This window comes from Protopterus annectens, chromosome 5.part1 (assembly GCF_019279795.1).
Source record: "Protopterus annectens isolate FY-2018-M chromosome 5.part1, PAN1.0, whole genome shotgun sequence".
In the NCBI taxonomy this organism is placed as follows: domain Eukaryota; kingdom Metazoa; phylum Chordata; order Ceratodontiformes; family Protopteridae; genus Protopterus; species Protopterus annectens.
Genome location: NC_056736.1, coordinates 483,464,284 through 483,536,372, shown reverse-complemented (window position 1 = coordinate 483,536,372; position 72,089 = coordinate 483,464,284).

Genomic DNA, 72,089 nt, shown 5'->3' with positions numbered 1-72,089 from the left:
CACCTTTCCATTCCACTGTAGTAGAAAATGAAAACTTACAGTCTTGCGTCTTGTTGCATTTTGATCTATCCTACTCTGTGGATCTGTAATCCTTGACTTAGGTTAATTAATGGTCACTTAACTGCTTCATAATTTCTTTGCACTTTAATAGCAATGACAGCAAGTGACCAAGAAGATTCCCTATTGAAATGTATGCACTTGTAATGCTGAGTGTCATTATACACAAAGAGAGTATTCTGACGAATGACCATCTTGAACTTGGTATATGCAAACCCTTTTTTTTTGCTATACATTCTCTATATTTTGGGATTTGTTGAAGCATATCTCACCATTGCGAATAGTCACTGTCACTTGTCTTGGTTTACAATTGAAGATTAACAGGTGGGGTAGTTCGTTTATATGCTTTATTACACAGAAACGCATCAGTATGGATAGCAGCAGTACAAATATAAACTAACCGATTGACTGACTACACAGACATACATGCTTACATCTCAACACCTATCTACAAAATGGCAGTCAGGCGTGCGTGCACATGCACGCCTAACTACAAAATGGCAGTCAGGCGTGCATGTGCTCAGTATTTATATACTTGTGCAAGCCCCTGGAAAGCTTCTTAAAGTATACATACATATTGATCTGCATCCTCCCTCGTCAATGACTGCCAACAATATAATGACATTTGAAAAGAAACATGCAACTGTACAGACAATAAGAAATAACACAATGTTCATGTCCAAGTTGCCATTTATCTGGAACATGATCTAGAAATGTGACCTTATCTAGCGGTATAACAATCACAACTGGGTTTAGCAACAGGAACAGCCATTGGTGAACAACTTGCTTCAGGAGTTTCAGTATTCTTCTCAGGAACAGGGATATTGCATGGAATGTCCTCTGGATCTCGAATGCTGGATAGCTTACTCTGAGATATAGAGTCTCTCTAGCAGGTATGATACTGCAAATACAGGCTCGGGCAACTGGACAAAATGTTTCCAATTCCACCTTCTGCTCCTTGTGATTCCACAATGTATAATCTCAGTTCTGGACATGCACTCTTCATAACTCCAATCCGATCTAAACCTTTGTACATCTGCATCCTTACTATCTCCCCTTCCTGTAATGGATTGAGTGGTTTGCTAGACTTGTCATAATAGGACTTCTGGGATGAGCACTTTATTAACAGATTGGCTTTCACTGATCTGTTGTTTTTGACACATGGAACCAATAATGAGCTACTAATTGGTAGTGTGGTTCTGCTTTGTCTTGACAGAAGTCTATGCAGGTAAACCAAGATGTTTAGCATGAAAATTTCTGAGATTCAAGAGATTTAAGAAAACATTGATATTATCTCATTTTGACTTCTCTAGTAATTGTTTCACACTTTGAGCTGCACGTTCTGCCAAACCATTTGATTGTGGGTACTCAGGGTGTCTTGTAACATGAATAAAGTCCCACTCTTCAGCTAATCATTTGAACTGTTGGCTTGTAAACTGTGTACCATTGTCAGAAATAACTTTATGTGGATTACCATGGACTGCAAAATGATGCTTCATCTTAGTAATGACAGTACTGGAAGCTAGATTAGGAAGTAGGTCAATCTCGAACCAACTGGAATAATAGTCTACTAACACCAAGAAATGTTGACCATTCCACTCAAAAAAGTATGTAGCTACTGTTGACAAGGTAGTTCAGGAATCTGGTTTAGGTGAAGTGGTTCTTTCTGTTGATATGGCTTTGTACTATTGCATACAGAACAAGATAAAAGTACTTTCTCAATATCCTGTGGCATAGAAGGCCAACGTTCTAGTCCTCTCTCTTCTTTTGGTAGAACCTGCTCCTCGGTGTCTATGATGGAAGATGGTTATACACGCTTGTTGCAAGGATTTTGGAACAATCACTTTTGTACCTTTCATGATGATACCATTGCCATAAAAAATATCATCTCTGTAAGGAAAGTAAGGTTGCAGGCCATGAGGTAAACAAGATTGCTTTGATGACCATCTTTGACTGATAAAGTAGTTAAGCTTCAGAAGAACTGCAATTGAGGCTGTAAGATTTTGAAGCTCACCAAGATGTGTGGAAGAAAAATTTCTCAATTCCATGACCTCAAAATCAAGTTTTTCATTTTCATGCTGTTCAGTGGTATTTCAGGGTGATCTGGATAATGTATCAGCAAGATAAAGAAGTTTGCCTTTTGTGTCGACAAAATTAAAAGTATACTTTTGCAATTTCAACATCATTTCTTGCAATCTGGCAGGAGCTGTATGCATAGGCTTTCTCAAGGTAGTGACTACAGGTTAGTGATTTGTTTTAATTTGGATGGGTCTACCATAAATATAATCATGGAACTTCGAACACACAAGCACAATTGCCAAGAGTTGTTTCTCTATCTGTGGATACTGCATTTCATTTTGGGTTACAGCTCTGGATGCATAGGCTACTGGTTTACCCTCTCGAAGAATGACTGTACCAAGACCAAACTTCAAAGTATCACAAGAAAGAGTAACTGATTTGTGAACATCATAGTTTCTGAGAGTTGGTGGACTGAAAATTTTGTGTTTCAGATCATCAAATGCTCTTTGGTGTTGCTCTAATCATGACCAGTGTATATCTTTGTGTGTCAACTTTCTGAGTGCTGGTGAAAGTTGGCTCAAGTCTGGAATGAACTTGCCTAGGTAGTTAATCATGTCAAAAAATTTGTAGGGCTTACAACATTGTATGGAGCTGGCATCTCAAGAAAACAGTGTGCTTTGAAGGATCTGGCCGTAAGTGTGAACCGGTAAATAAATGACCAACATAAGTAACTTCTCATAGCCTGAGTTTGCACATCTGAGGATTCATCTTAAGATTCACTTCATGTGTTCTTTCCAGAACTTTCTTAAGGTTTCTGCCATGCTCTGCTTTATCATTGCCTCCTACTAGAATACCATCTACTATAATAGCACACAGATACCAAGAAAAAATCAGCTCCATTGTACGCTGGGAGACTTCACTGGCAGAATTTATCCCAAATGGCATTCTCAAAAATCTGCACCTGGCAAAAGGAGTACTGAAAGTGGTTAGGAATGAAGATTTTCAATCAAATCAAAATTTGCCAAAATGAACTCTTTGCATCTAAGACAGAAAAAAAGTTGCATTTGGTATAAGAGCAGTGGCTTCTTTGACTGTACACATTGGATGATGAGATCTTTTCAGTGCTTTGTTCAAATCTCATGGATCAATACATATTCTGATGTCATCTGAGCTTTTCTTATGAGCTATGACAATGGGGGATACCCATTCAGTAGGTTCATCAACTAGACAAATCACACCTTGCTGCACAATTTTATCTAGCTCAGACTTGATTCTGTTCTGCATAGCTTCTGGAACATTCTGGGTTGGTCTGACAACTGGACTGACTTCAGGGACTAACTTGATGGAGTACACAACTGGAAGTTTGCCTAGTTTATCTTTGAAAATATCAGCATAGGTAGAGAAAATAGACTGGGCAAAATTAGAACAGTGGTCTTTTAAGATAACATGATGGACTTCCTTATTTAATGAAATTAATCCCATTTTCCAACTGTCTCTGAGTCCTAATAATGACTGTACGTGCCTTTTGACCACATTACATTGCAAGTCATAGCTGTTCCCAGCAGACTAAGATTAAAGCACCACTAAATCTTCAGTTTGAATTTCTTCACCACCATAAGAAACAAGTTTTGCATGCTTTGCCAAATCAAGCTTCTCACCAGCACATACTCTAGCAAATGTTCTTTCTGACATAACATTGCATTTTGAACCTGTATCAACTTTGAGCTCTATGGGTCTCCCATTTATCCGAACAGTACAAAATACTTCATTGTTTGCCCATAAATCTACTGCATTGACTGTTTCATTAAGCACAGACAGACCATCAACATAAAAAGTAAGGTCACAGCTTTCTAATCGATCAACTTGTCTCTTTGAGTGTTCACTTTTAATAAAAGAATTAGTATCTTTTATTTGCAAAATCTTTGAAAATGATTCCACATTTTACATCTGTGGCATTGCTGACTAAAAGCTAAGCACTTTCTCTTTTAGATTCATGATTGCCACGACACTTACAACAGTTGAATTTGAGACTAGGTGAGCATGTACCCTCACTCATATGCCTGTTTGCTGACTCACCCTTGTGCTTCACTGAGACTGTGGTCACTCTGGAATTTGCTAGAAAGCTATGGGGTTCCCAGTGACTGTTGCAGGGCTCACAGTCGCTGCCATGTGCTTGGTCCAGTTTCTATTAACCACGTGCTGCATACTATCAGCATGAGTTGTAGAAGATACTGGATGCATGCATTTCTCATTTGTAAGCATATTTGTGTGCTTTTCTGTAAGCTCATATATCTGACAAATCCCAATGGCCTTATTCAAAGTTAAATCACTATCACAAAGCAAAAACATTCTCACCCTATCATCTTTAATACGACACACCAGTCTGTCTTTTATCATCTCATCCCTTAAGTCACAAAATCTGCACGTTTTAGCTTTGTTTCTAAAATCATTTATATATGCTGCAAAAGATTCCCCAGGCTTTAAATCTCTTGTGTAAAATGAGTGCCTTTCCATTGTAATATTTGTTTGGTGGTTACATATTTCTCTAAATTTGTGTTTTCACTCAGGGTCTTCCTTTGACTCAGCTGGTACCACTATATGGGAGTTTCCCCCCTCTCCCCTGAAAACACAAGAGGGTAATTACACAAATGAATGCTCTCTTTCTATGGCTTCTGAACCACCCAAATTAAGCAGAATAAATGCCTTTGTATGCTCATCTTTATCAGAAAATGCGGCCTGTATGAAAATACCGTACTCTTGCTCAAGCACTCTCCAATTCTCTGCAATATTATTATGAAATACAAGAGGGCTTTGTTTTCGAAATCTGTCTACCATGCCAACAAAGTATCCTCAAATACACTGAAAAAATAGTCCTTGTAGTTATGTACGAACATGCACACATAGCCAGTACTTGTAATAACATTAAAATGCACAAAAAACTCTTAGAAATACTGTACTTTGTTAAATATGCTTTGAAATGGCTGTATTTTGCAAAATTACTGTACTGCAATATTGCGCAAACATGCACACACTTCATACACTTCAGATATCTTGAATAGCTTTAATTAATGTGAAAAAGTAGCACATAGTGAAAAGAATGTCGTCGTTTACCTTATTTTATTAATTTTATGCAATTCAGATGTTATTTCAAACATTTTCCATAGTTATTTGGATATTTTTTCAATATGCCGCAGTTCCGGTCATTTTGTTTACTTGGAAAATCATTTAGAGCATTCTACTAGCTTCATTTTATATTTTGAGAATAAGATATCATTTATGTAAGCCTTGATACCTGAAATACATTTCTGACCTGTTTTTGTGAGTTATACATGCACTAGTGTTGATCCATTCCTCTATATTCCTCCATCATTAACTGAGTGCCTATCTGTCCTGAATCTGGATTTCTGGATATCACTTTTGACACCATGTCACTTGTCTTGGTCTACAATTGAAGATGAACAGGCAGTGTACTTCATTTATATTCTCTATTACATAGAAACGCATCAGGATGGATAGCTGCAGTACAAAATATAAACAAACTGACGGACATACATGCTTACATCTCAACAGCTTACTACAAAATGGCAGTTACATGCTCAGTATTTATACCCTTGTGCAAGCCCCTAGAAAGCTTCTTAAAGGTATACATGCATATCGATCTTTAATCACTGAACAAGGGACTGCTTAAATTAAGTGAGCAATGCTATTATTGTAAAGTTGCATTGTAAATCACCATTATAGATTCTTATTGTAGCTTCCAGATGAACAGATTAACAGAATGGGAATAAAATAACTAAACATAGAGACTTGTTCAGCAACATCAGACTGTTCTACTGCATTGCAAATGCAAATACATGATTAGAGTGGTTCAGATGACAACTATTTAAAGGACAGAAAAAAATTGTCCCCAATCATCCACTTCTGAAGTTATGCAGAAAATAAGAATTTGGAAAACTTTGCCTTGAACATATCAAAAAAACAAAAAAAACAAAAAACAAATTGCATCTTTTGAGCAGTCTATATATATATATATATATATATATATATATATATATATATATATATATATATATATGTGTATATATATATATATATATATATATATATATATATGTATGTGTGTGTTTATATATCATTGTCAAGTTGCTGTTTTGTAGATTCGTGGTTCTGTACTTTCCATTTTGTAGTCTCGAGATACTGAAATTCGATGTTTCAGGATTTCGAAATAATAAAGTGAATCTATATATATATATATATATATATATATATATATATATATATATATACATATATATATAATATCATTATCTGTCTTATTCAGATTATGCAGGTCCTGCTTTGTAACTGTCTTTATTTTTAGTAAGCCACAAGCTATAAACTGAATAGGTCTCCAGTGGTTCTAATTCAGTTTGACTTTAATATTGGTTTTGCAAAGTACAAATATACAAACAGTAAACCTAAGCTAACATGGATATATGTATACTACCTCTCATTTAGCTAGGTCTGAGAACTGATGAAACACACCACAAAGTAACAGTAAAAGGAACAACAAAAGCTTTTAATCAAAGATTTCCCAAAGAGTCAATCAGGGTTACTATTGTGCATTTTTACCTACTGCCTCATTAGTGATCATGTTTCTTTTAATGAATATTTGCTGATAGTGATGGAAATGACTCAGAAATTACTAAATAATATAGTACAATCTATTAAATTAGTATTGTTTATTAATCTTATTTTGATTTAAGTTATTCAGCTTTTATGCAGGTTGTGAACTATACTGTCTTGGATAGTTTGAAGATTGCTAATAGTAGTAAATCCTCAAATTAAGGAAGTAAATGTCGGGAATACAGAAAAAGGTAATATTCACATGGCTAGCTTACAAACACACACACACACACACACACACACACAAACAAGCACACGCACATGCACACACGCACACACGCACTCACGCACACACACACACACCCAGACACACTCACACACATATACACACACTCATTCACAGACTAGTGCTCACATACACATTCACACACACCCAACAGAGACATAAAAATGAGTATGTGCATTCACAGACACACACATACACACACCTTTGCTGTTAATATGCTATTTATATGCATCATTTTCAACAACTTTGATCTTATTGTTATAATAAAAAAATTCTTCAAACCACAGATTAAAACTAGATACTTTTATACACTTGTAGTTTCCCAGAACACTCAAATGAGACAAACTTGTACCAAATGCTGTAGCTTAATTCTTCTAAGATAAAATAACAACAGATGAAGAGAGGCATAGAAAAACTGAAATACTGAATACATTCTGAGTGTAATACGGCAGTGACCAACTTGCCATCTTAAAATGTTTACTTGCTTAATGAGAAGTCATTTGCCACATGTCCCTAAAAAAAATGATCTGTTACATGCTTTATGTGGACAAATGAAATATAGATTTCATATCAGACAGCAGAAGTCATTTTTCACATAATCAGCAAAGTAAAATGAGGGAGGACGCAGTGGTGCAGAAGTTAGCGTTGCTGCCTCACAAGAGGCTCTCTGGTTATATCCTTGGCTGATGTGCCTTCTGTGTGGTGTCTGCATGTCCTCCTTGTGGTTGTGTGGGTTTCCTCCACGTGCTCTGATTTTCTCCCACATCCCAATGACATGCTGTAGGTGGATTGGAGACACTCTAAACTAGGCATTAGTGCGTGCATGTGTGTGCCTTCTGTAGAAGGTTGGGCACCGAGATGGCAACTCAACACTGTAAAACTCCACTGCCAATCATGAGCAGACAGGTTATCTGCTGTGGTGACCCCTAACCTGGAAAAGCTGAAAGAAGAAGAAGCAAAGTAAACTTATAACTCATAGGAGCAGTAATTTTTCATAACAAAAAAAATAACAAAAATTCATTACTAGTGGAGCAATTCCATACAATAATGAACTTTGTAAAAACTGTATTTCACAGATTTTGGCTTAACTTCATGTGCTCCTTTATTCTGAGCAACTTGGTATGCAAGGTTTAAATTAACATGTCACCCAATGACATACGTTCATTATCAGCCAAGAACGTAGACAGAGAAAGATAATGCTAGTCAGAGTGATAATGATCTATAAACTGCAGATAGTTTTTTTACACTATGTGAGATTCCTCTTCTATATAATTGTTAGAATTGAAATGGACTTGTCCTGGGTTCAGGGTGCTGAATATATTTAACTCTAATAGGAAGATAATTGTGCAGACTTGTTGAGATATATAAATTGTTCAACATACAGTCTATTCTGACCTGGAAACAAAACAAAACGCAGAAGTAATTTCACATATGTGAAAATAGTAACACAAGCACATGACAGCTGGGGCTGAAAGTGCCTTTCAGAACTAATTAGCAATGCATTTAATCCAGATTAAAATGTGCTAGTGTAGTTCTGTTCTCAAACACACAGTCAATTATTTAAAATTAAATTAGGTGCTTGTACTTTGACCTTCTAAATTATAAGGCATTGGATTTTTTACAGTTAACTACATAACTGCACAGTTCAAGGTTCATTGTAAAATTTAAGGACACAGTGACATCAGTTCCTCTCCCTCAAGCAGTTGGCTTATTTTGCACCTTCACTCTTGAGTGCAAACGTTAAAAAGATATTGACTTCTTTGGGGATGGGTACCAAGATTGAGTGGCTGGATAGAAGAATATTGACCAAAAGGATACTGTAATCGATAATTCTCTTGAAAGACAATAAATCTTGATACTGACCCTTAAAAAACAATCAATATTTATCTTGCTACATGCATTTTATAAAATATTTTAATAAAGCAGTGCTTCATCTGTAAGTAATATCTAGTTTAAGATTCAATGTGCCTTGGCTATTGTCTACTTGAAGTGACAGGCAAGGTTTCTTTTAGTAAGAAATAATATGACAAATTCAGTTACAAGTATTTTGAAATCTGATAGCTTCCATAAATCTAGTCTGAGAAAAGACTATACAAACACACACATTAAAATACACAATTTACAACATGCAGCCAAATAAACGTACATTTGTTGATCTCTTTCTGGTTTGCTCTACTCCTCCTCCTGGCTTCTGCCTCTGTACATCATTTCCTTATTCATGTATGTGTGAGAAGTTGGGTACGTGTGTGCATATATCTATCTATTTTTTCTCTCTCTCACATGACATAGATATGTGTATGTGTGTTTATAACAAAACAAAAAAAATCAAAACGCACAAGAACTAAAGCAAAGATAATTGATGCTTTTGTTTATAAATGCTCACACACACACACACACACACACACACACACACACACACACACACACACACACACACACGCATGCACGCGCACGCACACACACACACACACACACACACACACACACACATGCACACTCATACATACACACAAAAAATACTCAAAAACAAAAACTCCTAAAGAAAAGGTATTGCAAATGGAAAATGCTTTCCTTTTTTTAATGTTACTGGTCAAAACATTACATTTTATCTAATTTTGTCTGAATAGTCGTAGTTTTATGGAAATGGTTTAGAAAGGTAAGATGTAGGGCTGGGGGAGTGGGTGGTTGCAGGGATAGGATAACTTGCGTCACAGGGAGACAGATGTAAATGATTACAGATACGGTATATAAATATTACTACAATAGTACTTTTCAAACATATATGCAGATTCTCAGGTAGCACACCATTAAAGTTTCCCTAAGAATACTTATTTTTGGCTTGAAGACACAAAGTGAAACCAGCAATGCCCGGTCTCATCATTCTTTAGTTGATTTTACTGATGCTATGCCTGCTACATTATGTGATACTAGGTTTTATACTTTTTTCATACAAGTTAAGGCACTTTAGTATTACCTTAATATGCATTTATATTTATGTAGTGTTTCCTTTTTTACTGTATTAGTAAATGTATATTTCAACTTAGTCTGACTGGCTATATGCTTTCTGTTGTTTTTTGTTGCTTTCTGTCATTGTGGGAACTTTTGGTCTTTTCTACAACAAAATCTGCACCTGCAATTATTTTAAGTTGCATCTATCGTAGGCCTTGACTAGGCTGTTCAGCCTCACGTATCATGAATCTTTGCTCAGAGGCACTTAATCTATTTCATGATGCACTACTGACTCTAGAATGAACTTCCTATAATTTGCCATCTTTTGATGTAAACATAAGTGCAAACAACCCCTGGAAATGAATGCTGAAATCAATAAAATTTGAAAATAATAAAAAAAAAAAAAAAAAAAAAAAAAAATTGAAATTGGACTGATGAAAATAGGATAGCAAATATGTTTCCTTCCCAATAAACCAAACAAAAAAAAGCCTGTATACCTCAAAAATATAATGGTATCTACAGATGCCAATCAAACTAGGACACTAAGTGCTTTATCCCTCTGTATCACAGGTCCATGTCATGTTCTGCATTATTGGCGTTTCTCTTGCAGACCATTGTAAGATGGCATCAGTAGCAATCTATTTTTATAAGAGTTACACTAGGTATCATCTCTCCTGAATATTCAGACTTTATTAGCAATTGCACTTCTGGAGTCTATCATTATAATTGCTTTGGGGACCCTAGAAAAAAAGTAAATACATGAGATGGGTCTATATCACATAGTCAAAATGTAATAACTTCGAACACAAAATGTCCGAATCATCCTGTTCAAAGTTAAAAAACTTTGACTATGGATAAAAAACAAAAAAAAAGAAAAGAAAACAAAATAAACTGTTGTAAAATGGGGGGCAAGCCCTCCTTGCACCCCCACATTGGGGACTGTGCCCCCCACACTCCCCACTACTTAAATATACCAACTCTGAGATCACACCACATTGAACAAAACGGAAAGTTCCCCTTACTGAGGTTTCCATTGAAACACTCAAACTTCTGAAAATTTGAACTTATGGTCTTGACCATATGAGGTTTGAATTTGCAGAAGTTTGACTATCTGATAGGACCCCCATGAGACACATGCCTTTTCTCCATGAATAACCATGTGATGGTATGCTACCATTTTTCCTTTGTCTTGCTGCTATCTATCATAACTATCTTCTATTGTTCTTCTGTTTCTGTCAGTATATCTATCTATCTGTCTAGCTAATTTGTTTTGCAGAAGGTACATGTCTGCAATAATTGTTCTGTTTTGCTTATAGTTTGTCTCAACAGATATTGAAACCGGCATATACTTAAAACTATCTCATGGGTATGTTCATGTAATTGTGATGAGAGTGTAAAAAACAGATATGATTTTGTGTTATATTCCAAGGCTCATATTTTATATAAGAAACATAACAAATGTTGTGGCTATGTTAGTTTGAACAATGTCTTATTATAGACTCAAAAAATGAAACTTATCAGGCTTGACCTAAATAGATAGAATGGTTTTCTGAAATATAGAACCTGTTTGTTTAATCTGGTAAATTTCTTAGAAAGGGTTATGGAGGATGAAGATTGTGGCCATGCAATGCATGTGACACATTTTAACCTGGAAAAAGTCTTTAATAGCGGTCCTCATGCTGTCATCTGGCCAAAGCCAAATTCTATGAAATCAACGCACATGTGGCAAAATACAGAGCAAACTGGATGGAAGACAGAACCCACACAGCTCAATTGCAGGAGCCTTATCAGAAATCATGAAACTGACCAGTGGTGTCCCTCAGGGCTTGGTGCCAGGACCTCTCCTTTTTGGTATTTATTTTTCAGATGTCCAAGCAGATAACCAAGTCCTGTGACTAAGAAAGTTTGCAGATGACTTCAAACTGAGAGTTGTCATTAAGTGACTGTATGATACTTAAACACTCCAAATTGATCTCTCCCTATTAAACTTATGGTTATTAAAAATAAAAATGATTTCAAAATAATGCTAAAAAGTGCATCATCATAACTTTTTCTAGACAATACCTCCCCTCATCATATTGTGTAGACAACATACCACTGAATTGTGAAGATGTACTCTGGGACCTAGATAGTGACGTTCATAGCTCCCTATCTTTTGACCATCATGTTATAATAGTTATCAGAAAATCCTTTTATTTAGACTAGCTCTTTGCCAATGGAATATCATCAATGTATAAGAAGAAAATCCCTCTGTTGGATTCAGCATTGACCAGACCAATTACTAAGTATGATACCCCTTTCAGATGTATCTTCTTAACATACAAACCACTTAGAATGACCCCAGATGTTCCTAATCAGAAAGATTACATATCTAAAGTCCCTTAGCTATCAATTTAAAATGGAATACCTATCTCTGTATTCAGTGTTTTATAGACTTTTGAGGTGCTACTTCTGTATTACTTAATAAACCATTCTAGACTCAGTTGTCCTGGAGCACCTATATCTATGCTAGTCTGATATCTCCATCATTATTAGAACCGATGGTCTAAATCTTTAACAAAAGATGCATACAACAGAGTGGAGGGGTAGTTTTTATAACCCAGCACCTCCCAAACCTGTGGACTAAACTTCCCCTAAATGTTAAACAGTACAACTCACTGTCTTCCTTTAGAAGTAACCTAGTTGACTGCTGGATGGGTAATCTCAAATGTTTTTTGAGTCTGAATGCCATATGGCCCTTATGCAGAAAGAAGGTGTGGCCTGAAGTAGGTTACTGCCTGGGCATGAATGGCCATAACACTCAGTGGCATTGGAATATCTATAAATCTATGAGTCTTTCAAGCAACTGCTAATGGTTGCCATAGCAGACCTTTCTGATACTTTCTAATGCATAACAGATCTGGAGAATTAAAGAGGGCAAATGTTCATTTACTTGAAAAGTGAATGCTGTAACGACTGAGCAAATTTCTGAAATGTAATGTTTTGATAGTCAGTTTTTGCCATCCTGTTACACATCCATCCAAAATTATTATTTTTTTTTTATTTTATTAATTATATACATAGTATAAAAGACACAATGTAAACATTTCTGGGTAAGTATTTTTGAAAATGGAGGTGAGGTTGATTTACTTATGGATTTCAGCATTCTTTGACAGTAGTAGAAGTTTTAGGATAATATGCATGTTTAAATAAATATCTGTGTGACACAAGAGTTATAGATTAATAGTTTAGAACCATTATAAAGAGATCTGATAACACTGACATAAGTTAAATTTTATTAAATAAAAGGACTGATCAGTGTTGTATGAAAAATTCTTTTATTGCCAGTCCTTATAATTTAAAAGAATGCAAACTGACACTTTGAATCAATCTCTGATATATAGATTATTTTTTTTATTTCAAAAACCTGTTCGATTGTAGCAATGATGTATTAAAGAAAAATGAAAAAAAAAATTCTTTATCCACTCTAACCCATTATTAATATTATTCTGTCTATAAATCATACTGTGAGACAATCTGGGTATATAGAAAATCACTTTTTTAATTCATTATGTTTAAAGATTTTTTATAAACCTCTCTGAGACAATATTGGGCTAGGAAAAATAACCACATTTTACATTTAATATACTTAAATATAGCATTTCTAAAAGTTTTTGGTGTCACATTTATATATTATAACCAGGAACTTCATCAAATGTTCAGCATATTTAATGTTTGAATGCTGGCATGAATGAGTCACTGCTGCTTCGATCACAGAATGTCAGCATTTCTTTTGTGGAAGATCATGGTACAATGGGGAATGGGAATTTTCCCTTTTCCTGCTGATGTGTGATATTGGGTGCTTACAATTCTGTAGTTGCTCGAGGAGTTGATCGGTTGCATGAAGAGGCACAATGCCCTGCATGTACAGCCTGAGGTGTCACTTTTACTCAGACTGCACTTTAATAAATCTGTTCTAAACTCCACAGAGACCATTCACTCCATGACAGCATCCAAGCCAAGGATATGCACTTTATACCTGTCTCTGTAGCCAGCTTGGTTCAACTGGGCGTCCTGAGACAATGTCAACAATATTTCATGTTTAACAGCCCCCTACTACCGAAATTTATGAATGCGAAGTGTGAGAGGTGCACTTCTATAATGAACAGAGGAAAGGCCGCCACATAAGAATTCCTTCACAGTAGTGCCTCATTCGTTACAAACCAAACACATAGGGTGGCGCAGTGGTGCAGAAGTTAATGCTGTCGCCTTACAGCAAGAGGTTCTTTGGTTCAATTCTCGGCTGGGGTGCCTTCTGTGTGGAGTTTGCATGTTCTCCCTGCGTTCACGTGGGTTTCCTCCAGGTACTCTGGTTTCCTCCCACATTCTAAAGACATGCTTCTGGAGCATTTCTCCCCGGGCCTCCGCTGAAAACAGGATCTGTGGAAACTAGTTGGACTTTCCCGGTCAACAAATGTTAAATAAAAATAAAACAAATAAAATAAAAAATAAATCTACTTATGCAGAAGCTCTTATAAGTAAGCTACCTTCAACTACACTGACCTCCCAGATGTAGTAAGTACTCTGAGCAACCTTGTATACACTTTCAGGCAGCACCTATCATGAAACATGCATCTCATACAATGTCTCAACTCAAAGCCCGTAAGGCAAACCTCAGCACCACCCAACATCGTAGTCATAGTTGACTCTGTAGTGTGACACATTGATGCAGCACTTACTAAGTTGTGCAAGGAGAGTGCCATGGTCAGTTGCCGGTCAGGAGGCAGGATTCACCACATCACACATGATTTCAATTACTTTCACAAGAGACACACGCATGATGCAGTCATAGTGCATAGCACAGTCATAGTACATCTGGTAGTAAATGGCTTCAGAAATACCTCGCTGGACAATTTTAAGAGTGACATGATGAAGCTCCCATAATATGTATCACAGGCAGGTATGAACCTTGCCTGGAGCATCATTTACCATCATTAAGAATGATGCCACAATACAAGCACAAGATTATGTATTTAAACAATTTGATTACCTTCTATTGTCATTCAAAGCCACTCCAATATATATCTACCTGGGAGGAGAGATTGGCCGTGCAAACTGATCTGCCAAAGAAGGCCTGTACCTCTCTTCCCAAGGCTTTCATGTATTGGCCAAAACCTTGCTCACCCCATAAACAATGTGAATAAAAAAAAAATCTGAGATAATTTTATTTATTTATTTATTTTACATTTGTTGACCGGGCTAGTCTAACTGGATACATGTCCATTTTCAGTAGAGGCCCGGGGAGAAAAGCTCCAAGCAGCAATAATAACAATGCAGTAAAATTAAAATTAAAATTGGTACAATGTTTATATTAAAAGATAGGGTTAAGCAGAGTTATTTAGAAACATTTAGGCTAGAATAAAATACCACGAGTAGAAACAAAAAAGACAGAAACATTTTGGGTTTTTTTTGTTTTTTTTTTCTGAGAAAGATCAGGATGGGCAAGAGATATCAGTCAGGGTTAGAGCAGGGGCAAAGCCAGTGGGATTTAAGATATTCTTTAAGATGCTTCTTATAAAGCAGAGTAGAAGTAAGGTTGGAAAGTTCAGAAGGAAGATGGTTCCAGCTCTTTCCTACAGTGTTTGTGAAGAGTGAGTCCCCAGCTTTGTTGTTGGATTTAATGGAAGAGATTTGAAGTTTATTTGCTGAACGTAGGGTTGCAAGGTTTTTGTAAGGGGAGATGAGATTAGTGAGTACAGGGGTATGCTTGGGGTAGTAGAGAATCTTATGGGAGATAAGTTGTTGAAAAAGTAGTTGGTTTTGTAGTTCTAACCAACCCAGTTGTTTGAGGTTGTGGCAATGATGAGTTCTATATGGGGTACCAGTAGCAAATCTGGCTATGTTATTATAGCTGGTGGAGAGTTTGGAAAGGTTGGTTTTAGAAAGATTTGTATATATAGCAGAAGCATAGAACAGGGTAGAGATTAGATGGGTTTGGGCTATAGTAATTTTGGCTGCAGGGGTAAGGAAGGATTTTATTCTGTATAAGGTCCCTAGTTTTTTGTTAACAGTCTTTATAGTGGAATTAATATGGTCATTGTAGCTAAGGTTGTTGTCAATTGTAACACCCAGCAGGCGGGTTGTAGTGTCAGGGGATATGATAGTTCCATTGTTAGAGGTTAATGTGAAGTGTGGTTGAGGTGACTTGTGAGTAGGAGAAAAGAGCAATAGTTTATATATATAAAGATATATATATATATAGTTTATATTTATAAAGAGTGAATAGTTTAGTTTTCTTGGGGTTATGAAGAAGGCAGTGTTTTGTGAACCAGTTCTCAACACTGTTAAATACTATTTGGGTGAGAGGTTATGGACTTGGCTGAACAAATTAAGGTGGAGTCATCTGCATACTGTATACAGGTGGCTTGAGAAATACTAGTATGTAGATCATTGATAAACAGAGAAAATAGAAGTGGTCCTAGAATAGAGCCCTGTGGTACTCCAATGTTTACAGAGAGGGATGAAGAAATATTATGATTCCAGAGAACTGCTTGCTGTCTATCTTGTAGATAGGATATAAACCATTGTAATGCTTGTGGGTCAAGTGATTGGGCTTTCAGAATGTTGATAAGTATGGTATGGTTCACCATATCAAATGCTTTTGAGAGGTCTATGAAAAGAGCAGAAGAAAAGTAGTTATTATTATGATTTTTGTTTATAAAGTCTGAGAAGGATAGCAGGGCAGTTGTTGTGCTATGGTAGGGCCTAAAACCATGTTGGCAATTGGCAAGTAGATTATGTTGTAGTAGGTGGTCAAGCAGTTGTCGGTGTATACATTTCTCCATTATAATGAAGCAGAATCCTGAGAGCATAAAGATTTATCTTCTGAATGCTAGGATCATTAGCAGAAAACATCACTCTGTAAGGCACTTCTTATCCTGGAATGCTTTATTATATGACTTGTCATGGAGATCTGGTACAAATCCACACAGTACCTCCCCTCCCAAATCAATGCAAGAATTTAATACTTATCATGCATTCAGTGCACTAGTTAAGGGCACGGAAGATGGGAAAGTCTGTATATTCATTAAATAAAGTGCCGGTTATAGACTCATTAGATAGACTAACGACCAAGAACGCCTACAAGTCCAGCTTATCGTTAACAAAACTCTATATCACATCTTAGTCAATTACAGAGCCCCCTCTCTGCCCTCTCTAGTACATGTTTCCTACTTATCATGTTTGGAGTTCCTATGCATCAAGACAAACAATATCTTCCCGGAGGATTTCAACTGCCCCTCAATAAATTGGGAGGCATATATCCCCGAACACATATGCCCACAGATTTCTAAAAATCATTTATACAGACCATACTCCCAGATAATAATAAATGCAACTTCAAGCATGCCAAAAATAAACTTGCTAAAATTTGCATGGAATTGTAAACTCTAATCAAATAAACCAAAGCCACATATGAGCTAAACATAATCACTCAGGTCAAAGAAAGCCACACAGCCTTCTTTATCTGTTAGATACCTTGTATAAAATATAAAGAGCTACCCAGGTCTAATAACAAATGACACAACCCACTCAGTCCTAGAGGACAGACATTCAACTAACAGATATATTAAGCTGAAATGTCATCGTCCTCTCCTCCAGTATCCCCAGATATTTTACTTGCATCTACTTTACTCCCCCAAATATCCCAAGAATAAGTCCTCAAGGCACTATCTAAGGCCAAGAACTCTGCTGCCATCAGGCCAGATAACATACATAGGCACCTACTGGCTAGCATGATACAGGACCTGTCAAATTATCTACAGAGATTATTCAGTATCAGCCTCTGAACAAGCTATGTGCCAGATGAATGGAGGACAGCAACTGTCATCTACTTGCACAAGGGAAGGGCATTGACTGATGCAGACAATTACAGACTCATAAGTCTGATGAGCCTCATCTGTAAATCTATGGAAAAGATGATTATGAACTTAATAAACAAGGACATAGGCAACCTACAAACCCTTGTTCCAAGACAATTCAACTTTTCAAGAGCAGATCCTGACTACTCAGCTTGGCTGACTTATTCAAGAAGGTTTTTAAAGCAATGAATGAGAGAAAATCTGTACATACCTCATATGTACATCTTTATAAGGTGTTTGACACCATTCCACACTCAGATGTTGTTAATAAACTCTCCCAGCTCAATGTTTATTGCTATGTAGCTTGATAGAGAGAAAATTTGCTCACACATAGAACCCAGGAAGCTGGGATGGGTGGGTCCATCTCCTCTGAAAGACCTGTCAACAGAAATGTAGCACAGGGTTCTGATTTTTTCCCACTCTTCTGTGGAATATACTTTTTGGCAGTCAAAGTCAATGATAAGGGCTTATGACTCACCAACTTTGATACTATAAAATAGGGGAAGCCAAGATCCTCCAAAAGGGCTTTTTCTATACAAATAGTTGATGTCAAAACCATGGATAAAAATTAAATGCCAAAAATGCATACTAGTTTCTTTTGGCAAGCATAATATCTCCCATAGCTATCTCATTGACAATACACCCCTGATAATGTAGGCAATAGTTAGGGAACTGAGGATGTATAGTGACAATAAAATGTCCTTTGATCACCATGTATTCACTGTTGGAGGAAAGACATTTTTCACTGTGCAGCTTATTTGTAAGGGTAAGATGTCCAGGTATGTGATCATTCCACTGCGTTTGGCATTTATTCAACCAATGATTGCATATAATGCCCCTTTTGGCATGTACCTGTCCAAACACTTGGCATGACTTAAATGTCCACTGGTTTTTCTCATCAAGAAAATTAAGGCATTAAATCATAAGAACTTCACTGATCATTTCAAAGCCTTTTTCATATTCTCGCTTCATATAGGTTGCTGAGGGGTGATCTCTGCCTTGCATACAGAGCCTGAACAGATCCTATCCTCTCACATCTACTGCATATACCCAAGTCCAATGGTGGCATAAACACCAGCTGAAGAGATGTTGAACCCTTCTGCAACATAAATTGAACATGTTAGAGGGCTAGATATGTAACACAGAGAATTACAATTTTTTGGAATGTTCTTCTTTCCATAAAGCAAAGTACTACTCTTTCTCTATTCAAATGTAATCTTAATGGATGGATGGTGTAGATCAGTGTGTGTGTGTATATGTACCTCTAAGAAGCTATCCAAGGGCTTGCACAAGTGCCATTTTTGTAGTAAGCTGTTGAGAAGGAAGCATGTATGTATATAAAGTCTGTTTGTTAGCCAGGTTTGTTTGTATTTTATGATGCTGCTACCATCCTGATGTGTTTCTATGTATTAAAGCATCTAAATGAAATACCCTGCCTGCTTGTCATCTATTTTAGAGAGAGAAGAGGGATATGGTGTCAGAAGTGCCATGTCTAAAGGACATAAAGTTAGAGGCAGCATGGCGAAAACAACTTAAGGCACTTACTTGGAAATGGAGGAATATACAAGATTGAATCATCCCTAAATGTGCATACTTCGCAAAACAGGTCAGAAACAAATTTCAGGTATTAAAACTTGCTCAGCACTATTTCTTATTCATAAAATATGAAACGAGGCATACAGAACATTCTAAATAATATCTGGATAAACCAATATGTACGATATTGATAAAATATTCAAATTACTATGAAAAAGTTTTGAAATAAAGTCCAAATTGCATAAAATTAATAAAATAAGGGGAAATTATTGCATTTTTACAAAGCATGTATTTTTCATATTAAGCAAAGGCATTGAGTTATCAGAAGTGTATAAAGTGTTTGCATGTACAGTGATACAGTAAAGTTATTTTGCAGAATGCAGCCATTACTGGGCATATTTTGCAAACTACAGTATTTCAAGAGTTTATTGTGCATTTCAATGTTATTACAAGCTCATAAATAGTGTGTTCATACATAATTACAAGGGCCATATTTTCAGTGTGTTTGTACATAGTTTGTGGGCATGGCAGATGGATTTCAAAAACCCATTGCACTTGTGTTTAACAATAATATTGCTGAGAATTGGAGAGTGTTTGAGCCAGAGTATGACATTTTCATATAGGCTACATTTTCTATAAAGATGACCATAGAAAGGCATTTATTTTATTGGACTTGGATTTTGACGTCATGGAAGTGAGAAATTTTTTTCCACGTCTTGATGAGTTGAGAGATCACATAGCCACAGATCCAGTTTTACAAAGACTCAAGCACTTTATCAATCAAGGGTGGCTGTCAAAGCAATCTAGTTTACCACAAGAAGTACAACCTTATTTTCCATGCAGAGATGAGATTTTGTCTGACAAAGGTATCATTATGAAAGGTCTGAAAGTAATTGTTACAAAGTCCTTGCAATGACAGTACATTGCTATCTTGCATCGTAGAGTTGATTTTCCCAAAAGAAGGGAGAAAGCGCTAGTATTTTGGCCTTCTATGTCACAAGAAATTGAAAGAGCACCTTCATCTTGTTCCATGTATAATAGTACAAAGCCACATCAACAGATGGAACCACTTCAGCTAAATCAAATTCCAGAACTACCTTGGTTGACAGTAGCCACTGACACCTTTGATTGGAATGGTCACCATTGTTTGGTGTTAGTAGACTCTTACTCTATTTTTTATTTATTTTTATTTTATTTTACATTTGTTGACCGGGCTAGTCTATCTGGATATATGTCGATTTTCAGTAGAGGCCCAGGGAGAAAAGCTCCAGTAATTATTACAAGGTTTAAGAAGGCGTTACAATAAAAGTTATAACAAATATAATGCTAACAGCAAACCAAATAGTATTTTTTTTTTTTTTTTTTTTAGGAAATTGCAAATTACAATCTTAAAACCAAAAAATACATAAAATACAACCTACGTGATGTGCATATCACAATAATCATTACAATACAAAGAATCTAAACATAAATTTTATAAGAAGAATGCTAAAGTGTAATGAGAGGTAAAGAAAAGCTGAAAGGGGTGTAGGGAGAAAAAATAGGGAAGAAGAAAAGTAAAGAAAAGAAAACAGAGTGAGTCTAGTTAGTACAAGGACATAGCCATTTTTATTGAGGTACCATTTAGAAGCATTTAAAAAGTGGGAGAGAAGTCTGGGATGAGATATCCGAGGGTTGTTTATTCTATATTTTCCAACAAAGTTGGAGAACAGGCAGTCCCCTGTTGAGTTATAGGGTATAGTAGGGAAAAAATAGGGAAGAAGACAAGAAAAGAAACAGAGTTAGTCTGGGTTACTACAGGAGCATAGCCATTTTTTATTGAGATACAGTTTTAGATTCCTTTTAAAAAGTGGGAGAGAAGTCAGAGATGAGATTGTTGTTTCGAGATTGACCTACTTCCTAATCTAGCATCCAATACTGTCATTATTAAGATGAAGCATCATTTTGCAGTACATGGTAGTCCACACAAAGTTATTTTTAACACTTGTACGCAGTCTACAAGCCAACAGTTCAACAGATTTGCTGAAGAATGGGACTTTACTCATGTCAGGAGTAGCCCAGAGTACTCGCAGTCAAATGGTTTGACAGAATGTGCAGTTTAAAGTGCAAAACAGTTACTTGAGAACTCAAAATGAGATAATAATCATGTTTTCCTGAATTTCTTGAATCACAGTTCCTCATGATTAACATCTTGGTTCACCTGCTCTGAGACTTCTGTCAAGGCAAGCCAGAACCAGATTACCAGTCAGTAGTCAATTGTTGGTTTCATGTGTCAAGAACAACAGGCCAGTGAAAGCGAATCAGTTGAAGAAGCATTTAACTGGTGTGAGAATGTATGCAGTATATCACTACACAATGTGACACTACATGTCGCTCTTTAACCAGCGTGAGAATGTTGCAGTGTAGGAATATAATAGCTCCACTTGTTTCTCTGATTCCATTACTTTAAATGCATGTATTGAACTCATTGTGCTGCAGCTTTTATATTTGTCTTTATTTACTTGTTAAGTTAGTATGCTCAATATCATCTCATCTTTTTGCTGTGTTATGGTTTTAAAGGGTCTTTTGACAGTCCACTTACCCATTTACAAAAATTAAATAAATGCATACACGCATACATATATACATTAATTATTAACTTAAGGCAGGACAGAGAAGTAGCACCAGTAAGGTGCTCTGTGGAAACGTTCACACTTGACAAATCCAGGGTCTGCAGTTCAGTCAAGTCCCTCAGTCTCTGTATGTAGTCTGTACTTTCTCCTTTCTGCTGTGCATGTTTGCACATAGAACTCCACTCTACTTCACAAAATCAAGCTGACTGATAAACTACATTTTCTAAATATTCAACACATTTACATAGAGTTTACCAGGTGGACATATTTTTTTCCATGCACACTGCCTATGTTTGTGATTATGTGTTAATATATGTTGTTGTGCAGAATTAATGAGGGTGAAGGATAGTGAGGGCAAGGGCAAAGGGTTGGATTAGTGGAGGAATTCAGATAGAGGGGGAGGGGTCTATATTGAATCAGCGAACGCTTAAAAAACACCCAGAACAGCAAATTTTTTCTCAGGGAAAAAAAATCACTGGGCCGGTTTTGGGAGTTTGCCATTTCCTCCACTGTGGTGCAATCTCAAAGTTGATATATTTAAGTAGGGTGGGTGTGGGGGTGAAGCCCCTCACATTAAATATTATTTTAAGGGTTTTTTTGTGGAACAGCGATTTTCTTTTCCACTGGGGAAAAAAAAATTACTGTTGCATTTTCAGCATCCATTGAACTACGGTCTATGAATAAGCGTTCATTTTTTTAAGCATCCGCTTATTTAATATAGACCCGATAAAGGTAGGGTATGTACAGCTAGTGTAGTGGAATGTCTTGACTCTTTGGCACAGACGTTTGATGTATACAATGCTAATTGCCAGTGCCCACATGGCCAGCACTTCAGTGAACAAGTATATCAGTCAGGGAAGTGAAAGGTACACTCAACCTAGATAGTAGATACTGGTAAGTATATAGGTAAAAAAATAGGGAGACAAAGGGTGGTACTTTTCCATCATGTTTCAGCAGATAAGTTAATACTTGCTGTGCTGGTAATACAGGAGTGAGGCACATAGGATAAGGGAATGAAGGTCTTAAGTTCAGTCTGTAGAGGAAGGGAGCTTATCAAGGTTCTGAATTAGAGGTCCCTCAACTGTACCTCATAGTTTGGTCTAACTATAGCTGAGGAGTTGTATTTCTTTGGGTGAGCATTGAGGGAAACAGAGGGTATCAATTTTCTCAAGGCTCCTTAATTGTTTTAGCTATCTGGAGGCATACTTCTGGAGGTCATATCCTTGTGATGTGTTTTGCTGAAGGAATTCCTATTGCTCTGAGCTTTGCTGCTCCTAGTGATGGTTTACTTCAGGTAGAGTGGAGGATAGGCCTGCTGTTTCAGCAGGAGTTATTGGTTAGTAGTGGTGTAGTGGTTGTTCAGCCTGAGAGTTCAGTATGATTTTGTGCCAGGTGGAAGTGGGAGGTTTCCAAGGCTGACATCATATGGCAAGCCATGAGATGTAGTCTCAGAACTAGCTTTCTTGACTGCAAGTGTCTGTGGGGAAGTTATAACATCCTGCCACCTCATGATATGGCTTTGACTAACATGCAGGCTGGTAAATAGGAGCTGATAGGTTCTCATGAGCAGTAAGGTCCTACTTGGTATGGATGGCCAGGATGTAGATATCTTTAAATGTCCCTTTTTTGGAAGAGCATATCTATTTTCAGAACTGATTTTACCCCTGCACATGATGTGCCTTTTCATGGAGGTATATCTCTATTTTCAGGCTTGATTTTCTCCTTCTCACAATTTTCTGTCTCACTCCTCGACACATTATTTTTGAAGCTTTTCTAGTGCACAGAAAATCACACTATATGACCAGTATACTAGTAAACTCAATAGTTTTGAGAAGACACATACTTTTCAGACCACAAAAATAAATGACATCGTGAGGTATAATTTTCCAGTACAGTTCAGATGTTACATTCACTTTTGTCATCACTTTTGTCTCTGTTTTTCTAAATATGTGCTTCTGAGTAGCATCCTACGTTCCTTTTGAAAGTGGAAAGAGTTATGTACTATTTGATATTCAGATTTTATACTAATTAGATATCCACATTTTTGGCTCAAGGTACCTACTTCTCAAAGCCCTTTGTACCTATTTCATTGTCTGCAGGTTGAGTGTTAAGCCAGGTTGTAAAAGTAAAAAAAAAAGAATAACAAATAATAAATAAACACATGATACAGAAGGAAAAACACTCATGCATTTTAATATTTCTACAAGAGAGAGGTTGAGAAGCAAACCTCTCAACTGTCCAGATATTTGCACAGTGTCTAGATTTGTCCTATTTTTGCTCTGCTCCTCATAAAATAAGTGGTTTCTGGCAAATCACTAGGAATTAAAGTTATTTGAATGACACACGTTTAATTTGCTGATTTCTTGTCTTTCAGAAAATGCATGTTAACACCAATCATGTTATTCTAATAACTTTCTAAGTTTATAAGAGCAATATTTAAAGGTTCATAGGTGTTTACTAGCCCAGCCTTGCATCCCAAATTTCTGACAAGTTCTGTTAAACTTAATAAATGTAAGCAGAGACTTATGAATTGAAATATTACAAACAAGGTTGTGAAGTGAAATATTACAAGCAGGGGCCTGCCTTGGGTGATTAACCATTTATAAGGGTGCCTTTGTCCAGTGGAGGTATAGGTGCCAAAAAAGGGATACATTTCCTGTTCCCCATCTAATTGTCCAAATTACACTTGAAATGCATTATGGAGGACCTCTGCTTTACATGGACTGGGAGCCTATTCCAGAGAAGGAGTAGTCTCTGAGATGAATCCGTGTCTCTCCAGCAGGTGCTATTTATATCACACACAAGGTTTAGACTTTAGAATGGGTAATTCTGACGCTGTTTGTTTTGTGGATATGCAGAAGTTTCATCAGACTGCGTTCTGACACTGCCTTGTATGCTAGGCATAGATCTCCCTTCAAGGGCCTGTAGCTGACAGAATATAGGGAAAGGATTTTGAGGAGGTCTGTATTGGGCATGTTACTTATGCCCTGTAATTTTTTAGTGAGGAATGTCTGTGGAATATTCCAATAGTTGGATATGTCTGGTTGTGTACATATCAAAGGGGACACTGTACTCAGTGACAGGTCTAATTATAAATGAAAAATACAGTAGAACAATGACTTCCTTAGACCTAAGTGCCAAACCTTTGTTTATAAGTTGCACAACAGAGAATGATTTCCTCACTGCTGTAGACATGTGATTGTCAAAGGCTGGATTATTGTCTATGCATGTCTGAAGTCCCTGACTATTGAGTCAACTTTTAGGGGAGTGTTGTCAATATGATAGTTACCAATGATAGATGACTTCCTGAAGATACTATTATGCATTTCTTGTCATTTAGTTTTAGTCCATAGCTCTGGCACCAGCTGTTTGTCTGTGTCAGACCTTCCTGGAGAACATTTGTGTCAGTGGGGGATTCAATGACACCTCCTAATTTACAATCATTTGCAAATTTTGTCAGCCAGAGACCATTGACGTTGGCCTTGATTTCAGAGAAGTAAATGGCAAAAAGGTTCCGTCTCAGTATTTAAAATTTGTCCTTATTTTTCGGCCTTTCTCTCCCCATTATTTTATGATTTTTTTTTTTTCAGATTTCTTTGCATTAAGAAGCTGAGAGGTATGCATAAGGAGTTAATGCTGGTCAGTGTACACTTTATATCTCAAGAGTCCAGAATTTCATGGGAGGGGGTAGAGCTTATCTCCCATTGAGTTTCAAAATTCTGAGGACTCATTTGATTACTCCAGGGTGGTGAGGATGGGAGTAGTTTATATGCATATCCCTGGTTTGTAAGGAAGTTTCTGATTCTTTGATAGGATGGCACAGTGGTGCAGCGGTAGTGTTGTCACTTCATAGCAAGAGGTTCTCTCATTTGATTCTCGGGTGGAGCACCTTCTGTGCGGAGTCTGCATGTCCTCCCTGCATTCATGTGTTCTTTCTCTGGGTCCTCCTGTTTCCTCCCATGTTACAAAGACATACGTCTGGAGTGTTTCTCCCCAGGCCTCCACTGAAAATTGCCTTTGTTCCAAGTCTGACTTTACCGGTAAACAAATGTTAAATAAATAAATTTTGGCTCAAAATTTTGATCTTCTTTTCTAATCCTTCCTAACAATGGTATTTTTTTAGAGAAAAGTTATTGGATTTCTATTAGTAAATCATGGTAATAGTTACAATTATTTAATTATTTTACTTCAGAAAATGCATGTTAATTCACATTTTCTTATTATATCAACTTATTAAATTAAAAGTACCAATACTCAAAAAAAATCCCTGATTATTTCTGGATTTGTCCTGTATTTTGGAAGGAAGTGTTTGCAATCTATGCATTGCTCTAGTTGATTGTCACTGCTGAAGTTACCCTCTGTGCAAAATGGGGAAAAAGTGGTTGAGGAGGGATAGATATGTATCTATATAATCTCTGAGTAGGGGAATGTGGCCTTTTTCCAGTGACTGAGGAATTTAGTAGTTAGTATATAAATTTAGCTGTGGTAGAGGGGCTTACCCCGCTATTTTTCTTTGCATGTTCTAAAGTTGTGTCTTGGACCATTTGTTGTAATGTGACAATGTGTTTTTGACCAAGTATGTCACTGTGTTGGGCTATTGATTTCTTATCTTTTATTCACATTCATACCACTTTTTATGTCATTTTTAATGAATAAAAATGTCATCAGTAATACATGTGTGGTATTCCTTTAAATAATAAAGTTTTAATTGGTTCAATTAAGTGCCGTGATGGGTGCATATAAGGGTTTGCTTGGTGGTTTGTGGTATTGTGATGAATTTCTGCTTGTTTAAGGATGAAAGCACTCAATTCATTTTTTTGTTTTTATCTAATTGTGTTGGATCCTTTAGACCCTGGCTCCCAGCATTACCTTTTTACTGTTTGAAGTTATTGGATTTACATATAAGCATAGAACAATCAGTATATTGTACAAGAGAGGCCAGATCTACTGAGGCATACAGGTCACTGATAAAGATATTAAAGAGGAGAAGACCAGAAATACAGCCTTGATGTACACCTGTGTATACTTGCAGATATAGTGAGAGTATTCAGCAATTTTACAGACTGGAGACTGTCAGTTAAAATAGCAGTTGAACCACAGTAATGAAAAAGGGGACAGTCCAAGCTGAGACAGTTTATACAGGAGTTTAATGTTAGAAACTGTGTCAAAGGCTTTTCAGAGGTCAAGGAATAAGTTGCTTGAGTCCTGTAGTTTTTCATTGTGTCAGTGAATGATAAGAAGTCAGTACTTCTACTGTGTGTTTGTCCAGAGCCATATTAGGTGGATGGCAAGGGTTGTTCTTTCAAGAATTTTTGAGAGAGGTGATAATATTGCAGTAGGTGGAAAGTTAGCTATGTCAACCAAAATGCCACCTTTATGAAGAGGGATAATATAGGATTTTTCCATAATGAGGGTGCTTAGGATTCAGTTATTTATCTGTTGATAAGGATAGAGACTGTGTATGATATGGCATTGGCTGATCTCTTTGGGTATTTAGGTGGGTGATTGTCAGCTGCAGTGGAGCAAAGTATGAATTTAAGTACTATTTTTTTTTTATCTTCGATGTGGAGACAGATCTTAAGTGGAAGCAGCTAGCAATGGATATAGAGGGTGAATTTCGTTCATGTGGGGATGCTGGAGGGGGAGAAAAGGAAGTGGTGGTATCTATGGTGTATGGAGAAGGTCGGTGTTATCTAACTTGTTTTTAGCTGAATTATTAGGATTGGGTGCTATTGAGAGGGTGGTAGAAGCTCTGAAAGGGGGGTGAAAAGGTTTTAATTAGGGAGAAAATGCTTTCTATGAAGCAGGTATTGAATAACGTTGTGATTTCTAATGGAGAGGTATATTGAGAAGGTTTGTGTCCTTGTTTGAGCCCAGATGCAACAGGTTACATAGAGGTTAAAGTTGCAATTTATAGGGAGTTTTAATTTTAAGACATTTTTTCCAGGATTTGTCTCGGTTAGACATTGTAGTTTGCATCTGGGTAATGAGCCACAGCGTGTGGTTAATTTTCACTCATTTTTTCTGGAGTGGGGCATGGCTGTTTATAGAATAAAAGAATAAAGTATTATAAGTATTGACTGCCTTGTTGAGTGCAAGGGTTTTTATGACTGACCAATGAAAGGTTTTCAATGAATTGATGAATAAGCCTTTATTGAATTTAGATAGGTTTCTAGTTATTTTGAATTGATTAGTATTAGGTTGTGGGTTGCATTTCTGTGGATATAAGATGTAAGGTGGTCACTAAATAAGTTTGGAGTGGTTCCACAGTTTTTAAATTTACTAGGTTAACAGATCAGTATCCAGTCCAGAATATCACCATTGCCATTGGTATTATCAAATCTAGTGTGTGCTGTGATAAGTTGTGTGTAACCAAAAAGGATTATACAAGCTGAAGAAAAGTATGATGTAAAGTTTTGCCAGTCAATGTTTATATCTCTTAATGTGAGCAATAATTGGAGTGAGAGAGGGTGGGGGTAAGCCCTGCTAATAATTTATATTAACTCTGAGGTTACATGATCCCTGGGAAGCAGCATATTCCCTTTCCACCAAGATCATCCTTAATTACATGTAGGTCAACCATACATAGAATGATCGACCAATCTAAAGGAAACCATATATATATATATATATATATATAGTTTCCTATTGAAATGTTGCCATGTAATTGCACAGCTATGAAGTATTCGAACAAAAGATATTCGAATACTTCATATTTTGGCAGTTTACGGGAGCGAATGGTATAATTGTGAATGGACTGTGCATTCGCAAATATAACGTTTGCTCATATAAAGAGATTGCGGTACAGTGCGGTTAGGGAAATACATCCCTTTCCTCGCTGTAGAAAGATATTGGAGTTGGAATAATAAGTTAGAGGGCTGTGGGGGGGGCGCAGACCCCCACAGGGGGGTTTGTCCCCCTGCATACATGGGAAGTTAGGTGTAGGAATTATGGAGTTGAAGTAAGGGTGTCATTGTTGTTAATGCGCACAGACACACACACACACACACACACACACAGGCATGCATACACACACACACACACACACACACACACACACACACACACACACACACTTATAAAAAATGAAGACTGGCTACACTGCCTTTATTAGTGTATTTATTTGTGTTTGGGGGGGCAGGGATAAATGGACAAATTTGCATGTGCGATATCATTTGCGCCTGAAAAAGATCTAAAAGGGGTCGATCACATATCCACTACTGTGATGATGTGTTATGTAAGCATTTTGTTGAAACACTGTAAACAAACTCTACTTTATCATACAGAAAAACAGCAATAGCAGAAACAGTGCTGAGGAGACACTATTTGCTGTAAGTGGGGAAAGTCGTTTATATGTGTATGTTAATGTAATCTTATTAAGTGTACTAAATAGGCTATCCAGTGTTTCATTTATGCTTATATTGCAGTGATCTTGGCTATAACTGGATCACTAAAATCCCAATGCTTGCTAAACAATATCAGAATCAGAACACAAAGCATACCATTTCCCTTTAAAAATGATACTCACAAGACAGAGTTCAGTTACCTCCAGACAAAGTCCTTACTTGATTAGTAAACAGATAAATAAATAAATAAATAAATAAATAAATAAATAACCTTTTGTAATATCTGAATGTTACTAAATGATCTAACAAGTGAGTATTTTATTCAGAAATGGGAAACATAATGATTTTCCCATTGTGTTCATGACTGGCATAGTTTTCAGTTCTGCCCAGGAAAACATTCAGTGAAATGTGAGTGATGCCCTCTATTTAGGCTGTGTAACAGAATATAATATCATGTAGAAATGCAAATGAGCAAATCAGATTATTCATTTGAAGACCTGCCTGTCAGCCAGATGGAAGCCTACTGTGCTGAGAAACCTTTACAGACTGTGCACAGAGCATAATACAGATATATATTTGATTAATGTCACCACATCACAAAACCAACACTGTACAATGTGTGTGAGCTTACCTATGTATTTGTATGATTCTAGTAGAGACAGAAATCACAGTGTAAAATTAGACATTTCATCCCAAGCTTGACAGATATTCTATTATCAGTTGAGCTCTGTAAGCTACAGGTGACATACTGAATTGATGGCTAAGTCACACTGGAATAAAAATGAATGAAACGGATTTTCTGAAATGTTTATGACACTATGTGAAGCATGTACTGAACTGAATCTGTCAGCTCAAATAAAATAAAAGTAGAATTTACATCCATGTATGTTATATACTTCTTTGTGTCCTCTGAGTACAAGAAAGCTTTTCATGTAAGACACCGTAGTTCATCTACCTGACATTTGGTGCAGGTATCATATTCACATGCATCACCAGGACATTCGTCCTATTGAAGATATCATTTTTCTTAATGCACTGCACTGAAATGATTTAGTTTTACAGCGGCTGTGTCTTGTCCTTGGCTATAATTTCAATACAAAATCTGATTGTCTATTGACAGTTTCTCTTTTTTTTGCAAATCAAACATGTACAGCGTGTTTGCTGTTTACTATTATTTATTGATTATCTGATCCATTTCCTTTCCTGTACTATTATATGTCATTTTTGCTACTGCTATCTTATCAGAATAGTTCTTTAAAATGGCTCTCTTTGTCATTCACTTACCCAATTATAGCACTGATATTCTACAATGTAACACCTGTTTTAAACAGATGTCAGACCCTATTCCTTCCATAAGTGTAGCAAAGCTAAAATGGTGGAAAGTTATCAAATTCATCTGGATATCGAGACAATATTTTCTCATATTATAGGATTCCTCCCTACAAGGAAAATTATCTGACATACTTAGCTGTCACAGCTAGCAACTGACACGGTACTAGCATTGTTTTCCTACTTATTCCACATTGCACGCAGTTTGCCAAACTCTCTTTTCTTTTTCCAAACTTTCACAATTACTTTTCCTATTTCTTTCTTTTTTTTTAATGTAATACATTCCTGAGCTGTATTTTTCCACTAAAAGCTAAAGAATGATTACTTTCTTGCTTTCTTGTAATAAAAATGTTACAGGCAGTGATAGGCAGCCCACAGCTAATTGGTCATCAAAAAGAACACATTACCTCCTTAAGCTTTGTACCATTTGCTGATGACCTTCTACTACATATGCCATCTTTCACGCTTCTTACCTGTGAAAGAGCCTTTTCAAAGTTAGTGCCAGTATTGTGAAAATTCCCCAAAATATCTTGAAGACTGACTGAATTCTAACCTTCACAATATATTTCTCTAAGAGACTATTTATTCTTGGAAACCAAGTGCAACTTCTTTCTAGGTACTAAGGGCCAGTGTTATTCTGAAATTATCTAATTAATTGTAATGTAACAGAACACCAAACCAAGACATGACCAGTCCCAAGAAGATTTTATTGACTCGCTGAAATTAAAAAACATAAATGCTTCAACAAACAATCAGCCCCATTATTGAAACACCATAAACATATATACTTAAGTAAAAGATTAATTAACCAATCACAAAGCAAAACCTATTAAAAGGTCAAATGTAAAGGGAAAAGCCTAGTTAGTCACCAGTAAAAGCAGAACATTTCTTTAAATTACTTTTTATATTCTTTAACCTCCTCTTTAATACATTAAAACCTCAACCTAATTCTTATATTATATCAATATATATATTTATAATTTTAAAATTACAATAAAATGCATTACCTAAATAATTTCAGTAAATATAAAAAGTAATTTAAATATTTTTTCTGCATTTAGTGGTAACTAACTAGGCTCTTCCTTTTACATTTTATATTTTAATAAGTTTTGCTTTGTGATTGGCTAATTAAGCTTTTACTTAAATATATATGTTTATGCTGTTTCATTAATGGGACTGTACATCTGATGAAGTTTATGACAAAAAAGCATTGTTTGTTGAAGTATTTATGTTTTTAATTTCAGCTGGTCAATAAAATCTTCTTGGGACTGGTCCTGGCATGGCTTGGTGTTCTGTTGAATTCATGGTGCTTTTTTACAGAGTTCTTCTCCTTTTTCTTTGGTCATTCTAATGTAACAACTGAGTGCATACAATATTCCTTTTAGATAGTCAGCTAAAGACAGGCTGACCAATCATATGTCCAGCTTGAAAAAAATAGACTTTTTGGGGGTTTGTAACATTCACCAACTACAAGAGTGCACATATGTAGAAAAGGGGGGAGTTGTTCATACAGTGAGGGTAATCTCTGTGTTACTATACATGGTGCATTCTATTAATATCCAGTTGATTGCTGGCATAGTTTGTCAAATATACATAATCTGACAAACTGTCATCTGATCTTGGAGTAAGTTATATTAAGATTACACAGTTAATGTTGGGATATGCTTTTTAGTGAGCTTTCTGTTCATGCCACCTAGGACTAAAAGATAGAATTTAATGGGTCTCAAACAAACATAGCTTTTGGATGGCACAGTGTTGCAGTTGTTGCATTGTCACCTTACAGCAAGAGGTTCTCCGGTTTGATTCTTGGCTGGGGAACCTTCTGCGTGGAGTCTGCATGTCCTCCCTGTATTTGTGTGGATTTTCTCAGGGTGCTCCGGTTTCTTCCCACATTGCAAAGACATGCATCTGGAGTGTTTTTCCCTGAGTCTCCTCTGAAAATTGGCTTTGCTCTAAGTCAGAATTTCCTGATAAAAAAATGTTAAATAAATATCCTGCTGGGGTGAAAAAACCTGCCCATAAATGATGCAAGGAGTTTGTCTCTAATATAAATATTGCTTACATGTTTTAATTTCTATTCTGGATAGTGGTGGTAATTGGAGTGCTTTATCTGGCATAAATAACCTACTAAGTCCTAGATTAGTATATTTTTTTCCCTTTTGCAGCTCCCAATTAGTGATTTTATCTCTTTAATTCAGGCACATTTCCTTAACTCTTCTTAATGATAGCTCTTGGCAAGCTTTGCTTGGTTTCTTCAACATCATTTTCTCAATATACCATTTGCACAATATCACTGATTTTGCATAACAGATTCTTTTAGATTTTTCTACAGTATAAACAATGACTCTTAGTAATAATTAAAAAATTTCAAAAGCTTTGCAAAATTTAAAATTTAAAACAAGAAATCAATCATGATGCCTTCTATACAACACCAAGTAATGAGTAACAGTATTTTATTTGAAGTGAGAAAAATGACTTTATTATCAGTTAATTTTTTTACTTCTCCCAAATTATTCCTGTATTTCTCAAATCTCCAACCAGAAGCTCCCAGTGGCTACCAGGGCTATGCTGCTACTTAGTATTTTAAAATGGAAGTTACTGAATGAGGGCTATTGCCCTTCTTTACTCTGTATATCACTATACCAAGAACAGGTGTACACTCTTAGGGGTAGCAATAGCGTTCTACTATGTATGCCATCTCTCACACTTACCTGTGAAAAAGCCAGTATTGTGAAATGATATTCCCCAAAATATCAGGAAGACTGATCAGGAAGACTGACTTAATTCCAACTTTCAAAAAACTCTTAAGAGACCACTTATTCTTGGAAAACAAGTGTACTTCTTTCTTGGTACTGGCTAACTTGCAATGATTTTTACAAAACTGACAAGAGTTTCTATACTATCTGACATCTGTGATGACTACTTTAAAGCCCTTTACTTTTGATTGATGTCTACTGCAGCTTTTCTTGTAAATCATTATGTATTTATGTCTGTCTATATATTGAGATATGATCTCTGGCTGCATATCTTTCAATGTGCTGCTTATTTCTATATTTATTGTCTGTCTACTACTATGAGTACATTGTATGTATCTGTTAACATCCCAACCAATTTTTGCACAATACGAATACCTCTGTTCAATGCTGCTTTTAGGCATTTGCAGCTATTGTTAGTGTAATGCATGTTGATTTAAATTTTCATTATTGTAGTCTATGTCCTCTTGTTTACTGGATAGTCTTGTATTAGTTACAGCTATTTGCTCACCCAATATTTCTGACAGAGCAGTCTACAGATAAGTTTTATAATCTGCCAGCTCATTACACTCCCAAAACATATGTTCCCAGTCATTTGTTCCATCCTCATCATATCTCCAACTTTCCAATGTAGGACTGTAGATTGCGAAATTATTTAGAGCAATCCCTTCTTCTAAATAATTGTATTTCTTAAAAACAAAATAAATCCAGTTCTGAATATGCCTTCTTAGGATAAGTGCTTTTGACCTTTTAGAATTCTTCAGATCCAGTACTTCCCCATCACACCCACAATATTTGCTGTCTACCTATGGAAAAATTCTTTGAAGTCTGCTTAGGGTAAAAAAATACCTAAGCAAACACTTTTCAAACAAAAATCCTAAATCTTCTGGACTTAGTTGCATACTTGGAAGCTATACATATATCCTCCCAATGTTCCTGTGGAAAATGCTTTTCCTGACCCTCTTCCCAATTTTCTTTAACTTCCTCTGATTGATTCTTATACACACACACACACACACACACACACACACACACACACACACAAAACCATACATATATATATATATATATATATATATATATATATATATATATATATATGAATGGATTCACTACTGAATCCCAAAAGTACACAATCCCTAAGCCCAAAATACCGAGACTATAATCCCTAAATCCCACATTACCGAAATGTTAAAAGCTCGAAATTCAAAATCGCGAAAGTACTACATACATACAGCACACACACAAACATATACACAGCCTACCCACATAACCAAACAAACCACCCTACACTGCCCCTCACACCCCCCACTTTAATATTCTAATGCTGAGATCGCACAAACTTGCACACAAGGCAAACTCACACACACACACACACACACACACACACACACACACACACACACACACACACACACACACACACACCACAGTCACAACACACACTTACACACACTAAAGTCCCTCACAAAGACACTTACACACACATACTTACCTGAACCGCAACACCAGAAGCGCTAATTCAAAATCCCTTCACATCGGGATTTTGAATTTCGAGCTTTTAACATTTCGGTAATGTGGGGTTTCAGCTGCATGATCTCAAGCTTTTGAAATTCAAGATTTCAAAAGTTCGAGATTTAGTAGTGTTCCCATATGAATATATATATATATATATATATATATATATATATATATATATATATATATATATATATATATATATAGATAGATAGATATACATATGTGTGTGTGTGTGTGTGTGTGGTGTGTGTGTATTGCAATATTTTATATGCCCTACCAATTATCACTTTTTATCAGCATCCTCTTTTCTAGACTAAGAACTCTACCAGAGCAGAACTTTCACTTAGGATTTTCCATCCTTTTTTCTTTGCCTATACTCTTGTATTGGTCCTTGTTTGGAATGACATTCTCTAGCCTGCAGTAATAATCATCTCTTCTCACCTTCATCCCACTTACTTACCTTTCCCTCTCTAGATATTTTCTCCTAATACCTTGGTTGCTTTGTCAGTTTTCTCCAATAAATTCTAGCCCCCTCTTGCCAATTTTCTGTACCCCTACTTTCAGTCAGCCCTATTGGCAAAATCTCACTTCTCTATTTTTATGCTGGCTTAGGTATCATAATACATTTTGCTATTCTATGAATATAATATTTTGAATGGTTGTTATTATTCTCCTTAAGGATATGTGTCCTAAACCCTATTCTCTCCTTATTTCTTGAATGTTCCCTGCTTTATCATCATCCCTTTCCACTTTGAATTATAATTTTCTGCTTGTGCTATGTGTATAAGTCTTAACCGAGTAGATTAAAATACGTCTTCAAATCAGCTAATTCTAAGCCAATTTGTTATATTGGAAGGATTAATTTATCCCATTTAAATGTTGCCCTCTTCCCCTATCAGACAAACTCCTGCAACTCTTTACTAATTATTGTCCACAACTTGTCTTCTGGTTGATAAAAATATGCCTGACCCGTTTATAAATCTAAATAGACTAAAACATTTTCACCAATTGTATCTTGCTGCTCATTTCTGTAATCAAAAGCTTCCAGTTTCTTGATTTTTGTATTATCTTTCTTTCTCTCTCTTCCTACGTACCTTAGCTGCCATAACAGAAACATTTTAAATCCATACTCCTAAATACCTCATCTTAATTATACTGCTTTGCCAAGCATGTTTTGACTTTGGTCATGGCTGAAATGTGTCTCTGGACCAACCTGCCTACCTAGTTAACAAAGATTAAATAAAATAAGTAAGTAAATAAATATTCTTTCCTATGTCTGCAGTAACTTTTGTACTTATACATTTGTCTTTTATGACTGTTTTCTTTACATTATGAACGTTGGCTTCCAAAGGGTACACTTAATATCTTCTCTACTAAGATATTAGATATGCCTCTAAGCTGAGAGCCTCTTACTATCCAAATTTCATCTCAAGATTTCCAGTCACATTCTTTATCTCTTCTATACTTAATTATAATAACTTTTTCTTCCTTTTCTATATGGTGCTGAGCTGAAACATCTTTGTCTTCTTCAGTTTTTCTTTTCTTTCTTTGTGAAACTTATATATAAATATTTTGTCTTTGTTTATTTAATTTTATGTACGCTTCTTGTCAGTATTAATATTGTAATTTTTAGTCTTTGTATTAATTACTGTTTTTGGAATGTCTGTAATTGTAGGCTCAATTGGGCCAACCAGGTTAAAAAATGACAATAAATAAATAAAATAAATAAATCAATTCTCTTCATACCATATTGATTTTCCTGTGTTTAATTCTGATGTCTTCAGTATTCAGCTGATATCATTTTGATTGTCAGCTTTTCTCTTCCATCTCTTAGTGCCCTTTTCCATGTTGTCTTTGAGTATTTGGCTTTTTTGTTCCACTCTTTGATCCTCTCATCTGCCACTTTAAGTATTTGAGTGCCTTTTCAATATCCTACTTCAAATGCAATCATGCTATTAACTTGCTTTTTGTTACCGTTGTCCACACTTGCAATTTTTTGAATGTCTACTTTTCAGGTGATATTTTGTTTTATTTTGTCTGTGTTCTTCTTAAGAATTTTATTTCTATCTCTCACTTTTTTGGAATAACCAAACTTTAGAATATGCTTTTCCACTAGTATTCGTACCTATGGACTTGTTAGCACATTTTCTTGAGTGCATAACTCACATTGCCTACATTCACTGATCTGTGCTTTCAAAGTTATTCCTTACACTCTGTTTACCCCATAATCATTCTCTCCTATAGATGAATTAGATCACTTAGCAATCATTTGGTTATCACCTTTTCCCTCAAAACCAGCATATACAGGCTCAGTCACCAATCTATATTCTCGAACTTCAATAACACCTATCTATTGGAATTTTGTTGACATGATATCACCAAAGACAGCAGCCACACCAGACCGGTGTTGACATCTTGAAAAAATAAATAATCCAATTTCCCAAAGTCCCTAAACATAGACACCCCCAATCTGTTAAATCATTTTTATTGAAATCTGCCTCTTCTGTGATTGGTAAGCCAATAAATACATTAATTAATCAGTCAAAAATATATGACAAGAATTGTAAGCTCTTACACTACTATAATGTCTTTTTTTAACTATAAGCATATAGCCTATAATATAATCCTAGCATTCTATGAAGTCATTGTTAATGGCACTACAAAAACCAGGCTAAAATCTGCAAATAACAGATTAGCTAATAAACCCTGCCTTAATGTCACCATCCCTACTATAGCCATGGTCCGCCAATTCCAGTTCAGGCCAAACCCCTTTTCATCAATATTAACCAAGTGCCAACCACCTCCTCCAAAATAACAAAAAAAATTATAATGATAATAGATCTGCTGGGCCAGATAACATATCCATATGTTACTGGTAGGCTTAAGCATCGACTAGCCAAACGTCTTATAAGCATCTTCAATGAAAGGCTGTCTACATAATACATACCTAAAAACAGCTATAATTATCGCCCTCCTCTAGGTAAAGTCTCTCACTAGGCTCCAGTGAAAAAGTCATGGAATGAATTACTTCAGAAGTAAGCAATAAGGGCATACATTAACTCGAGACAACCTGGAACCCATGTAGTTGTGCAAAAAGGCTTGGTTCTAAGCCCAGTAATTTTCATACTCTACAGAATAGCATAACACTAAATCAATAGCCATCTACATGAGATCCTGCTGTACAGATCCAGTTCATTGACAAAAGAAGTAGAACACCAACTACATGAAGACTTAACTACTTCACAACAAACTAACTAGCATTATATTTTTTATTTTGTTTTATTTTTTTTGTTTTATTTTGCATTTGTTTACTGGGTTTGCCTGACTGGTTTAGTCAAAAAACCCTGTTCAGCAAAGGCCTAGGGAGAAAAACTTCAAAATATTAAAAACATTTTTAACTAGACAATCAGAATTATACATGAGCAGACATTAAATGCTATAATTAACAACTACACAAACATTTGCTTATTAGACTGCATTCATGTGAAGGTAAAGGCAACTACTACAGTAGAAAAGACACTAATACATTAGTAGATGTTGGACACTGAGTATTTGAAGAAGTGTATTAGTGGGTTTGTGAGACCGATAATAGATCATGTGATTATACATGTAATAGTTATCAATGGATTCCCCCAAGATTCTGTGCTGGAACCTCTTCTGGTTGGCATGTACTGTTCTAAAGAGCTCTGGCTGACAAAATTTGCAGATGACTCTAACCTAGGAGCAGTCATTGAATCCCCAAATGACTTAGCAAACCTGAAGCAAGTTTTTCCCAAATAAATAACTGCTACTAAAATCATAGACTGAAACAAATATCAAAAAAGGATTATTGTAGCCTTTGGAAAGTCCACTACCCAAGGGAACTACCACATTGACAATACACCCCTAAAAGTTGAGTCTGTAATTCATGATTTAGGAAATTATGGGGATAGTGATTTAACTTTTGATCAACATGTACCCAGTGTTGTTAGACAGTCCTTTTTAAATTGCCCAGCTTATAAACAAAGGGATTGCTTCTAGATCAAGGGATGTTATTGTCCCCATTTACTCAGCCCTCATTAAGCCAGTCACTGAATATAATGTCCTCTTTGGCATGTGTCTGTCCAGGCACATACAACGACTGGAACTCCAACAGAGATAGCTTACTAAAAGGCTACAAGGCCTAAACAACATGTCCTACAGAACTGACTCAAAGCCCTGTCACTATACTCGGTATCCTATGGATGCTAATAGGTAACCTGTGTCTGGCATACAAGGAATCCTCCTATCTATTACTGATGGATTTGCTGCACATCAGCTAGTCAAATGGCACCAGAAGTACTCAGTCCGGGATCTACACCTCTTCTGCAGTAACACAGAGGATACAACTGCTCTGGAATAGATTCCATGTCCACATAAAGCAAAGCTCACCCCTATCCACATTCATGTGTAACTTAATTCTATGGATGGGAAACAGAAAAAAAAAAGAAAAGTTAGCTCAGGGCTGCCCCTCTGTGCTAGTAGTGGACAGAAGCATATCCTAAATGCTTTATCCCATGCATGGGCCCCTCACATTATCTATGGTATGATCCAAGTTATTCTAATTAGGAGTAATGTATGATTATCAACCATTGAATGGATAAGACCAAACTCTAATTAAATTGTATAGGTTAATTCAAGCACATTAAGGAAAATTGGCTAGGCTTAAAATGGCCCGCAAGGACAATTAGCCTAGTACTTAACCTATGAACCTATTAGGGTGTAGAAATTCATAAAAATGGAGATATGGTGAAGGAACTAGCAGGGGTAGAAAAAATTTAATATTGTAGTTATTAGTTATGAAGTGGGGTGTAAAGCAGGCTCAGAGACAACTATATATGTGTGTGTGTGTGTGTGTGTGTGTGTGTGTGTGTGTGTGCAAAGCTCCTCATTGGCCCTCTTTAAAAAAATCTTGACGGCTGGATGGGAAATAGAAAATTCATCCTGAGGATCACTTCTGTGGCACTGCTTGACAGGGTCACAGAAAAATAATTTTCTTGGGTGGCGAAAGCCAGGGAACCTTTTTGGCTAGGCTTGTATAGGCCGCAGGGCTGATAGCCTTGTACCTACCTATGAACCTATGAACATCTGACGTATAATAAATTGTGTTTACGCATCTTGCCCTTGTTTTGTAGAATGAATTGACCTTCCCTGATTCAGGACTTCATCTTAATTATGAAGGTTTATTTTGGTAATCCTTAAAGTATTACTCTTTTAGAAGAATTTTGCTAAACCTTCAGAGGAATTTTTATGTTTAAATTGTTGCCTATAACTTACCCACCATGGTATTTCTGGATGGTATAATTTATACTCTTATTATTATTTTATCTTTGTTATTGGCATTTAGTTGCAAATTGCTTACTGTCTAATAGTGTAATCTAACTCCACACTAGTCCTAGGTGACCAGCTAATGTCATTCTTCTGGCATAACCTCAACTTAACAAAGCTCTTCTGCTTAATAAGTACAAGAGTACGTGCAATGAGGCATATTGCTGCTATAATGTAGATGTGTGAATATTTCCACCCCATGTTAAATGTACAATGGACCTGGATGATACAGTAGCTTATCCTTGCCCCTTCATGCCTGAGATTGTTAACAACCTTCCCAGTACTTATCAACAGTTTTTTCTAAATATCTCACATATTCCTGCTTTAAAAAATGTCTAGCAAAAAAAAAAAAACCTTAGAAATGAATACAATACAATATAGGTTGGGTCTATATTAAATTCTTGAAAGCCGATGGTGTTGAATCTGACATTGTCAACACGAGAATAGCGAAACTACAGAACATCGAACAAGTAAATGGAAATCTCAGTAAGGGGAGATTTCCATTTACTTCAATGTAGTACAGTCTCAGAGTTAGTATATGTAAATAGTGGGGAGTGTGGGGTGCAGGGTGGCTTGACCCCCTGCCTACACCATTTAGTTTTTTTTTTTTTTTTTTTTTGTGAATATTCGATGTTTTAACAGTTCGATCACTAAAGGTCAACCTTTAGTGATTCGAACTGTTTCAATGTTCTAATATAGACCCTATAGGTTTACTAACCTTTAAAAATATATGTACAAATTCACAGTTTTTGTGGTGTCCACAGGACTAAGTGGTGGGCACATGACAAAGTCTAAATTTATATGAAATGTATCACGTCTATCTTCTGGAGGCAAAGCTTACATCCACAGACATCCACTTCTATTCACAGGAGGCATTGCCTGCTTGGATACAGAAATCAAATCCTGGAGGTTGTTGCATGACACTGAAGCTGGAGTTTCAGAAGGTAGGAAGTTCAACCAAAATGGTATTATGTCAAACATGGAAGATTGCATTTCAGTCTTGTAAGTGCCAGAAATGCATCATCAGTGTAATGCAAGGAAATGCTGTCATATCAAAGGTACAGTTTAACATTTTTTTATGATAGTTCATCATTAAGGTAATGCCTTACCTAACTATAAATCAAAAATAAACATACTTTGATACTGAATGGTGTATTGCATAATATGAGGGTCTCGCATTTTCAAGGCTTGAAGGTTTAAGAACATAATTCTTCCCCATATGTAACAGAAGAGAAATACTACAATGATAAAGTTAAGAGTGAATTCACAGTGGAATCCATTTTGGTTAATATGTCAGTTTAAGTGAAGGCATTTTTGGATTTTTTGAAAACATTTGTTTTCTATTAGCAGGCTGTTACAGAATTTATGGCACAAGTCTCTTTTCTAACTTTATGAATGACATAAGGTGAATTACACAGAATTTGCTTATTCTGTCATTAAACATTCTTCTTCTTTCTGTGGTTATACTTCACTGTCTTTTACTTTCAAACATTATTATAGAATTTGTTTAGCTCAAATAACTGCAAGATTTTCTGCTGAGATTTTTTTGTCACCAGATGGTAAATTACTTATAGTTTTCCCTGCTTTATAAGCAATGGATAAGGATAGAAAGATGACAAGGAAACTAATGACACCAAATTACAAATATAAAAGTTAATATGCGATATATGAGTGACCCCAAGTTGCAGAACATACAGAGAATACTGTGTCCTTTCATTTCTACTTCACCTACTACTTGGTAGGTATATCATTGATTTGCATCACTCTACACAGGTCTTGGAAATGACCATTTATCTAGACAGACTGGACATTGATTTGTCTTCGAGACTGAAGATAAATATTTGTCTTTAGAAACCATAGCAAGACTTGAACAGGCATTTGATCCCATAATCTGCTTTTTAATGTTTTTTAGTCTAATGATGTCAATGTAATTTAAGAGGCAAAACTTCCTCAGCAGCTAATGGGGCTGGCAGATAAAACAGGTACAAGGACAACAAAAAAATTACATAACATAAACAAACTGTTTCAGGGAATTAAAGGCTTACTTGCTCTAATATCCATCATCTTCTTTTCCTTTCAACTTTTCCCATTAGAGGTTACCACAGGAAACAACGGTTGGCAGAACGATTGCCAGTGAAGTTTTATGGTGTTGAATTGCTAGCTCAGCGCCCAATCCACAGAAGGCTCGTGCATGCACACACTCACACCTAGGGCTAATTTAGAGTGCCCAATCCACTTGCAGCATACTTTTGGAATATGGGAGGAAACCGGAGCACACAGAGGAACCCACATGAACAAAGGGAGATATGCAGACCTCGCACAGAAGGCACCCCAGCCAAGAATCGAACCAAAGAACCTCTTGCAGAGCAGTAGCAAAGCTAACCGCTGCACACCATGTTCAATAACTTTTATTTCTAACCTTGCTTTGTCATGTCTTATGAGGAATGGTTGACATTTTGAAAACACCACATTCTTTGATGTAAACTATTGTACACATATACCTCTTTGTGCAAGAAATGTGGACAATCCCAAAAATAATGGGGTTTATAGGCTCAGAAGTAGGGACAGATTATTAATATTGTTCTCATAAACTTAGAACATTGCTAGAATAACAGATTTTTGCATTATCATGCATTTTTATGAAGGAGATGAAATTTTAAACTCAAATGTCTGTCATTAGATAATGACGTCAATCCTCATGGATATACAAAAAAATAGAAATTTTATGAGCAATAGACCAAAAATATCAGGCAATAATTTGGGCACTGTGAAAATCTGGACATTTGAAAGGTATGAATACACATAAAAGCAGAGAATTCATAGGTTAGTACTAAGCTAACTGCCCTTGAAAGCCATTTTAAGCCTAGCCAATTATCCCTTGTGAGACTCAAACCCTGCATTTTGTGTTTGTAAAGCAAACACCTTAACCATTAGGCCACCCTCCCAGCCCCTAGACAAAACAATAATGGTTTATTTTTGTTCTATAGAAATAAATAGCCATTATCTGCAATTTAAACAGACTGCTATCCACAAAAGTTGTATGTGATAACCATTGAAACTATAATACATTTTTTCTAAATATTAATTTTTCAATATATCTAGGTGACAACAAAGCAGTAGATTACTTCTGCTACCTTGTTTTGCAGCTCCTTGTAAGTACTGATATAGTTGGTTGAACCTCTGTCACCACAGCTGAGTATAATTTATATTTTCTTATTAAAAGCCATCTTGTATTTCTTCTATATTACAGCTTAAATCTGAAACAGAAGCCTTATACCTCATCTCTAAAATGATTACTGCATCACTGAGATTCAGCTAGTTATCAAACTGATATAAATAAGTACTATACAATAATCCAGTTTAGAAAGAACAGTCCTCTGTTGAGTTTTTTTTAATCTTCTATGTTCTATATTTATTTAATAAATGTAAAAAAATATTTATAGAAATAGTTTAACCTATTTCTGCACTTTGGCGCTTAACAAAAATGGAAATTAAGTTTCTTTATGTCCTGACTCTTTAAAATGAAAATGTATATGCAAGCAAAGAGGACACAGTTGAGGTACTTATAGTTGACACATAAGCTGTGCTTTGTTCTGAGTCAAGTGAAAAGTAGATAAATAAAATGCATTGTAGATTCACTAGTCTGAGAAGCTGAGCTAAAATGCATGTTTTCAAAAATAAAATAACTGAGAACAAGGTGCATTTATTTTATTGTGCCATTATTGAGTGTGTTCTCCAAAGATAATCAAAACCGAAATATACAACAGCAGAATAATTATAATTATAATTGAAGACATAAGTTTCAATCAACATTTCTATTACTAAGTACAAAATGTCACATGTGCAATTCAAGTTATTTAGTCTGCTGAAATGACATCTACTGGGGGTTATGGCATATGGAAAAATTATTAAAATGTTTGTTGTCTCAAACCAAATAAACACACAGTTTTCATGTCATGATGACTAGTTTATTTTTATTAAAACAATAAAACACAAACACTTGTAAAGAATAACAAAACATGGAAAACAATTAATAGGCAGTATCAACCACTCACTCTATTTAGTACTTCCAAAAGTAGTGTTAACTTGCTCTGTTCACTTTAACTCAATTCAAATAAGAAGGAGCGCCCCCCACACTTCTTAACCTCCAACCACAACTAGTCAGAAACAACAACAGGAAAGAACAAAGGGAATAAAGGGGGGACAGAAGAAGGGTTCAGCTGAAACCATCTTCTCTGCCCAGTAGCCTGACCACAGGCTATTGTCTCCTTTCACGAACCACTACAACTTCCTTCCAACTCCTGTAAAAATAATGCCAGATGCACGTTGAACAGATCTAAACCCATGTCACTTACATACAAACCATGACAGGCCCATATTATCAAAATCCCTATGACCTACACCACCACCAAGCCCCAAATTGCCTGCAATTCTCATCATGCAATGATTTAAAAACTGGCCTGCTCCACCAACCTAAACTTTCTCTCATACTTCCAAACCAGCTGTGTGACAGTCTCAGACAATGCTATCCCTATCCCCAGGTACTTATGCCTCAAGATTGACTTGTCTCCTACCATCATTGCCAACAACCACCTTTTTTGAATAAAACCTAAGTCATTACTTGCCAAATGAACAACCAGAATGTGCAGTATCCCAATATTTTGCATGAACCACTTCCACTTTGTCTAATGCTGTCACCTCATGCCTCGAACTCCATATTAAATCACATTCCACCCTTCATTTCTTAATCTCATATAACGTCTGTCTGCTCTGATTGCAGTCTTTCTCAAGGCCCAGTCAACAAAAGACTGTCCAAAATGGCAATCTTCTTTCCTAAAAAAAAAATACAATTAAACCATGCAACCACAACTCCACCCACAAATGACTTGTCTAGCATAACTGAAAAATGCTTCAAGACCTACTGTCTTGATGACATCAGGTGACCTCCCTTCCAAAGAAAATCTGATGCCCTTCCTATGTGAAAAGAATGTGAAGAAAAATTACCTTCATCAATCCCTTGACACTGCAGAGCCTTCCTAATTAATTATAAGTGGAAACTGCACTATCATGACTAACCCACCAAGGGTACAAAAAACTAAATCCCCTGTATTTCCCCCATTTGAAGCTCTAAACTATTTGATCCACCTCACTAGGTACATCAACTGATCTATGTTCTTGCACAAAATTATTCGCATGCCTTTTCTAACCTAATCCATTTGGTTTTGTGAAACCAAATGAACACTGTCGACTCCAGGATGCAAAGATCCTTCCAGAATAATGAGTGCAATAATTCACCCACTCTAAAAGCACCTCTATACATCTATACATCCACACCACTAGCACTGCCAAAAGTGGGTAATCAACTGACTTACCTACCATCAAGTGCAGCCCCTTCAATAATTCTCTTAGGACCTGCTTTGTCTCTAACCTCTTCCCTACTAACCTGCCCGATCCCTTCAGCACTTGCCCAACCACCCAAGACTTAGACACATTCTCCTTCCCTGCCGACCTCACCTCCATAACAATAGCCACCATGTGAACTTTTATGGACCTCGTCAGTAATCCCTTACACCATTTACTAACCAAATAACCCGACAACAGCTCCACAGACCAGCACCAGTCCACTTCAAGCAAACCATTCACAAACACATCAAAAGCAGACAGCTCTACTGCATACACTTTCCTCATAGACCCTGTCCATGAATAATGGATGAGCCAACCCACCAGATGTGACCAGTGCTCTACATGTTTGATGGCAATGACACCAGGCCCACCTGCATTTCTGCAGCCACATCCTGGAACCTGTGAAACAGAATAAAAGAAAGGCTGTCAGCTATTTGGTTCATCTGTCATGGCAAATGCCTGCCTAGAAAGCAATAATTAACACGCAGACTTTGCAAAACAGGCTTCCTCAGAACCAATAAAATTAAATGTGACCCTAATACTACAAACAAATGCAATCTGTGGGTCATGCTGCTCAATCCTAGAAGTCTAAATATCAAAATGCTCTCACTCAAAACATTCCTTAAAATGGAGAACATTGACATTTGTGCTGTAACAGAGACCTAGTTCAAGACAAAAGAAAGCACCCCTGCACTACCAGGGTAGAACTCATTCCACACCTTTCACCCCCAGAACTTGGACCAAAGCACCAAAGGTGGTGATGTTTCCATATTCATAAAGGATGCACACACCTCCAGACTGATATCCCAACATAATGCATCAGAGATACATCAGGTGCAGCTAATACTGGGTAAGACAGCGATTCAAGTCGTAGCGTGCTATAGGTCCCCAACCATGTTTCAAGACTCACACTCCATATCCCTAAGCACCCTGGAGAATATTAGGGTCCAGCCTAACACTCTCATACTAGGTGACTTCAACTACCCTTCCATTAACTGGGAAAACTACTCATGTACCAATACACTTGCCCAATGTTTCCTGGAATTCATTAATTCCAATGCCCTGGACCAGCTCATTCTTACCCCTACTACAGGTAGCAACATCCTTGACCGGGTCATTACTAACATGGGTGACCATTGCTCTACAACAATAGTCAACTCCTCCATGGTTAGATATGACCACAAACTAATACACATCTTCACGGTGCCCATGCAAATGGAGAATAGTTGCCTGACCGCAGAATCATACACTGATGTGGAATAAGGTGAAGTACCAAGACTGGAAAAACTCCCTTATCAGCCTCAACAAAAAGTTGAGATCCCCCATCAAATCCTCTAAAGCTAACTATGAAAACAGAATTGCAGCAGACAGTAAAGACAACCACAAGGCCTTCTATAGTTATGTAATGAATCTCCATGGCACTACCCAGATTTGCTCTGAGCTACTGCACAATGGTACCTCCTATAAGAAGCCAACAGATATGGTCGATATACTGGCTGACAGATTCAGTGCCAACTTTACCCCTCTCCCGCCCAAAGGACCAATCACAATACCACTTGATTGCCAGGCACTCAGTATTACAGCTGCATAGGTTAAAACAGCACTGTCCAAGGCCAAGAATACATTTTCTATGGGACCTGACATAATCTCTGGCTGTGTTCTACATGAATTACAGAGTAAACTGACACCTCACCTGTGTGCCCTCTTCAATCCTAGCCTCACCTCAGGCTTTGTCCCTACCGAATGGGGCACTGCTACAGTCATCCCTGTTCACATAGAAAGGGTGACTACAGTCCTTGGAAAATATCTCCCCATTAGCCTGATGAGTCTGATATGCAAAGCTATGGAACGCATCATCATGGACCTAATAAACAAGGATATAGGGAATCTCTAAACTCTGGATCCCACACAGTTTGGTTTTGTGAAGGGTAGATCATGCCTGCTCAACTTGGTCAACTTCTTAGAGTCAGTCGCCAGAGCTGTGGATGAAGGTAAGGTACAGCCTACCTTGATCTGGCCAAGGCCTTTGATACCATTTCCCACTCAGAAATCATAGAAAAACTCACTAAGCTAGGCATCAACCCCATATCACTAGGTGGGTTGCAAACTGGCTTAGCGATAGAACCACAATTTGAAAGTAGCTGATTCCAAGTCAGACTGCCGACTAGTCATGAGTGGAGTCCCATAGGGTTCAGCCCTGGGTCCTCTCCTGTTTGGTATCTACTTCTCTGAAGTCCAAGCCAACACGAAGGGACTCTGGCTGACAAATTTCACAGATGATTGCAAGTTGGGAGCTATTTTTAACTCCCCAAGTGATGACATCATACAGAATGGCCTCACTGAGACCAATGACTGGTGTCAGAACCATGGCCTTAAACTCAATACCAAAAAATGTGTCGTCATCCCCTTTGGGAAAAACCCAGTTCCCATGAATTACCACATAGATTGTACTGCACTATACACAGAAGGTGTTATAAGAGATCTGGGAACACAGGTTGACAGCAACCTCTCTTTTGATCACCACATTTATACTGTGGTAAGAAAGTCCTTCTATGTGGCACATCTCATTACTAAGTGTTTTGCATCCAGGAAGAAAGAGGTCATTTTCTCCCTCTACTCTTCCCTCGTTAGGCCAATCATCAAGCACAATGCCCCATTTGGTATGTGCCTCACTAGACATCTGCAGCAACTTGAGAGGCTGCAAAAGTACCTCACAAAGAGGATCCTAAGCCTTAAACACTTGTCCTATATGGACAGGCTCAAAAAACTCCAACTAGTCTCTGTCTCATATCGCCTAGTTAGAGGCGATCTCTGCTTGACTTACAAAGCCATGTCTGACCCAGCTCTGTTATAAATGCTCCATCTAAAGAAATCCCAATCCCTCTGAACCACATGCTCCAGAGATCTCAACCTCATTACCACAATCAACAGAATGTACTGGAGGGACATGTTCATAACCCAGAGATTACCCATGCTATGGAATAGACTTCCCATACATGTCCAGAAGAGCACCTCGCTGACCATCTTCAAGAGAAATCTTGATGTATGGATGGGAAAAAGAAACTTCACCCCAGGGATAACTCCAGTGGCTCTACTTGACAGAGGCACTGGTAACTAAGGTTGGGTGGGAAGATGCCAGGGTAATCCTATGGCTAGGCTTGTAAAGGCCCTAGGGCCATTAGCATAGTACACACCTATGAATCTATAGTTTTCTTAACCAAAACCTGGACCACAAACTGATTATCAGAACAGTAAATTACCTTTCCAACCCTTAAATTCTCTTGCCATACCACTGAATGTACTCAAATCGGCTCCAAAAAAAGGCCACGTATCTTCACCAGTCATCCACCCACATCATTGGCCATACCACCACAAACCAAACCCCATCAAAATAGTCACCTAATTCATAAGCTCCTGCTGCATCTGTGTACAAGCACAACTCCTCCTGTGTTACCTAGTCCTTCAGCTAAAGAGAAATGCCATTAAACTGCTCAAGAAAAAGAAGCCACAACTTTAAAAACTCCACCTTCACCAACCTGGTGACCTGTATGCATTGATGTGTACTCTACATTCTCTTTAGCATGTTAACCATTGAATGGTGAAAGATGTAACCTGGAGTAACCACCATGCAGGCACATTTTAACAAACCCAGCAGCTCCTCCTACTGCCTGCTGACCAGCAACATTCTGCTGCCAAATCCAATTCAGAGCTGCACTAAATTTCTCAAACGTCAGGCATGCCACTGCACACCCCATGGGCATGGTTGTGTCAAAGTAAAATTTTCCACCTAGCAACATCCCAAGCCTAAAAGACAATAACCAAAAACTGGACTTAATGTCCAGCTTTAGCAGCCATGTATCTGCAAACTTCTTGATGAGACTCACAGCATCATCCAGTGACACATAATGTACCTTTACATTCGCTTTGGAAATGTATTCATTAACTGACCCCCCTCTGTCAGAAAGGACAAAGGATGAATCACCCAGAATTCCTTGCGGTCCTTTTAGGGATGAGGCTTAATGATGAAACCATAACATTTAAAAATAGACAATACTCAAAAGGTCCTAACAACCTCCCACCTGTAGCTTTTTATCAATTAGCCCCTGAAAAATAATCTCCCTTCCCCAAACTGAACATAAATATCTACAAACTCTCTCACTTCCTACTGTTTCTGACTTAATGAGAAAACCATGCAAACCCCCTTTAATCAATTCAGCTGCCCCATCCACATTAGGATACCCTTCCAACAAATGGGCTAAAACTGCCACGCCAATGGAAGAGTGACAGTGGGCTATTTGCCTGCCCTCAAAAAGTCCACCAACCCGGCTGACCTAAAAAAATTGTCCCAGCGCCAACCTCCTTCCTGACCACTGAGGGGCAATCTGCCAACCTCCTACCCCTACCCACAAAATCACATGAAATGTGTGGAAAATGACATACCAGCCACACACATCTGCCCATATTAAAAGCCCAGTATGTACCCAGCTTCTCTACTACTTCCTACCAATACTGCTCTGGTTACAGACCCTACCAGCATGGTTTCCAACCAAATGTTGGCATGCCTGACCTCCCACTCCAGTGAGCAATCAACCACCTTCTTTTTATAGAAATGCTGGTAATGCCATAATCAAGTTATACCCATCCACAATGATGTCCCTCTCTGATGGTCAGAAAGTAGGCCAATAAGGGAAGAGCTTGTGATGAGTCCTTCTGCAAACCCACCACTATATAATAAACAAAGCCTAACATCCAGTTCTCCCATGTCCTAGCTGTAATCCTCCTACAACCCAATGCTGCCAATACAGGTAACAAGTCCCTAATGCTGTATCCCATCTAAAACTATTAAAGCAAAGACATCCACACCCCCCCTTTCCAAATCTACTCCACGACTGCACTGGTAATATGCAGGGTAAAGAAACCTCTGGAATCTCACCAGTAAAACTGACCAAGAAGCTAACCAGTCACCAGGTTGACCACCGAACTCTGACCCATGCTTAATAGCTGATTACTCTTTCTGAGTCCCCTACTGCTCCGAGCCATCTCTCAACAAACTTTCCACACTACTGTTTGGCTCCCTGAGCACAGCATTCCCCTGTGTCTGCCTATCCAGAAACTGAACCCCTCTTCCGCAACACATCCTGAATGCTGTTAGACTCTAACTCATTAAAACTTTGCAAAACTTCAGTCAACCTGCCACCCAGTGAAGCCCTATCATCCAAACCTTCCTGACCTGATAGCTCATTACCTGCATGTATCTAGGGTCATTGTCTCCTATCCTTGCCACTGTTGCAGTCCATCTGGTTTATTTGCCTTTTGTTCCTACTGTCAGCAACATCGGCTGCATCAGCTTCCTATGGCCTCTCACCACCCTTCCATCAGTCAGACTAGGATTTATCATGGTCTCCACTTCTTTGAACAACTCTTCCACCTGCAAAACAATGGCCACCCCCTCTCCTTCAGTGATTTCACTGTAGCCATCTGGAAAAGAAAAGAAAAACAATTACATGATTATCTTGATATCCTATCCCTTCCCCTCCCCTTTTTTTGTATAATTCTTTCTTCCTTCCCCCATTTTCTATATATTCCCCTCTGTAACACATATCCCCCTTCCTTCCTTCCTAACCAAGATTAGAGCCCAAGCGATGTGCTGTGAGAACTATAGCCTGCTGTCAAACAAACAGTCTTCTGACCCTTCCCGAAGACAGCACCATGGCCCAAATGGAAAGTTTATTTATTATTATATTTATATTAGTTTACAGGGGTAGTGCCTTGAATCCCATAGACATTAAACAAAACTCATCCAGACTGCAGTGTTGCTTTAAGTGGAATTTTCAAACTCACACAGTCAGGCTATGAAGACTGGGGGTATCAAGCCTTGAGGCTATGGAGGATGGAGAATCAAACCTTGCACCAGTGGATCACAAGAGGTCAGGTCCTTAACAGTGCAGTAATCCTTAAAAGCAACTGATGGGCTATTACATACTTGTGAACCTACCCAGAGCTATTTTCCTATTTATTATCTATTTAAATGATCCACCTTTTGTTATTTGTTATATAAAATAATACTCTATTTTTTTTTTCTTTTTATATACAGATGCCCAATATATCATACCAGCAAACAAGCAAGCATGTATGAGAAGCTCTGCAGCAGTGGCTGGGTGAACCCATCTACCACATTGCTGACACACACCAAGGCTCCTCTGTCCATCACCCTGCTTTTCACTGTTCTCAAAACTACACATAAAAAAACAAACATAAAAGCAAGTGAAAAATGGATAAGCCAGTCCATCATTGCAAAGCCTGGGGACTGCCAGGGGCAAAAGACAATCCATTGCCATAGCATAGCACATGGCCAACAATGTTACACATCACCTGAGTGAGCAAGACCAATTGCAACCAACAAGCTGATATTAAAGCAGTGCCACACAATACCCAAAAAGGGGACAACACCGCAAGACTCGGCAATGCTCCAAGACAAAATGGCAAATGTCCATGCTCACATTGCCCAGTCATCATCTCTCCATGTCAGATTAGCCATGATTAAATGCCTGCAACTATCCTTCTCAAACAGCAAACAATGTCAAACAATAATAAGCATTGCACACATCCATACAGACATCTAGCAACTTCAAACCATATCCCAGAAGTATCAAGCCAGTTTTCCAACAGCCTACTTCAGCGCATGTTAAAAATCAGAAAATGCAAACCTGCATATATAATCTTGTCGTAATGTATATAGCCTAATCACACCCTGTGCATGCTCAATGGTAACCAGCCATAAAACAGCCCCTTGAAGCAGCATCATACATTCACAAAAAATAATGAAGGTTAAATTTACAAACCCACCCTAGACAGATAGCTCAGCAAACCAAACAGTGGAGACAGCAATCAACTTCAGCTCGAACACTGCCTCAATGGCAGAGGAGTTGAATCATACAAAGAACTTTTCTCCAAAGCATGCATCCCAAAGATGTTTTCTCACTGAGCTGACCACTCACTGCAGCCAAACATACGTGGCAGCAAGAAGCCACCAAAACAACATCCTAATGCTTTGCCTTGAGGCATTGAATTGTGGGGACCCAAAAATTTGCTAAGAAGAAAAAAAAAATTAAAAAACTTGCCAAAGACAGTGCAACACTAACCAAGCTCTACAAAACAAAGTTCAAATGACACAATTCTTACTTGAACTGGCCCAGAAATATCTTGACTGGTTGTCCTTGGACATGGAGAAGCAACAACTTCCACACCAAAATCTGATTCTGCATCCTCTACTGTTAATAAAAATACTACAAGAAAAATGTCCTACATGCCCTACCAGCTTGTAACTATGCCCTTATTGTGCCTCAGTAAGAAAAGGAACCTATAGCCACCATTGTCCACTTGCACAAGGACATGCAACCAACATAACACACAAACACAAACCCTTAATTGAATGCACTCAGTGGCACACTCATCCATTTCCCGATAAACACAGGCACACACACAGACACAGACATACACATACAACATTTAACATGACCATGGAGATAGATGACCCACTCCTGTGATTCTACTAGTGGGCCTCTCACTGAATCAGAAAGGGTGCTTGTGAGTGGGTGGCCACTCATGTTTGTGCTTGCCACTTTCAGTAGCCCTTTCTGAATAACAGCCAATGTTTCTGAATCCCAGTCATGTTGTTAGTAATCACATGTCAAAAAATGGTGACTGGACTAGTGCTACAAGAACGTCTTTCCCATTTCATTGTTTTTCGGCTTAGCTTTTCTTTTCATTTGTTATATTCAAAAATCCGGCACATACACATCTCTGTTTACTTATTTGTTTGTTTATTTATCCTTTGTTAACCAGGTTAGTTCAACAAGACTATTAGCCTCTTTTCAGGGAAGATCTGAGTTGAGTTTATACCACAATGGAAACTTTTGCCGGGTTATTGGAAAACATATCCTACTCATTTTGATAGGTATTGTGGGATCTTTTATATCCACCTGAGCTATCATCAACTCAAGCAAATGAGACTTTGGTTTAATATATCATCCAAAGGATAACACACTCAGGAGTATAGTACCCCCCATGCTGTACTGCATGTCAGCTATCCTATCCTTTACTGACTGCATTAATAAACATCTTAATAATAACATGCTCTCCGCTGCACTCTTCATTGACTTATCTAAAGCTTTTGATATGGTTAACCATCAAATACGTCTTAACATACTCAAATCATTCTCACTTGGCACACAGGCATTACAATGGTTCAAGTCCTACTTACATAATAGAAAGCAGGCTGTCCTTTGGGATAATAAACTATCCACACATCTCCCTATTACCCTTAGTGTCCCTCAAGGCTCTATCCTGGGACCTCTACTCTTCTCCATATTCATTAATGACCTTAGTATAAATCTACCTGTAGCTACCTGCATACACTATGCAGATGACTCCACACTGATTTGTAAAGCCTCCTCTTCATCTGAATTCCAATCTATCACCCAAATAGTATTTAGCCTAGTCAAAAACTGGTTCCAACAACATTCCCTCCTCCTCAATGCCAAAAAAACAAAACTTTTGCTATTTACTCCAACTCTTAAATCCTCCCCAATAGATTTCTCTATTACACCCAGCAATGGTACAATCATAGCTCCTGACCCAACCACCAAACTCTTAGGTATAATAATTGTCCACAACCTTAACTTTGACTCACATATTAACTCTACTATTAAAACAGTAAACAGAAAACTTGGTTCCTTGTATAGGATAAAACCTTTCCTTACTCCAGAAGCCAGAACTACCATTGCCCATACCCATCTGATCTCTACGCCTCCCCCATTTATACTAACCTTTCCAAAAGCAACCTTAATAAGCTGACAACTTCTTATAACAATATTGCCAGATTTGCTACTGGATCCCCATTTAGAACTCACCATTGTCTAAATCTCAAACAGCTAGGATGGCTAGAACTGCAAAACTAGCTAGAATTTCAACAACTCACCATCACCCATAAGATTCTGTACCATCCTAGTAACACTCCTATTCTCTGTAGCCTCATCTCTCCCTACATAAATCTCACTACCCTTCGCTCAGCAAATACATTTCTGGTTACCATCCAGAAATCCCACAACAAAGCAGGTGACTCTCTTTTCTCAAATTCTGTGGGGAAGATTTGGAACAGGCTTCCCAGCAAACTTGCATCTCTATTATCATTAGCACTGTTCAAAAAGCAACTAAAAATCCTCCTAAAAACACAGTGGCTATGCCCATGTACGAACCCTGACTAACACTCCCTAGTGCAACATTATTGTATTCCTCTCATCCAAAACCCATAATGTGGGATTAGTATTCCATACCTTACTCCCATCTAGTCTCCTACTCTCAGGGAACTATCACTGGGTATGTTCTTTGCAACATTCATTCTGCTGTGAGCACAAGTCTTCCACCTTGTATATAGACCAACTATCTTTTTACTTTGAGTGTAATGTTTGTTTAAGTGTATATATCCAAACTTTCTTGCTTTCTAAGTGTTATTTTTTTAAGACAACCTGAATACTTCATTTCAATCTGTACTTTCTTTCCTAACATACTTTATGTTGAATGTCAAACATTTTACCGTGTAAATAGTACTGTATTTGCTTTGTTAAACTCTGTAGTCACTTTCTGTAAAATTAAGTTATTTGATGAAAATCTTCATGAATAATGTATTTAAATTTTTTTTTGAGTTTTTGCTGTCCTGTTTCATTAGCTTAATGTGGAGCTTATATCCCCAGGCCTCTACTGAAAATGGACATGTATCCAGTTGGACTAGCCCAGTCAACAAAAGTAAAATAAAATAAAATAAATAAATAAAATGTCAGCAATGTAGCTCCCTGGTGTTGGAATAGAATCCATAGCATTTTTTTTTTTTGTTATTACTATTTGAGAATATTCTAGAGATACACGACTTTAATGTTTTTTTTTGTTTGTTTTGTTTTTTTTAGATCAGCATCTTTTCAACACAGACACTAAATCCTGGCATTCAAACAATATACTTTCTAGCAAACATTTCACCAACTAAAACAATTCAGTCATTGGTGGCTCAAAATGGAATATGGTAATACTAAATTGCATGTCAGAAAGTTACCATTCATTTTCTGAATTAAACATAACACTATACCACAAAATATGTTTCAGAGTATATTTTACTCTGTTTTATGTTAGTTCTATGTTAGGAAAAACAATTACTCTGAGCAAATAAATGAAGGCATATGTTAAACGGTTTGTTTTATTTCCCAGAAAAACAAACCTTTCTGGTTTATACGACAAATTCTGTCATTCTATTTAGCTAGCTAGATAGATAATTATACATCCTTTCACTCTTTACTTCATCATTTTGGAAAAAAGTGAATTGCCAGTAAGCACAGAACAATTCTATTTTGCTTAGAAACTTTTACCATCTAAATCCCTTTTTGAACATATTCTAGCTTGAAGTTGGTATATATAATCAATGATGGAATTCTGGCATATGTGTAAATAGTTCTTACTGTTTTGCATTTGTTTTACTATTCAGCAATGTATTCTTTGGTCATATTACTCCCTGTCTATTAATATTGTTATGTTTTACTGTACCTGTTTTCACAAAAAAAAAGGAAATAAAAAGTTTTTATACAAAAAAAAGAAACTTCTAAAATCTATTTATATTTTGTTTTATTTTATTTGTACTAGTTTTTGTTCTTTGTAATAATTGTTCTTTTAATACAGTTTCATACTTCTGATGCAACATTTTCCATGAGAATATGATGCATTCCAGACCTTCATCAGTTTTGTGTCTCTCTCACACACACACACACACACACACACACACACACACACACACACACACACACACACACATACATACACACACGCACACATGCACACACACTCACACACACACGCACACACACACACACACACACACACACACACACATATATATATATATATATATATATATATATATATATATATATATATATATATATATATATATATATATATATATATATATTTAAAAATGATGTTATCAGGCATTAGAAGCATTTGGAAAAAATGTGAATGGGTGCACCAATTTTAACTCCCAGCTGTCCTTTACCTCTAAATATACAATAACTTGTAAATTTTGTTTGATAATAGCAGACTTATTTGTAAAGAGACCTGTTTTTTTCACGTATGTTAGATATTGAGTACAGGGTTAACACAGGTTAAGAGTGGGAGGAAAGGATGTGAGGAAGTGAGTTAAAGAAGAAGCAAGAAAGTGCTTAAGTAGAGGAAGGAATCTGGTCTGTTTTGGTGTGGGTTTCAGAATACACCCATCCCTCCCTCCCTTTTGTAGGTTTGCATTTGTCAAGGATTTATGGGAGCTGGTGTTAAGAAATGGTAAAGAGTCTTTAAGAGTTACCCCCAACAGTCCCACTTTATTTTTGCTGTTTAAGCTTTAATTGAGTAGAAGGGGCACTCTACTCAGGCTAGCATGGCTTGCTACAGTGAGAGGTTGCTTTAAGCTGCTTTCTTACACAGTAGTGAGCAGATCAACATAGCCCTTCATGTGACTTACAGACACTATTATTGATTTTTGTGTGTTCATGGACTTATGCTATATATTTATTTATTGTTTGGAACATTGAAAAAAAATTGTCACATCACTGTTCCTTGCTTCATTATTGTGTTAGGCACGAGTATATTTACAAAAATAGCTTGTCCAGTCATACTGAACTACATTGCTACACTGCCAGAAAGTGTTTACATCATAGACAATAAAGTCAATGCCAGGTCATTTTTGCAAACAAAGTTTAATAACCTGAAATATGCAGACATTCAGTATTCATTTCTAGTACTTTTCTCTACAGTAGATTGGTAATCACTATTACCTGGTCTAATCTACTTTAAGGTGTTTCACAGTATAATAAACCACTGCATGCTTAGTTAAGAAGAATTAAGCTAACAGGAACTCCTCTCTGGACTGATACAGGAATCTTGCATTTAATAAATAATCAGTGGGATTCAATAAACTCTGTGTAGGCTTCCTGCTGAACCTACATGGAGTTTACATGTTTGCGCAGTGAGCAGCAGTGCTAATTTCATTTTCATTCCATGCACTGCATTCAAATGTAAACAAGCGCACTTGCATGGCAGGCAACACTGTAAAACAACACGAATAGCAAACCTGTTTACAATAGAGCAAACTACGTTAGTGGGTTGTGCCAAATGCCACAATGATAACCAGGGTATACTACATAGTAATATGTATGGTTCAAACACAGCACAGGACAGTGTATACAATGCAGAATAATGTGAAATTCCATTTCAGGCATTCTGTGTAAAAGTTTTGTAAATGATCTGTAAGGGTAGATGGATTACCATTTAAAGAAAACAGACAGGGGAAGTGTGTGTATTGAATAGGGACACATAGATAAATTATAGGAATGAACACAGGGAAAGAGGATAAGTGAAACATCATAACGTATAGCTGATGAGTGCATATAAATGGAAGATGATTGTAGCAGGAACACTAATCGCATATCAACATTTTTCAGTATGGACTTCACAGTGAAAATGTATATTATGTGGCTGTTCGACAAGGTGACATAACAGTGGAGAAGATGTCTTTGTGAGATAAGCATCCTGACATGAACAATGGAGAGGACATATGTTATATACAGTTGGTGCTGCTGATTTGCCTGCATATGAATGTAATGTCAGCAGAGGTCTCCAACATGTGGGACACAGTTACAGGCTCATAGACAATGGTAAAAGAAGCATGCACAATCTCAGAGTAATACCACCAATAATCCCATGTCTCTGAAACAACATATGTGATTCTGAGTGATCATAGATGATTCTGTGTGAACACACTTGTACAACAATTATGACATGACAGCAATCTATGAGGGTAATCAAGCATGCAGTATTGACACTGTAATATCTGCTGGAGGTATTAGGAGGGGCCTGTACGTGGCATTATGATCACTACAGCCTAGCTGACCGATGTGCATGGCATATATATATATATATATATATATATATATATATATATATATATATATATATATATATATCAGGTATCACACATGCATCTGGTGTAACACCTTAATAGATGTTTCGTACCATTAGACAATAATGTTTATGCAACAAAAAGAATTCCTAGGCATGGTTAATAAGATGAGTCACAGCTCACTGTGGCAAAGGTCCTACATTTTAGATACACATCACTGGAAGATGTGTAGGGAGGTACATGAAGAAGGGTGCATTATACTCAGTCACTGGTGTGATGAAGGCTGTGAACTATTGGGCCTTTGATGTGGATACCCTTAACATGCTTAATTGTTGTGTTACATAAACGGGTGTACTCACCACTGTGGCCACATGCTGGTGGATGTTCCACATACCATCTACCCCAGGACACCAGCCACATGCCAATTAGTCTGATTATAATGTGTAATGTCTACATTATTTTTGGTTTGTGCATTTGTTTTCATAACATAACAAATACCCCCATGTTTTTGTTTCTTCTCATGTGTTGTCATGGATGTGGCATCAATCTTTGGTGTGTGTAGCTACTGTCTGTATTATACTAATATTACAGATGGAGTCAATGATTTTCCACAATCTGTTGTCCTCTAGATAGCTGTTTGGGCACAGTATGTGCATGTTATTGTTGACATCTTTGACTTAACTAATGGACAGAAAAGGGCATAGCAGACAACTCCACTGTACAGACCTGATCACTGTCCCAGAGATATGCATCATTCATATATTTCCTCATATTTAGATGCCACGTATGTAATCCAGTGGTTTACCACTTAGTGATATAGGGGTTTGTGGCCACATCTGACAGTTTTGACTGAGTGTGGACTTGTGTGGAATGCCTTGGCCGGGTCAAGTTCCACAGGATGATAGTGTTATCATCATTCATGTCCTTGATGACCAAGACATCTAACAGATGTAACAGACATGGATGTACATCCGGGATATTACTAGTATCCATACTGAAATGGTCCATGATTTCTCATCAAGAAAATACAGGCCCTACAAAACATGTCATGGCATATGTGGATAGACTGAAAACACATCACTGTAATTTGTATAATACAGAATGAGGTGGCTTGTGCCTAGCCTACATGCCATTCTCTGACCAGACATGATGGGAATACTGCATATCTGCAAATCAGCTATAGCTGATGACATCAGAAGTGTCTGGTGAGTATAAAATGCTAAAAGCAATGTCCCACATTCTAGTGTAAAATGTCTCTGTAATGTCAAGCAAGTGCACAAGCACACACACAGCTCAGCTGGCAAAAGTGAGAACAGACCCCCTAGTTATCTAAGGATATCGACTACAGAACTTTGCATTTAAGGCAAGTGCCACAGCTCAAGTGTGACTTGGATAATGTCAGACAATAGTTTAAAGGTAATGACATCAGAAGCATCTGGTGAGGTAAAATGCTAATAGCAATGTCCACATGTTGGTGTAAAATGTTCTCTCTGATATCAAGCAAGTGCACAAACACACACACATCCCAGCAGACTGCAGTGAGAGTAGAATCCCTACCTATCTAAGTACACAGACTAGAGAACTCTGTGTTTAGGGCAAGCACCACAGTCAAGTCTGACTTGAAGAGTGTCAGCAGTATATAGGTGATGACATCAGCAGTGTCTCGTGAGGAAAAAATGGTAATGTTTGGTGAGGAGAAAATGCTAACAGCAGTGTCTACATGCTGGTGCAAAATGGTCTCTCTGTTGTCAAGCACCCTACCTATCTAAGTACACAGACTAGAGAACACAGTACTTTATCCAAGTTTTACAGCAGCAGGACATCTTATAGTGGATGTCATCAACACTGGATGTTTGGAGAGAAAATTCTGGGATGCCTGCAAGAAATGGATGTGAAGGCATGTGCAAGTGTCAAAATATTGTCACTCAGTGGAATTGGACTGGTAGCTATCAGATGCACATTTATGCTCCTCTGACTAAATAGACACACACACACACACACACACACACACACACACACACACACACACACACACACACACACACACACAAACACACACACATGCACACATGCACACATCAGCTGACTACTCTGAGAACAGAACCACTACCTATTTAAATACACAGACTAGAGAACTCAGTACTTTATGCATTAACCATGTCACAAGTCTGACTGTTAAAAGGCTGCTGGACAACCTATGGTGGATGACATTAGCACTGGATCTTTGGAGAGAAGATGTTGAGAGGCCTGAATGAAATGGATGTGTAGGCATTTTCAACTGTCAAGATATTTCAAGTTCTGCAGACTGAAGAGTGTGCAATGTATAGTATGCGTGAGTTGTGTTCCAATGTGTAGGTATACTTTAAAAGGCAGCTTTAAAAACTATAATCAAACAGCTGTCCACATTACTACAATTATTTAAAATGTGAAAATGTGCATGGTATATAACACAACATGTGTTATTAATTTATGTACTGTATTTGATATATGTGTCAACAAGTACTGTGAGACCAGGGTTTCAGTGCATAGGGGAGGTAACACATGGCTGAATTGTAAATATGTGACATGTTTTTATATAGGACCTTCTTTTTATGTTTCCACATGTAGTTTCATGGCATGAAGACTAAATGGACAGTAAATAACAGTAATACATGCTTTTATTTAGTTTGCATAGTGCAATGGAGAGCAGCTGGTCTGTGTGATGGCTGGCAAGGTGTTTGCACATGAGAGATACAAATATCTAGAGCTTTTCTTGTTTGGCAGTACACAAATGTGATGCTTATTGCTAAAAATATGAGAGTATTGAGTGTATGAAACATAACTACTGCTTAACTGGCTATGTGGCAATAGGTATAAATGCATTGACAGATTTCTCTTTGAGCCCAGATGATATAGGGTTCGAATCCAGGTGTATATAATACTTTTCAATAAGTAGTGATAATGCAATGAAATCATACTTTACACTACCTTCACCATGTGTTACTGTGCATTGATGTAGTGTAGCATGTTTAAGTGGCATTGTTCAGACATAACTTCTGCAAGAAAAGAGCCTTTTACCATTGCTTGGCATTGGCGCAATGATGCCAAACACCCCGCAAACACAGAGGCTAAAAAGTGAAAGGCTTCACTGTTTTTTTTTTTTTTTGGTACTTATGTGTATTGTGTGTGATTCTATTTTTTGACCAGATTATAGTCCAGATACCAGAATTATACTTATAGAAATATAGCAGACAGTATACCCCCAGTCATACATCTGAACCTACAAAACACAGTACGGGTGTCTTATCCCTCATACATATAATTCATATCAGCTCCACTATTTATGGTTATGTCTAAAGTATTATAAGTGAGATTGAATATAATGTGAAATGGAACAACAGTACAAATCTCTGTAATGTCTTGCATTAGAACCCAGGACCATGCATATGGAAGCGCTACATTTATACCTGTTGCCACAAGAATTCTGAAATAACTCTTGTATATGTTTGCTTTCATTACTATAAAGTGGATTGTCACAACAGTAAAAAAATATTGCACTTCTTGTATTAGAAGCCAGGAACATCTGTATTACAGCCTACATTTACACCTGCTGCAACAGGAAAAGTTAAATGATGGCCACATAATTCCTTATTAATTCCTAAGTTCTGTGTCTTACCTGCCGTGCAGCACTGCTTACTATGTTTGCACAGTGTCCAACAGAATTAGTAGAATTTATCTATTTTAAATTGTTGACTGCTTGTCTGCAGGTGTTTGATGACTGCAGGTGTTGGGGAAGCTTGCTAACCACCATGCTACATCGCTTAACAGTGTTGCACGATGGAAAGCAGAAACTGAAGCAATGTATTTTTTTTTTACTTTTGCACTTTTTGTCTTAACTGTATGCAGGTGTTCTGTCTGCTTCTTGTGTGGGCCACTAGTCCAGGTTTGCACACTGCTAAGCATCGAAAAAATTAAATAACATAGCTAACCTGACATTCCTTTTGTTTCTCTATTTCCCTTGTTTCTGCTAAGCCACTGGCATAAAAAAAAAAACACAAAAAGGGACTATTATGTGAAATAAAGAAAATAAAGGAAAGAAATCTACTAAATAAACAACACTACAAAATTTATGTTGCTACACATAAAATATTTTTACACAGGTGTGGATTTGAATTTCACTGATGGTTTGTAGCAAAATGTGTCACTTGACTGTTGTTTTGGGGGTAGGGGAGCAAAGTTGCATTTCTGTTTTGGCACCTTGCTTTATGTATGATTGCAATTTGTTACTGCTACACAATTCCTTTTTTATATTTGAATATCTTGACTACTGCTTTATGTTTCTCCAGTGGGTAATAGTGAAATACTACCTTTTATGTGTTATATTGAAGGACTTGTACTTATGTGATACTTATGTGTATTATCCATGTAATACTTATGGTTATTATCCTTCTTTTGTGTTTTATGTTACCTAGGACTATGGCACCCAGGTGTACCAATCTCCGAACCCACTCAATGACTCTGAAAATGAAGTCATAGTTGAAGCATTTAGGCATTGTGGTGCCTTTCTACTTGAGAGGGGTGTGGGGATATGTCTGGCAGAAGGAAAATTTGACAGCAGATAGCTGCTGATGTGAACACAGTATTTGGTCAGAGCAGGACTTATGATCAGGTGTGCCATAGGGCCACTGACATGATTTTACCAGCCTGGAAGAGAGCAGCTCCAGTGGCTGTGAATGGATTGCTACTGAGACAGGGGAGTCTGCTACAAAGCCACCACTGACACCAAATGAAGAGTTCCTGTCTACTGTCAGGGATCCAGACAGCTCATTGTAAAGTGCACAACAGCATGTCATAGATGGTGGTGCTGCTGTTTCAGGGAGGACAAGTATGTCCCAGTCGGAGATTCCAGGTAAGTTTTCATATTTCAATTGTTAAATACTTTTGTATAGTAAAATATTGACAGCAATATTTAAGTTATTTTTAACATTAAGTTTGTTTGGATGGGCAATGGTTTTAGATTGATACAATTAACAACAAATTCTGGTAGATTATACATATTGGAATGGACATGTCATACAACATCCTGTTAAAAAGTATCATTAATGTGCATACAAAGGGCAAAAAGTTTTAACCGCCTGTGTTATTTTTCAGTCTAATGATGATGTCCTTGCCTTTTGCTTAACTTCTTCCAGGATCATCCAACATAGGGAACCTACAATCATCTGCACATTGTAAACCAAACAGTGCTATGTCAGTAGTGATGAGCAGTTAAAAGAAATATTTACTTTGTGACGTGAGTGTCAGGACTGTTGTGTGTATTGCTGTACTGTCTGTAATAGTGGATCCTCTGTTATTTTGTTAGCATATATTGGAATATAGTAGTGTAGATATTCATTTTCCTGTGCTTGTTGGTTATAATCACAGGTGATCCTGACAGTGGAAGTGTGAGACTCCTACCACTTGATGTCGGAGTATCATCAGACTCTGATGATGATGGTGGCTAAACAGAGGCATAGTTGGGGGATGCAGAGGTTGAATCTGACACTGAGGTTGACACTCAACCCTGTAATTCCATCAGATACAGCCACTAGGCCTATGTCAACCCATTCCAGTGAGCATTCAAATATTGGGCAGGTGGAGGGTGAGACATTTGATTGGGGCAGTGTGGTTACTGTGGCTTCAGTACTTGTTGACTCTGGCTGTAGCCAAGGTTTGGATGAGGTGCCATGCAGGAAGGTTGTTAGGGGTGTATTGAGGAAACCTGCTGTCCATCCTCCACCTGATCCAGGTGTGTCTTCCCATGCCACTCGACATATGTTTAGGGCCATCATGGAGGTTCAGGCATGTTCCAATAGGCCCTCCAGAAAAATGCTTAAGGTTGTAGATGTGGCACAGGCTGACATGTGTGACTGGCTCCATGGTTTTGCCATTTCAATGGATTGGATGAACAACATATTGGAACTGGTAGTGTCTGTGATGGAACATCTGCTGGGAGGAGGACAGCATCCACATGGACAGAGGTCAGCCACATCATCTGATGTTAGCTGACATGGCTGTGCATGATCACACTCCCACAGTGACACTACTTCCACAGTACTGTCAGTGGTTGAGGTGTCCACATCCAGACATGGCAGGCCATAGAGTCATAGTCTTAGATATCCTCATTAGAGGACTTCATCCAGTAGATATCAGTCATGTTCAGGTAGCAGCAGCACATCTGATCATGGGCATGGATGTGCCAGTACAACTGCTGGCAGAGTCAGTTATTATGCCCGGGTACAACAATGGTGAAATGCTACCTCTATCATGTATGGCTCACACCTGTCGGACATACCAAGACATAGAGATAGGGCAGAGTTTTGCTGTGTTCCTGGAGACACTCACACTCCAATTCACCTGGAGGACCCATACAGGCACACGAATAACAGTTATATGGTTCAGCCATGAAGCTTATAGCTCATTATGTCTCTCTGGCCATTTCTTACTTTATCCAAATGTTTACCTGTTTCTCTTTCTTACTCACATGCACTCACTTACCTTTTGTGTCAGTATAAACTTCCTGACCCCCACACATAACACCATGTGTAAGTGATGACAACTGTGCCATATCCTCATTTTCTATCTTCTGTATTCAAGCACACATTTGCATCTGCCGAGGGTACATATCTGATATAGTGCTTAGTATATCTGTGTTTGTGATGCTGTTTTGCTGACTGTACTCTTGACATATTTTTGTCTTAGAAAGTTAGACAGTTAATAGAATCAAAACAGGTTTTTGCATCAGTGTTTCTAATAATCTTCTGAGGGTTGTGAAGTCTGAAACTGAAATGTGCGTCATAACTTTCTAACTTCTCTCTTAAATGATTTTCCAGTACAAAAGTATGAGGCCAAACTGACATCCAGTGACCATCAAAACATTTGAGGCATATGAATTTGTGAATCTTTGATGCCTGAGGCCTATTACTTGATATAGGAGAGATGTATTTACGTAAGTCTCTGCTGTTGCATGTTAAAGTCACTGCACAAATCACCCATCTTTTATTTACTTACATTACCAAATAACAACATGCAAGGATATGCCATTCATTCATATTATTACACAATTCTGTTTTATCACTCCAGGTTCAGCACTTTCCTTGTAAATCCAGCAATGGCTACAGTTTTACTTCAGGGATGAATCTGTCTGATGCTAAACTACACAGCCATTACATGGGCAGGTAAAGATTGTGAGCATTGCCTGGCCTCAATGTTACTACATTGTATGTATGTGAATAAGATGGAGGTTTTATCCCCTCAGTTGGTGAGTGAGTGTGCTATGCATTGCCACTTAGCCAATGTGAGGGCATATTGAGCACACCTATGTCTGCCTACACCCACAGCAGTTGCTAGTTCCCCCTCTGACTCCTCAGATGTGTGTGGCTGTTGTGACATTTCCATTGGTGGTGGGATGTGTGCCCCTTTCCCTTGTTGATCCTGCTGAAGCTTCATTCTCAGGAGGAGGAGACAGTGAAGATTTCAGTACATGTGCATGGATTATACCGCAGAGCTCCCCCAGATGTATCTAGTCATAGAAGCCCTAACTTCAACAGCACCCATATATGATGGACCATGTAGCGTTTATTAAATCTGCTCTAGTATGTATTGCACTTTAACTAGCTTTGTGTATGACAGCTTAGAATGCTGCCTTTGAAAGTTTTACTTTCATAAGCTTGTTCAGACCAGACAAAGTATTCCATTCAAACTCACGATAGTATAAAAACCCATGTAAGTTGCTAAAAAAGTGCATCATTGTTTATGCTTGCATCTTTCTTCACATTGAACATATAATGCCAACACCATTCATGATAGAAAGATACATAACTGATGTATTCCACCCAAAATACTACAGTGCATGTAAGGGACAGATAATCCAACCAAATCCTATAATTTCAGGAATCAGGGGAAGAATGCGTTATCTTTGTTAGCAAATTCTGTGTTTAAATTAATATGTTCGGCAAAGTCCTTCAAGAGGGAAAAGTTGCATGTGCATTGTTTAGGTAATAGGGAGGAACTGCATGCCCTAAATGAAGTAAACCACTGCTCTGGCAAACCACCTGCCCACATTGAGAGGTGACATTTGTGTTATTTAAATTGTACCAGAAAAAGTGGAACCACCCCCTTAGTCCTCCTATGGATTTACTCTAGATATACTGTCAGAGAAAATAAATAAATAATGCAGCACATGAGTAATATGATGGATTAAAATGTGTGGCCACTGAAGGCTGATAAAAATATATTTGTAAACTGGTAATCCCAAAATGTGTTGTGTAATATGCTTCACATTGGTGATGTTTGTAATAAGAATCTCAAGTAATCCAAAATTGTACTACCTACATTATTGTGGAGTATGAGATATGCTATAATATATATCATCATATCGCAGCACCCAGCAATCTGCATTACATTAACCACATTATGGTATTGCAATACCCAGCGATCTGCATTGCATCAACTACATCATTGCATCACAGTACCCAGCAATCTGCATTATATCAACCACTTCATCGTATCTCAGTACTCAGCAATCTGTATTACATCCTCCACGTCATTGTATCAAAGTACTCAACAATATGTATTACATCAATTACATCATTGCATTACAGTACACAGCAATCTGCATTACATCAACCACATCATTGCATCACAGTACCCCGCAATCTGCATTGCATCAACCATATACTTGTATAACAGTACCCAGCAATCTGCATTACATCAACTACATCATTGAATCACAGTACACGACAATAAGCATTATATCAATGACATCATTGCATCACTGTACCCACCAATCTGCATTACATCAACTACATCATTGTATCACAGTACCCTGCAATCTGCATTGCATCAGCCACATACTTGCATCACAGTACCCAGCAATCTGCATTACATCAACTACATAATTGAATCAAAGTACCCAAGAATATGCATTATATCAATGACATCATTGCATCACAGTACCCAGCAATCTGCATTACATCAGCCACATCATTGTATCATAGTACCTAACAATATACATTACATCAACCACGTTGTTGCTTTATTCCTTTGGATGCAGGTCTTCAGTTATCAAGTGCCACAGTATCAGATACAGAGGTTACTTATTTCAATGTTTTGTTTTTAGTTTAAGAAGAAAAATGTTTTAAACTTAATATATCCCTCACACTTGAATTAATTAAATGTAAAATCAGTGCATAATATGCTAATGAAATCCATTGAACTAATAACCTCAGTTCGACCCAGGGATTGAAGACTACTTGTTGCTTATCAGTGGACAGGGATACCTACTAGTTCCATCCCTGCCACACAGGGTGTGTTACGAAGAGACAATCCATGGCATGTTGTGGTAATGGGAGGTTGGCATAATGGTTAAGGTGGTTACCTTACAGAAACAATGTGTATGGTTTGATTCTCACATGAGATAATTGCCTAGGCTTAAAATGTCCAACAAGGGCAGTATGAACCTATAATATCAATTTTGTCTCAATAAATGCTTGTGCTAAATTACATAAAAAGAAATGTTTCAAAGTATAAACCTAATAAGCAACCAGGCAGAGAGATACATTCAGAATAGTGTACAGTTTAGCATATTAGTTGTCATTAGCCTTTGATACATTAAAATGAATGCACATTCTTTGATACTGAAAATTGCTGAAAATAAGGGATCTAATTGTATTTAGACTTTGAGGACAAATGACTGGAAGCTGGCAAACACCCATAACTCCCTTAGAAATTCACTTTGAGTACTGATGTGAGAAGTTGTTATGATCATAAGACTACAAACTACAATGAAGCAAGTGTGTGTGTGTGTGTGTGTGTGTGTGTGTGTGTGTGTGTGTGTGCAAAAGTTTTAAATCTCGTGATGGAACTTATTCTGTTGATTTTCAGATGAAAGCAGAAATAAGCCGATCTTACAAAATGTCCATATGGATAGAAAGGGATTTACTCTCCCTATGCAGACAGCACAATAACCATGAATAAAATTGCAGATCAATTCACTTTGAGACAACAATGGTAACCACTGCACTTATGTAATGACCACATCACTGTACCATATTTGTTTATTCAATCTTTTGTACCATACTAGTATACAATACTTCAGTATGTACAAGTGTTCAATGCCTGTTGGCAAAAAATGCTTCCAGCCATATCTAGTCTGCCTGTTTTAATTACTTGCAAAGAGGGAGCTGACTTTGTCGCTTACTGTTATTTTCCGTTTTTCAACACTGTCCACTTATAGTTGAACAACACCTCCCTTTGTAGTTTTCTTTCACTGCTTCCTACTGCCTTCCCGATTGTTTCACTAAGCAAAACAGGCTGAGCATTCATTAGCAGAAGTAAACAATATTGCAAGGTATCCTACTTTCCAAATGGGTACGATTTAAGGAAGGATATACCCTCTTCAGATACAAACGTGCTTGGCTAAACCCTTGAACCTGTACAGAAATAAACTTAAAAGAATTGTTGAACTACACCGAAGTAAGAATTATGGAAAAGGGATAATAGGAAAACTATAAGAAGACCCCCCAAAATAAAATATATTGGCACTCATAATTTTGAGTGCCAAAACATCAATTAAAAAAAAAAATGAAAAAGAAAAAAAAAATCTAAGAAAAGAGCAGATCTTGACTGTGGTTCTTCTCCTTTAAACTTGATGTAGGGGGGATGGCAAGCTCCACCCTAACAAATATACATGTATTAACTCTGAAATTTCCATACGTCAGAGAAAATAGAATATTTTAAAAAATAGTCACCTTACTTAAGACAGAGGTGGTATGTTTCACAGCCCTCACGCTAAAGGATAACAGTGTCCAAGATGCAGAAACCTTTACAAATGCATTATATAAGCACCTACAAGGATGCATGGATCGTGCCATCCCTAGCAAAACCAAGACTCACTCCCCTAAGGGAAGGAAAACAGTCTGGTGGACCCCTGCCATAAACAGGCTATACAATAGAAGGAGGAAACTAGCTCAGAAAAAAAGCAAATCCCAAGAAGGAAAGACATCCCTGATCAGTATCAGTAAGAAACTAAGGTCCCTCATAAAATCATCCAAGGCTAACTTCGAAAGAAAAATAGCCAAGTATTCGAAAAATAACCACAAAGCCTTCTTTAGCTATATCAAGAATCTAAGTGGCAACTCACAGATATGCTCTGAGCTAGTGCAAAATAGCAGAAAATATACTGAACCTACTGATATTGCCAACATCCTGGCAGAGATTCAGTGCAAACTTCACCCCCCTCACCACCAAAAGGCCCCACAGCAATACCAGAAAAGTGTAGTGTCCCAGAAATCACAGACACACAGGTGAAAACAGCCCTTTCAAAAGCCAAAAGCACAGTATCAATGGGGCCAGATGGTGTCCCAGGCCGCATCTTGCACAAACTACAGAACAAACTAACCCCCCGCCTAAACACACTGTTTAACCTCAGCCTCTCCACAGGCTACGTGCCCATAGAATGGTGCACAGTTATGGTTATTCCGCTCCACAAAGGAGGGGCCACAACTGACCTTGGTAACTTTCACCCCATGACTAGCCTGGTCTGCAAGGCTATGGAGCATCATCATGGAACTCATTAACAAAGATGTTGGGAACCTCCAATCACTTGATTTGACCCAGTTTGGCTTTGTTAAGGGCAGATCATGCCTATTAAATCTGGCTGACTTCTTCGAGATAGTCACCAAGGCCATAGTTGAGGGGAAGGTGATTCACACGTCCTACCTTGACCTCGCCAAGGCTTTTGACACCATTCCCCACTCAGAAATTATAGAAAATCTCACCAGCCTGAATATAAACCCCTACATCATGAGATGGGTTGCCAACTGGCTTACACACAGAACTCACATGGTAAGAATAGCAGGCTCCAGGTCCGACTCTAAACCAGTCACAAGTGGTGCCCCACAAGGCTCAGTCCTGGGACTCCTACTGTTTGGTATATACTTCTCAGAAGTACAGGCAAATACAGGAGGACTATGGATAACCAAGTTCCCTGATGACTGCAAACTGGGAGCCATAATTGACTCTCTGGCTGATATGGACATTCGCCAAAAGAGCCTTACTGAGACGGACACCTGGTGTCTAAGTCATGGTCTCAAGCTAAATGCCAAAAAATGCATAGTCGTCCCATTTGGGAAAAACAAAACACCCATGAATTACCACAGCGGTGGCAGCCCCCTTAATACAGAAGAAGTAATAAGAGATCTGGGCACCCAGGTTGACATTAATCTCTCCTTTGACAATCATATTGCCAAAGTAGTTAGGAAATCCTTCTATGTAGCCCATCTAATTCTAAAGGGTTCGCATCTAGAAATAAAGATTTTATAGTGCCCCTTTACTCGTCACTCATCAGACCCATCATAGAGTACAATGCCCCATTTGGGATGTACCTCACAAGATACTTCCAACATCTGGAAAGACTGCAAAAGTACCTCACCAAGAGGATTACTGGCCTCAAACATATGTCCTATACAGCCCGACTGGAAAAACTCCGGCTGTACTCAGTGGTATATCACTTACTCAGAGATGATCTCTGCCTGACTTACAAAGCCATGTCCAACTCAGACTTGATGGACATGCTCCACCTAAAGCAATCCAAGTCACTACAAGCCACTCGCTCTAGTGAGCTAAACCTCACCACAACAATAAATAGAACATGTTGGAGGGATAGATTCCTGTCACAGAGACTCCCCATGCTTTGGAACAAAATTCCTAACTACATTAGGCAGAGTCCCTCACTAACACTCTTCAAGAGAAGCCTTGACGAGTTGATGGGTCACAGAAAATACACCCCTGGGATCTCTGCATTGGCTCTTCTTGACAGAGGCTCAGTTAATTAATCAATGGGGCGGCAAAAGCTGACACACTCTGGATAGGCTTATAAATGCCCTTGGGCAGGTAGCCTAGTACCTACCTATGAACCTATGAACCTATATTGGGCTTCATATAGGAAAGTCTGTTTTTTTCATTCATTTAGTCTCTGTATTATGGGACACACTGAAGATGGACCTGACATTTCATAAGGTTACCCTATACAAATTGGGCTAAAGTTTGAAAACAGTTATTATACATTTAAAAACAGTTGTTTGATTGCAACATGAACACTATTCTAGTTAATAAAACACTTTGCACATCTAAAAGTAAGGAAACCATCTTGCTCACGGTTCAGCAGTAACATTAACTGTCAGATGCTAGAATCAACATTTTAAAAGCAAGCTATAAAACAAAAGTTGAAACTGGTCACATAAAATACTTAGCTGGCTATGACACCGAAACACTTTAAGGCTAAAATGAGGCTAAGTGCAGAAAACAGTTAGTATAACTTCAGTTTGGCAGTATAAATTAAAATATAGGAAAACATAGCCAGTGCTGTTGTGTGGAGTAATAAAACCCTGAGTATTTCTCAGACAACTTGGGTTCG